At 39.1% G+C, this 70817-nt stretch overlaps 6 protein-coding genes across 9 annotated transcripts in view; 4 read left to right on the top strand and 2 right to left on the bottom strand.

Moving 5' to 3' along the window:
* Positions 1 to 365: 365 nt before the first annotated feature.
* LOC113547400 (uncharacterized) lies at positions 366 to 9911 on the top strand. 3 transcript variants are annotated; one of them, XM_026947723.3, is made up of 10 exons: positions 366 to 550; positions 1321 to 1536; positions 2199 to 2329; positions 3278 to 3535; positions 4802 to 5759; positions 6971 to 7142; positions 8037 to 8117; positions 8475 to 8528; positions 8621 to 8692; positions 9550 to 9911. In XM_026947723.3, the coding sequence occupies exons 1-10, from the start codon at positions 473 to 475 to the stop codon at positions 9897 to 9899; spliced, it is 2370 nt and encodes a 789-aa protein (XP_026803524.2). In that variant the 5' UTR covers positions 366 to 472; the 3' UTR covers positions 9900 to 9911. The 3 variants fall into 3 exon arrangements, with proteins under 3 accessions (XP_026803524.2, XP_026803525.2, XP_026803526.2); XM_026947724.3 differs by having other exon boundaries at positions 6974 to 7142; XM_026947725.3 differs by lacking the exon at positions 8037 to 8117.
* Positions 9912 to 10056: 145 nt separating this feature from the next.
* ufsp2 (ufm1-specific peptidase 2) lies at positions 10057 to 17443 on the top strand. Its single transcript, XM_026947586.3, has 12 exons — positions 10057 to 10586; positions 10907 to 10985; positions 11936 to 12119; positions 12250 to 12310; positions 12555 to 12709; positions 12848 to 13040; positions 13533 to 13679; positions 13772 to 13936; positions 14121 to 14245; positions 15251 to 15327; positions 15602 to 15726; positions 17084 to 17443. The coding sequence occupies exons 1-12, from the start codon at positions 10584 to 10586 to the stop codon at positions 17168 to 17170; spliced, it is 1401 nt and encodes a 466-aa protein (XP_026803387.3). The 5' UTR covers positions 10057 to 10583; the 3' UTR covers positions 17171 to 17443.
* Positions 17444 to 17594: 151 nt separating this feature from the next.
* cfap97 (cilia and flagella associated protein 97) lies at positions 17595 to 28207 on the top strand. 2 transcript variants are annotated; one of them, XM_026947602.3, is made up of 6 exons: positions 17595 to 18871; positions 19866 to 20912; positions 21205 to 21500; positions 24229 to 24355; positions 24527 to 24619; positions 25033 to 28207. In XM_026947602.3, the coding sequence occupies exons 2-6, from the start codon at positions 19919 to 19921 to the stop codon at positions 25131 to 25133; spliced, it is 1611 nt and encodes a 536-aa protein (XP_026803403.3). In that variant the 5' UTR covers positions 17595 to 18871; positions 19866 to 19918; the 3' UTR covers positions 25134 to 28207. The 2 variants fall into 2 exon arrangements, with proteins under 2 accessions (XP_026803403.3, XP_026803404.3); XM_026947603.3 differs by lacking the exon at positions 24527 to 24619.
* Positions 28005 to 31454, bottom strand: slc25a4 (solute carrier family 25 member 4). The gene is made up of 4 exons (XM_026947588.3): positions 31249 to 31454; positions 29250 to 29736; positions 29019 to 29159; positions 28005 to 28547 (listed from the first exon to the last, which is right to left on the bottom strand). The coding sequence occupies exons 1-4, from the start codon at positions 31357 to 31359 to the stop codon at positions 28390 to 28392; spliced, it is 897 nt and encodes a 298-aa protein (XP_026803389.1). The 5' UTR covers positions 31360 to 31454; the 3' UTR covers positions 28005 to 28389.
* Positions 31455 to 56918: 25464 nt separating this feature from the next.
* helt (helt bHLH transcription factor) lies at positions 56919 to 61085 on the bottom strand. Its single transcript, XM_026947712.3, has 4 exons — positions 60429 to 61085; positions 58969 to 59073; positions 58562 to 58658; positions 56919 to 57418 (listed from the first exon to the last, which is right to left on the bottom strand). The coding sequence occupies exons 1-4, from the start codon at positions 60456 to 60458 to the stop codon at positions 57006 to 57008; spliced, it is 645 nt and encodes a 214-aa protein (XP_026803513.1). The 5' UTR covers positions 60459 to 61085; the 3' UTR covers positions 56919 to 57005.
* Positions 61086 to 68248: 7163 nt separating this feature from the next.
* Positions 68249 to 70817, top strand: part of acsl1a (acyl-CoA synthetase long chain family member 1a) — a 22558-nt gene continuing 19989 nt past the window's right edge. The window contains exon 1 of the mRNA XM_026947679.3: positions 68249 to 68342. The gene's annotated coding sequence lies outside the window, so the exon portion shown is untranslated. The remainder of the gene's footprint in view (positions 68343 to 70817) is intronic.

Genomic DNA, 70817 nt, shown 5'->3' on the forward strand with positions numbered 1-70817 from the left:
GTTATTGTTTCTGCTTACTGAAGGTGCAGTATTACTGTAGGGAAGCTACATAAAGATTCATTGTAATATATTTAAATCATCCTGGCGATGAATGTTTTTAATTAAAATAATACACCAGGCCGACTCTTCTGCTGCCTTTGTTGACTTTGAGGTTTGAATTATTGAATAAATAAATAAATATAAACTGAAATTTACAGTTTAAAGTCAGAGCTTGTTTTTAAACGCACTAATACTTACAGCCTGTTCCTGTGTTGCTGTAACACACGCCGCCATTTCGGCAGGTGGCGCTCTAACATCTACTTTTCCAATACAACGAAGAACCGGAAGAGAAATTTCAAATCGTAGGAGGCTCCAGGGGGGTAAACTCATGAATATTCATCGATCAGCGCACACGGCGGTGTGTGATTGGTCGAGGAGGGGCGCGTGCTGGCGAGAAACGCTGGTTTATTTTGAAGAATCCGCTTTTTAAAACATGATTTTGACTGAGTGTAAAATTTGCAGTAAAGCCGAAAACAAAATCTTCGAAACGCAGACTCTGACTTCTTTAGAGGTAAAAAAAAATTATATATATATCATGAGCTAACGCTAGCATTATTAGCTCACTTAACTACGTAATGATAAAGTTAGCTAGCTAGTGTTAGTCAGAATTAGCATACAGTAGGACGAAATGAGACATGAAATTACACATGATTTAATCTTTATTTAATGTTAAAATAATCAGACAGCACTTTAGTTGGATGTTTTTCGGTCTAAACAAGCGTCCAGGCACGAAAATAGTCTGAAATAATGTAATTAAAATAAAATAAAATGAAATAAAACAACAAAACAATCCCAAAACTGGGTGCACACCAATGACGTGACTAGTTCAGTATATTGCAGATATCGCGAGACTTTACGATAATACAATGTCTCGCGAGTATTGTCAGTATCAGTGCTTTTATAACTGCATTATTACATCCTGTAACAATTAACTGACATTTAAAATCAAAGTTGTACCGTCTGCTGCATTTTTTGTAAGGAATAACACACTTTGTGTTGTGCTGTTATAGGAAAATAATCAGTGACGTGTAGTTGTGATGAAGCAGAGTGACAGTTACCATCCTAAATTAGATTATTTTCCAATAACAGCTCGTCCCTAAGTGTTTTATCCCCCTTATACAACTAGAATATATACCTTATACAACCATTTTATATATATTAAACATTTTTATCCACTTATAGTTACATTTACGTTGTAGCAGCTATAAACAGTCGTTTATCACCAGCTTTTTTCCCCTCTCTCTTGAAGTTAATAAGTGTGTGTGTGTTTTTCTCCCACAGCGGATTCTCCCTCCGGACTACACCCATCACCTCTGCTCTTATACGTCTTCAGGAGACGAGTCGCAGTTCGGCGCCGTCTTCAGGTGTCAGTTCAGACTGGCGTTAAAATCGGAGGCGGAGCTTCTGCAGTGGCTCAGCAGGTTTCAGGAGCAGTCAGGTCTCACCTGGAGGAAGTCCAAAACCTACCCCGCCGTCGGCCCTGTCACCAAATTCAGAGTGAGAGGAGTTTCTAGGAGTTCAAAATTTCACCGATCAGCCGAGATGTAGCTAATGCAGCTAACAAGTGATACGAGCTTATAGCTACCCGTTTAGCTGAAATCATCACGCGCTTGCACTCATTTATCGAGCTGGATACTAACCGATTTATTCGTAAATTGTTCACAGGAGCATTTACAGGAGCATAAGATGTGTGGTGTTCGTGAAAATCCAGTTTACAGTTAGTTAGGAATAACTGTTCGTATCCTATGTTTGAGCGTTACTGAAACTTTCGTGAATCTGGCAGGAAATTTTAGTTCTGTTTTGTGAAAACATTTACACGTGACTTCATTAAATGATTGAAAAACGTGTTGTTTAATGTCTCGGACATACTTCTTTCTGATACAGCACGACATCAGACTCACTTAGGGGCGTGGCCTAAAGTTTTCAGGTGGAGTTGTATGTCAGAAATAATTCAGATAATATATTAATTTTGTTTATGTACTGTGTTTAATACAGATATATTTTCGCTGTTTTATGTGCAGTTGGTGATACTGAGCCAAATGTTTGCATAATGCTAAACTCGTAGCTGTGATGTTCCTTTACGTCTTGTAGCTCCAGTGCACAACTGTTGCACACGGAACATTATGGCTGATTTGATGTAAGTGGTTGTTTGCGTGTAGGTCGACCTGCGATGTCACCACAACACGAGGGCGAAAATAGAGAGCTCCAGGAGGACGAGAAACACGGGCTGCCCAGCGACTGTGTACCTGGTGGTGAAAAATACGACGTACTCCAGAGGCAGAGAGTCCAGGTTGGGTTTATTTATTTATTTATTTATTTATTTTATTTTTAAAAAAGACCCTACACGTCATATAGTGATAAACAGCATGAGCCTCAGTCAGTGTGTTTAATTGTGTAATGTCAGCGCCCTCTGCTGTCTGTGAGGTGAACTGCAACTACAGTGAAACTTGACGTGATGCCAAAATGTTGCTTACGCAGATAGATCGATCCTGGGGGTTTTCTTATTCTTGCTGTGGAGTCCATCATTTCATCCCACAATGCACCATGATACGTGATACGGATGTCCTCATGCACTGCGTCATTTTGTTTAAATTCGCACAAACCTTCACGTAGGACGACATCAAGCTCATATGTCACTGTCTCTTTTAATCTTTTTACAAATAAAAAAGTGGATTAATATTTTAATATTGAATTAACATCATTTCCATAGATCAGTTTTTAGTTAGCTTGGTTACTTTTTTATGCCTTATGGCATCTTTGCTAACATTGTGCATGTTTATGCGATGAAACATTTCAACTATCGCAGAAGGGTGAGTAATTCAGTGTAATATAGAGTACGAAATTGTTTACGTTAATCAGCAATTCTGTTCTCTATCATAGTAATCGATGTAGTGCTACTGATTTTCCATAAAATACAGTGAGCACTGTTTTGAACACAGCATATGAGCGTAAATGAATTGAAAGATTTGAAAAAAAGAGCTTTGTTATTCCACTAGAGTGCAACATAGAGCACTAAACTCAGGGCCGTAAACTCGCACTACTGACAGAATATGCTGTTAGAGTTGTTGATGTGTTTTTATTGTTTTTGGTTCAGCCCATGTGACTGAGAGTATTGTGACCTGTTACCTAAACCGAGTTTGACACCCATTTTTTTTTTTTTTTTTTAAAGTACATATAAATAGTTCGTATTCGGTATCCGTGATTGAAGTGGATTCATTCAGACAGGAATTTGATGCAGGTCTGGAGATTCTCACCTCAGAGAAGGTTTGTCTGCCGTCATCACCCTCCGACATGAACACAACCACCGCGTGGCAGCCACAGACCCTCTGTGCTGGAGCGACGTCTCGGCTGCTACAGCGGAGAAGCTCAAGACCCTGTTTCAGAACGGCCATTCTCCATCGTCTGCTCTTGAGACGCTGAAATACGATTTACAGGAAGAAAACGGCGACGACTCGGCGGATCTCTCTGCGTGTCCTGATGTCCACTACTGCCACAAGTACGTAAAGTTAGCCAAAAACTTTTCCCGTTTACACCCAAATGTAGTCAGTCAGTGAAGACATGGCTGGTGTGTGAAGCTTTAGGTTTTTTTTTCTAAGTAATGGAAGCTTATAGCCTCCAGTTTAGCATTGTGCACACGCTGTACTCAAAAGACACCATATGGTTTATTGATGAAACCATTTTTACATAAACAAATCTGAGAAGTATTATCATCCAGATCATGTTAAACTTTAGGCCACGCCTCCTACCTGAGTCTAATGATGGTGTGGCGCAACACCATTTATGTCCTGAGGAAGATAGAGATGGATCTACAGCTGTTTTGAACTCTACAGTGTTGTTTTGTGCATTTTTATACATAGCAATGTCAAAAGCCACTTCAGAGCTGAAAGATGTGATCAGTATTGTCATACATTGCATTGCCACAATGGTTTTTAGATGTTACATATCATTATACACTGGTTAGTCCCGCCCAAAAAAAATCTGATTGGTTGAAAAGCATTAATTACCTGCTACCTGCCACTGACCAGCTGGACCACCTTTGAACTAACAGGAGTCTCAATCATAGACACTTCTCCCATAGCTCACAGAGTGTTTGATATCTGTTGTACACTTTTCTGGCCACAAGCCTAAGAATCACTTCTGTGTATATGCATTTCTGTGAGCTGGTAACAATCACTGAGCAAGATATAGTCAATGGATTGCATCATATCTTCAAAAGTAATTATAGAGTTTTGTTTGAAATTGTTTGAAAAACGTGGAAGGTCTTTGGCTACGTCAGTCAACACAGCCCCTTTCTTTAGATGTTGTAGATGTTTTTATTTTGGTCGCATTTAGTGACAAATGTACCAGACTTTCTAGTGACAATGTGAACGTGACTCGTTTATGACACCAAGCTAACAGCAGCATCCAGTCTACTTCAAGTTGCTGGTATCAGATAACAATTAACGCTGTCTTGCGATAGTGGTGTAGTGTCGACTTTGGTTTCAGTCTTCAAGGTACTAGCTCACTTAGGTTTTGCATTAAAGACATCAGTTTATGTTTTATTGCATTAATGTAGTTTTACTCTTTCGCATAGCAGCAAGCCACTCAGAGTGGAAATCTCTAATAAATAAAACAGAACAGCTAAAAATATCATAAACCTTATTAATCCCGAAGGATATTTTTTGATCAGCTTGAAACATGTCATGGCTGATCGACTACAAATTTTGGTAAATACGATTTCTGGCCAAATTGTTGTTTTAATGTCCTGTAATCTCCTGTCCAGACTGTACTTCGAGATCTTTCAGAAAGCATACCAAGTGCCTTCATGGGAAGAAATACTCCATGACATCCGGCAGCAAATTGAGAAATACAACTCTGAACAGGGAGAAGACAGCGTGGCTGTGGACATTACTGAAGACAGCCAGGTTGTTGTTGCCGTCTGCACACCGCTCATGAAGCGTGTACACACTCGGATCACAGAGAGCGGAGATGTGTTGTTGATCAACTCATTCTGGAGCTGTGATGACAAGAATCTGAAAATATTTGTGCTACTCTGCCACTCTGCAGAAAGAGGGCTGCCTCTGGGGGTCATCGTCACATCTGAAGAAACACAGTCCACCATTTCTGCAGGTCTGCAGCTACTGAAGACTCTCATACCCAGGAGGAACTTCTTCGGATGCCATGGAGGTCCACGGACCATCGCCTTGTCGGAAGATTGCACGCCTTTGCGCCAGGCACTCAAGGAGGCGTACCCTGAGGCTTCGTTCTTGCTTTGTGCTTTCCACCTCATGCAGGAAATGCGCCAATGGCTGAGGGACAACAGCAACAAGATCACCAAACCTGAACGGTCTCAACTTCTGGATTTGTTCAGAAGAATGATCAGTGCAAGGTGCGAGGATTTCCTACAGTCTCATTACGACGCCATACGCAACAACCCGCTTGCAGCAAAACACCCTGAGTTCATTCAGCACCTAGAGGAAACATATGAGCGAAGAGATACCTGGGCCGCCTGCTTTCAAGATGATTTGCCAAGCAGCTATGCAGTATTTGCCAAGCGGATCCTCAAGGACAAGGTCCTCCATCAACTGAAAGCCTTTAATCTCATTCAGATGGTCCACTTTGTCCAAACTAGGATGGAGGCACACTACATCCGTCAGTTAACACTTGCAGTTAACAATGGGAATGTGTGTCAACAGTCGGAGGCATACATCAGTGAAGAGACCCAAAGTAACATCGTGCAAGTATGTTTCTTCACTGTTTTTTTGTTGCTACTTAACTTGACCAATGATGGTTCTAGGGTGGTTCTGTTTTTAAGAACTGGCCACAATTTATAGAAGTTACATGCTGACTGAAAAATCAGGTTCCTTCACAGGGACATGTTTACTCTCCCTAATGGGATGGAGAGCGCGGCCAATCTCGGCAAGCCTCAGAATAGAGTCTCTGCATTTCTGAAGCTGGTTAAGGGGTAGTAACTTGAACCTTCAAGTCGAAGCCTTACTCACCAAACCACAATCCTGAATCACTATCCGAAATCAAATTAAGTTCTTTCACAGAACATTGATATATCATTGGGATATAAATTCTTCTATTTTTCATAGTACTTTTCAAAATTCATCATGTTCATGTCCTGTCTTTTCTGTAGCCAAAGTAAATACCTTCAGTTACTTTAGTTGTAGTCATTCTGCTGATATGACCCCAACCCCAGGGCCCTTACATGACTGGTTTTGAAGCATTTTGTAGGGGAACTGCACCAGTTCCGGTTCCAGATTAGGCAACATCACCAGTAACAGCACTGGTACCTTGAACTTGTCATTGATAAAGGGGTCTATGCCAATAAGAATTTCAGATCTGTGTATGTGGCTCTGTAAATAAAAATAGGAAATAACGTCTTGCAAAAGCAGAACATCCTGCAACAGAAAAATGGCACGTTTTCCAAAAAAATTCCTTTGCTGTAGAACCAAAAGTCCAGGGGGTGGAGTCAGACTTGATTGAACCCCTCCTTCCCAGGCAGAGTCAAACCAAAAGTCCAGGAGGTGAAGACAATTCAGTGTGTGTTGTACAGCGTCTTACGGGTTAAGGTTAGGGCTTTTGGTTATAGGAAGTATTGGATCAGGTCCATTAATTAACTGCTCCTCCTGTTCCTATCGGTGAAGGGAATATGCTAATACAACCTACAACCTACAACCTACTCATTAGAGTGGCGATGTTCCTAGCTTGCTAAATCCAATAAATGCTAAGGATGTGTGTTAGCTAACTGTGCTAATGCTCAAGAGGAAGTTGTGAAATGAAACCCTTAACAGATAGATGTTGTACGTGTAGGCAGGTGGATTAATAAGTGTTTTGTCATTGGTTCAATTTATGCAAATGATTAAAAACGTTAAAATGGCAACAGCAGAAAAAACGAGTTAAAATGTAAGTCTAAATTCCAACAGTCTGGTGTTTCTTCACTCAGCAGGATGAGGAAAACTACATAGTTGTGAGCGAGACATCAGATATCCAACACCACGTCAACATCACACTGAGGACCTGCACCTGTCCTGTGGGCGTGGCCACAGGCAGCTGTGAGCACCTGAATGCCGTGCGAACGCGACGTCTTCAGGAGGTGTTTTACGAAATTACTAACAGTGAGTCCTTTTCTTTTTGCAGTATAGCCTGAACCTGTGTGTGTACGTGATTTCTTCTAGTGCAGCATGGTTTCATATTAACCTCAGCCAATCACTGCCATGTGATGTCATCAGTGCGCACTTCCTATTCCTACTCATGAGCTGTTTGAAAAATTCCCTCCAGATGAACAAGCCAGTTTGCGGGCAGGAAGCAAATGGCTAATGTGAGCTCGCTAGCTAAAACAAAGACAAACGTCGTTGCTTAGGGAAAAGCCAATTTCAATAGCTGGCTAACTTACACTAGCTAACTAGCTAAAAGACAGTGTGAGGAACAAAATCCATATTTCTGGTCGCTCCCAGTGTGTGTGTTTTTATTACATAATTAGTGTTTACTTGTGTATTCTGTTATCTGATCTGGGTTCTGGCATCTGACCATTATCTCTGCCACTGTCTAGAAAGTGTGTGTGTGGGGGGGTTCTCTGGTCTGTCTTTCAGCCAACTACCTAACATTGTCTCGGTCATCGTCTTGGGGGAGAATCCAGTAAATTTGGGGTCGGGTCTTTGTCCATAATTGATGTATCAGGGTTCAATTTAAAACGACTAAATGTTAAACATCCTTAAGCTCCAGTAAGGCCACTTAGTAGTTTTTATTCATAGATAGCTAGCTTTAGCCAAAAAAACAAAACAAAAAACAAAAAAAAACCAACATTGGAAAAGTAATTGACTATCATTTATAGCTCTCCTGCTGAGATAATGTTAGTTAGCTATATTGAAAAACCTCCTTTAAAGGCAACTAAAGACAGTCGATGTTAATGGGAGGCATTTATGACATCACGATCCTGAAACGTAACCTAGTTAAAGAAAAGTTGGCTCATTGTAGTCATGTGTTTATATGAAAGAAAGTGTTTTAATTAGGGAAGAGCGTTCCTGAGGACTTGTTTGGCAGCATGGAGCCTAAGCAGGACCTCAGTAATTCCAGCACATCATCTCTTACATGTAAGTTCATTAACTTTACAAAGAAAAAAAAAACTTTTCCTGGGTAATTATGAGGAAATCTGACTACAGCACTGTCACTGACTTCGGCTGTCACTCCGAGCATTCTCATTCTTTACATCACTAACAAAGATGCAAGACAAAAACTGATCCGTATTCCAAACAGCAGCACAGAGTGTGGAGATTAAATGAATAATCTCCAATAGGGGGAGCTGTTTTACAACACTGACGGGTTTAAATCACCAGTAATGACTGCTGAGGCATGTTGTTGGGATGTAGATGTCGTGCTGATGCTTGTGTCCTATCTGGGGTTTTTTTTGGGCCTCTTTAGTAATATTGTGTGTATGTTTTTATCTACAGACACTGACAGTACGATCAAACAGGAGCTTAAGAAGCCTGACATCAGTAATGCAGGTATACAGTCGTTTATACAAAGATTGATGAATGAATGAACTAAAACAGCCAAGACTGCGAAGTGTGACTGTATCACTGTGATGTGTAAACAGATGTGAGCAGAGACGCCGCTGTGGTGATGGATACGGAGCAAGCACAGGCTTCCCAAACCCCTGCTGGCACAAGTAAACCCCACACTCCTGGCTTTTATAGAGTACATTAGTAACTTTCTGTAGTTTCACTAACCTTCTTTGCTCTACTAACTCAGTTCTATTTAAAAAAAAAAAAAAAAAAACAGTCTCAATTAAAAATGCCTTATATGTTTGCTGAGTGAAATTAGATTTTTTAGTTTTGTACTGGAGCTATATTTAAAAAAAAAAAAAAAAAAATTAGTCCTGGTCCTGTATGTTCTCAAGTCAGCTCTCATGACCCATTTATTAGATGTTTATTGTGACATTTTCTTAGAGAATAATGAGATAACTAATGGCAAATAGACAGAATAAGTATGCAAAAGCAGGTCTTATTTGTAAATTGTGTGTAAAGTTGTGTGTAAATGTTTTTGTGGCCAAACTGAGCTAAAAATTCAACCAAATTTACAAACCTTTAACTGATTTTCCTTCTACTTGTGTGCATATGTTGATAAATGTCAATCAGTCGTGAATTACCCAGCATTTTTACAGCATAGCTGATTTACATTTAGCCACACCCACTAAAATCCATAAAAGGCAAAGTTTACAGAGAGCAGAAAGTGACAAAATGGCGACTAATATATAAATTTACACAATCTTGTGAGAGAAACATGTGATACAATCGTTTTTCCAAACAAGTACATTTACAAATAAATTTATCCAGCGTGATACACGAGGCACAATGTGTCGTAGTCGAGTTTTGACTGGATGAGAAGCAATATTTTTAGTTATGTAGTGTAGAGAGTCACATGACCCTAAACAGTTCAGACACCTGACTACACCTTTAACTTTATCTCTAACTGCTGTGTTTTTCGTACAATGCTGGTTTCCTCACTTTTATTTTCTGAACACAGACAGCCACCTAGTGGAGGAACTGATGCAGGTGTTCGACTCGATCCGAGACAAAGTCCTGAACGATCCACACACCTTCACCATCCCAGTGCAGAGGTTCGTTTCTCATTATAAAAACATTAAATCAGACGCTGATCTCGCCTCAGCGCTGTCCGTCTTCGGCACAAGAGACTGCAGACGGACGTCTTTTCGAAAAGCAGCCGCTGGGGGACACGGGACACTGAATTCAGGACGTCTTCTGAAAAGGATTAAAAGAGAGCACAACTATCCAAGCTGGACAAGGAGGAGAACCATGTCACAGAGTTTAGAGTTCTGTATGGATCACAACACGTCAGACGAAAATAAACCTTAAAATCCTACCACATCGTTTTTTTTCTTCAGATCTAGTGTTTGTTCTGATTGTAATCAGATTACAGATATCAAAACGTGCCACACATTAAACGCCAAACCAAACACACACTCAACATAGACACTATAAGATTTCTCTTTTATATTGTTTTATACCACAGCGCAATTCGGATTGTTGATTAATTTTGTAGAACATCAGCTCTGACAGTAGCGCAGCTACAAATCCCAGATTTATATTAATAAGCTTGTTCTAATAAGTTATTGTTTCTGTAGTAACAGCTCATTTATAGATACGATACGATTCATTGATATGATGAAGTTTTCTGTTAGGACATGTTTATTTAACATTTATGGAAGGAGTCTCCAGTGTCAGGGCCTTTGTAACAGTCAGAAGTAAAGCTGTAATTTGACGTTTTTCGACATTTTCAGGACACAAGAGTTTACACTTTGCAGTTTCTTAGTAACATGACAACTTCAAGAGAAAAGAAAAAGATGCTGGTGCCTCAGCAACGCGGTCCCCTCTCAGCCAATCACATGTCCGTGCTGCGCTCTGCCTAATGAATATTCATGAGTGTTTCGCTAACCCGGAAGAAGCTGTCTCTCTCTCTCCTGTTGTGCTACGTCATCCGTAATGGCCGCTTCCTGATGACGCCTGCTGTGCCAGTATTGGAGAGTTTAGCCCACTAAAATGGTATGTAGTATGTTTTTGACGGAAATTCGTCACTGTTTATAAAGACTTAGTGCACATGTTTGAATAGAATAACATGTTTCGATGACTAAGGTCTGTTATTAACGCTATTACATGGGCTGAATTACAAATGACTCGCTGCGTCCTATATAAGTGCACTATACAGGGTGTAAACTTACCCGTGTGTGCACACTATGTAGGGAAGGTTATGTTCACTATGGCGCCGTTTGAGCGCCTCCCTCTTTGCTATAGTAAATGCTTTCTTTTTACCAGCTGTCACAGTAACTCCAGTTGTATTTGTGTCTCTTTCTGTGTTTTATCAGGTGCTGACAGAAAATAACAACTTTATTTTTCGGCTAAAGGGTGTTTTGGAGTTTTCCTGCCTGTTTGACAGCTCCAATGGTAAAGTTGCCTTGGCTAAACTATAGAGGCTTGACGATATAACGGTACAGCGGTATACCGGGATTAGTGACTCTAATCTCAACTAGTGATACTGTTAAAGACAATCCCTGTTTGGTTTGGTAATATAGTAAATGATTCATCAGTATCAATCACTTGAAACACAATATTCTTGGTTTTACTGTAATTTTGACTTCTTTAAAATGTAAGAGCCTCTAAACATAAAATATATATTATTATCTAAATTAACCAGCGATCCTGTCACATTGAATTATAAAGCTGTTTCACTCAGAAATACATCATGTTACGGGAGATAAAATCATTATCATTTCTGTTTCACATCATTCAAAAAATCATGTGTCCAAGGATAAACAAACAAACGAACAAACAAATAAATAAATAAATAAATGAATACTGACTTAAATACATCAGAACTATAAATTAAAATTTTTTGTTGCTTTATCCTGTGATATATGGGGGGGAAAAAAAATCATAATAAAAATAGTTCACTTTTACAGATAAAAACCCCAAATGGACAGGAGTTTGTTGTGGAAGCTTTTGACCTCAGGCTTGAAAATCTAGCTGCCATTTCAATCCATAAAAGTTGCCAAGTAAGGAATAAAACACTCTTTGTGTGGTGGTATGATGAAGAGGAGTCACTTCAACCCTGAAGTTGATTATTTTACAATAACAGCATGTCCCGAAGTGTTTTATTCTTTCGAAATACACCATACCATACACCATCATACACCACCACTTGCATCTGAGTGAAAACATAATTGTTATTTACGGTACTGTTGTACTATGGCGGTGTGTTTCCATGGAAATGACTAATTCATAAGCACATGGACATTACCGTAATTACCGTGATACAAACACACTATAATATAATGCAGTATGATTAGTAATGGTACCTGAACTACATGTATGTATTCTCTGTTTCATTTCTTTAGAAGCCCTTGGACAGAGCTCCATCTCTAAAGCCTTCCAGGTTCTCTGCTCCAGAATATCATCGGAGAGTCTGGTGTTTATGGTGTGTAACAGCCCCATCCTGCTGTGGCCTAACAAGGCTTTCCACTCCTCATTGGAGAGTGTGAGTGAGGAAACACTGTGCAGAGACGTCCAGCAGCACATCGAGTGAGTCCACAGTGTCGGCTCTGATGTATTTATACGTAGTCCTGCTTGGCGGTAAAGTCAGGTGACGATTTTGTTACAGCGTCCAAGGTCAGAGCTGTTGTGTAACTCGTTGTTGTGTTTTGTTTGACAGGCTGGAAGATGGGCCCAATAGGAAGTCCTCAAAAAGAAGGGATAAAAAAGATGCCAGTCCTGTGAGTACACATCTCAATCACATGCTGTGTAGCAAGCTCCGCCCCTATATCTCCTGATTCACAGAACACTACCTCCTCTGGCAGAGGAACTAAAAGAAAAAAAGTTCTTGGCACCTCCTGTGGACACATTTCCACCTTTTCAGGACCTTTGTATACATGCTTATGTTATCATCTTTATCACAGATTCTCTCACATGTCAAAATCAAGGAAATGTTTCTACATGTTGGTCTCTGTGTGTTTTTAGATCATGGTGAACCTGAAGCTGTTGATGGAGGTCACGGAGTCAGGAAACGCCGGTGCTCTGAGTCTGTGTAGTGTAACGAAGAAGCAGCGGTGTGTGATGATGCCTCTCAGCATGGACTGTGTGATCAATGCTGGTGGCCATGACACTCTCGGCTCGTGAGTGGAAAGGATTTTTATTAAACTTGTGTTAATATCAGTACTGGTTTCTCCAATGATTCAATACTGAAGGTGTAAATGTGAAAAGTGGAACAGTATGTGTTTGTTCTGATCCTGATATTTCTGTCTGTCCTGCAGTGTGTGTTCAGGCTTGGTGGAGGCGCTGCACGCTCAGCTCTCTGACATGGAGCAAACGGTGCTCAAATACAGGAAGGACAAAACTCTGCCTGTACCTCAGCCTTTTCACTTTCAGCTGCCCGCGTCTGACCACCTGGTCACTGTTATTTATCCTGCTGGAGTAACGGACGATCAGCTGCTGCCTGTCAGAGAGGCAAGACACACACACACACACACACACACACACACATACACAGGTATATAACCCCATATATAATATGTCCACAGCCCACAGTTTTTTTTTTTTTTTTTTTTGCCTTGTTTTTTGTTAAGAGTACTTCATTTTTCTTATTTTTGCCTGTTTTTTTTTTTGTTGTTTAGGTCCATTTTGTTATTTTTTCCTTTGTTTTTTGTTTAGAGTAGGTAATTTTTGTTATTTGTATCTTGTTTTTTTTTTAGAGTAGGCCATTTATGTTATTATCACCTTCCTTTTTATTTATAGCCGGTCATTTTGCCTTATTTTTGTTTAAGGTTGGTCATTTGGGTAACTTTCACCTTGCTATATGTTCAGAGTAGGTCATTTTTGTTAGCTTCACCTTGCTTTTTGTTCAGAGTAGGTCATTTTTGCTACTTTTGTCTACATAATATGATGTAATATAATCTGATATAATTTTGCGATGCATATAAAACGTTCTCTTAAACACAGGAGCTGCACAGGAAGCACGACTTGCCCATTAACCGGCCGTATTTCCGGCGTGCCAACACCTTCCACTTCCCAGGCGAGCCGTATAAAGATGGCTACCTGCGCAATCCACACACCCACCTCACCGCTCCCAGTATAGAGGATGCCAAGGTGACGTCACACCGTAAAGTTAAATATTAGTGCACTGACTCTAGACAGATCTACACAAAAGTAAACGCCCCCTTTCTGTTTTTGGCCTCCAGCTGTACGTGGTGCGTGGAGTGTACAGTTATCATCACTACATGCAGGACCGGGTGGATGATAACGGGTGGGGCTGTGCGTACCGCTCACTGCAGACCATCTGCTCCTGGTTCCAGCAGCAGGGCTACACCGAGAGAACCGTTCCCACACACAAGCAGATACAACAGGTACACACACTCTCACACACACACACACACACACACAGATCATTAGAGGTGCACAATCTTCTTATAATTGTGATTTTTGGTTTTCTCACTGAATTAAACGTTGTCAGTGACAGTGTGTATTTGGTTTTTATTAATTTGTAATGTGTGTGTGTGTGTGTGTGTGTGTGTGTGTGTGTGTGTTCAGGCTCTGGTGGACGTGGGCGATAAGGAACCTTCCTTTGTGGGTTCTCGTCAGTGGATCGGCTCCATCGAGGTGCAGGCTGTGCTCAACCAGCTGCTGGGAGTCAACTCGAAGATTCTTTTTGTCAGGTACATCACCTGTGTGTGTTCTTTAGATACACCTCCCTTATCGCTCCCATATGGGTCAATTTATAGACGTACAGCTACCAACTGTTTGCCATGACAGTGAAGGACGTCCCCATTAGTTAAGGGCAGAGTTTAATTTGATCAACCAAAGTTTAATTTGATCAACCAATCACAAACATGATCAGATGACATCACTATAATAGTTTATATGCAATAGTTCTTCTAGATTAACTAGACTCCTGACTTTAATATGTGTATTGTTTATCTTTTTCGGGACTATTATAGTTAGCAGTGCGGCTAACTATAACATGCTTTTGTTTAATTTAAAAAAAAAAACATGCTAGAAACTTTAAATTTCTCCTCACCATGATTTTACTGATTTTACTGATTGTAAAGCACACAACCAGACACATATGTTTAGAAGGAACTCCTGATTTTCGGTTTAAATGTGATTAAAGTTGTGAGAACGCTGTTGCCAGGCAACCAAGAAACATGGACCCCGAGCATAAGCTAGCTAGTATGTAGCTATCAAATATAACTCTTATATACAGACAATATGAAAAAAGGTTATTATATGAATGAGACTAAAATGTCAGGAATAAATACATTCAATATAAATGTGTTAACTAAAAATGTTCTGTCATATTTACTCTTTCATTAGACTAATATAATTGTTAATCTTATGTTAGTTAGCTAGGCTAACTTAGCTTACATTCCTGTCTATAATATGAAGGAATTCAAATCTGTATTTATGCTAAGCTCTGTGTTAAGCCACAGATATCTAGTCACATGATCCAGATTGCAAATGGCTGATCAAATATAACGTAAGCTCTGCCCCTTTTTCACCCAGAGGTGATGTCAGTCAGCAATCATGCATACGTACAATAACAACTCGAACCACGAAGACAAACCAATAACCACACATCAATCACAGTATGGATTCAAAAACTGGTTTGTATTCATGGATGATTGTTTTGATCGTTAAGTGAATTTCTTCTCTTGACGTAGTCGTGGGTCTGAACTGGCCTCCAAAGGCCGAGAGCTGGCCAATCACTTCCAGACTGAGGGCACACCCATCATGATCGGTGAGTCAAGTGTCTCGTCATTCTAATTCTTAATGCTAATGCTAATTATTAAAGATTAACCCAAGGATCGCACTAGCAACAGACAAGTCCTGTGGATTCACATATTAGCGAAGTGAGCTAACTGTACTAGCTATGGACACTCACCAGAAGCATCAGTGATCTCTGCTACTTCCTTCAAAACTTTAGACGATAGAATTGAAGCTGCTTCAGTTTGCGTAGGCAAGTGATACATTTCAAATTCATTTTTTTTTTTTTTTTTTTTTGTCCGTACCAGGAGGGGGCGTCCTGGCGCACACCATCCTTGGCGTGGCCTGGAGCGAAACCAGCGGGCAGATCCGCTTCCTCATCCTGGACCCACACTACACAGGAGGGGAGGACCTACAGACCATCACTGATAAGGTACGACTGACAACATGACCAGCCAATCAGCACACTGAGTCTTGTTACGCACAAGCGTTGTTGGGTTGTGAAATCAGGGGGAACTATCCGTGCTGAAAGTGACAAATTCCAGTTGATTAAAATGTAGCTGAATTCATGTAATCACAGATCTGCAGTATTGTTGGTTGGAGGTCATTTTTGTTACTTTCGCCTGTTTACTTCTGCCTTGTTTTTGTTTAGAGTTGGTCATTTTTGTTAATTTCACCTTGTTTATTATACAGCATAGTTAATTTTTTTATTTTTACCTTGTTTTTTTTTTTTTAGAGTTGGTAATTTTTGTTACATTCATCTTGTTTTTTTGTTTAAAGTAGGTCATTTGTGTTGCCTTCTTTTGGTTAAATCGTCTTGTTTGTCTTTGGGTCATTATCATTTATTTTGAATAATATTGTTGCTTTGGGTAATTTTTTTTAATTATCACACATGGATTGTTTTGTGTTAGTTATGTCATGTTACTTCGTCAGTACTTCAGCTTACTCAGTTTTATCAAACCAAAAGTTTTTATCAAGTCAAACGACAACTTTAAATATTTACTTACATTTTAATCAGCTACATTTTTACTCAGTTTGCATGGACACCAAAAGATGAGCAAAAAGGGGAAATTTAATCTGACATGATCTTCCACCACATGAAAGTCTGTCATTAAAAAAAACAACTCTGTACACACATCCTGTAATAACACTTCCTTTTCAAAAAATTAACCCCTTCAATCCCGTGAGAAATCAGCTGCACTTAATTCCTCTGCTATTGTCACAGCTCAGTGATCTGGAAAGGAAACATCACCTTTTATTAACAGATTTGTAAAACTGGACAGTAGATTTTTGAGCCGAGCGATTCCTCACCCATGACCTCAGTTAAGTCTCTCACTTCAGCTAGGATTCTGACTGTGTGTTAGCAAGTTAGCTGCTCGCTTCCTGATAGTGTTGTCTCAAAGTGAGTGTGTGGAAAATAAAAACCCACACCGAAAACTTTCACAGTGTGTCATTCTGCTCGAGCTGTGTGTGATCGTGAGAAAGATAACAGAAAACCATGCGCTTGTACCAGCAGGCCGGAAGCAGCATCACCTCTACTGACAGTTTCACTGTAACTTTCAATTTATCTTTAAAATACTATAACTTTAGATAATGCAACAAACACACACAGATGCACACACTGTTTTAAATAGGTTAGGATACAAATTCAAATGCACTTTTCAAGTTTTTTAAGTAGATAATAATACAATCTTTGCAGACGTGTATGCCTCCCTGTCAGAGACAGTATATTGTACAAATCTCTGCTGCTCTGTATGTGTGTGTGTGTGTGTGTGTGTGTGTGTGTACAGGGCTGGTGTGGATGGAAAGGACCTGAATTCTGGGATCAGAATGCCTACTACAACCTTTGCCTTCCCCAAACACCGAAAATCATCTGAGAGTCCGAGCCACAAAACCGACACACAACGTTAATCTGACAAGGACAATTTTATTCCAGAGACATAAAAACACAAAAAACCACAGCAGATGCCATTCCTCCATTTTGTAAATGATTGTTTTTATTTTCAGCCAGTGTTGTCTTGCTACACAATGTCTTGCTGCTCCTCCAGGCTACCTTAAACTGAACCAGAACGCTCAGAAGTCAGTGCTGAAACATGCCGTTGTTGACTTCTTCTCAAGAATCCGTGGTAATAAATTGATTTATTGAGCAATTTCTGCACACACGTTCCTTTCAATCATAATAATTAGCTAATAAGCCAGCTCGAGATAGAATGGTCCGTAATACTGTATACAGTAGATGTTAAACTTAGTCGAATATCAGACTTAAGGTGGAGTTGTGAAAAGTATTTTAGTGCACCTGTTTACGTTTATAAACCGCTTCATCCACTATTTGTTTCCTTAAAGCTTTTTGTATATTTTGCACTTTTTGAAAGTCGCTCTCGATGAACGTAAATGTAAACGTCATGATGCAAGAGCTAGCTAACACTCATAACGTAACGTAACACATTCACAATGTGCCCTGTAAGGTTGCCAATACCGATTACACCACAGCATTGGCCAAGTCTGGATTCTGATTGGTCAGAAGGTGTTGATTAAGTTTCTATATCAGCAGATCTGACAGTAGTGCCAGCTAATTCTTGTCACAGGTTTATATTAATGCTGGTGTTCTGATACATTAGCTATGATTTCTATAGCAACAATTCATGCACAGGGACTTGTGTAGTGCATGATCTACATAATCTACGGCTAATAATAAAGGGATTTAAAAAAAAATTGTTATTTAACAAAGGAACAGGTAATCATTGGTATGGTGAAGCTTTCTGTAAGGAGGTATTTATTTTACATTTATGGAAGGAGTCTCCAGTGTCAGAGCTAAAGCTGTAACTTTTCCGACATCTTCAGGACAGAGGAGTTTACGTTTTGCGCTTTCTCAGGAAGACAAGCCGTGTTTTTTTTTTTTTAATATTATTTACTTCCAGGAAGAGAATAAAGAGAGGCTGGTGAGGGAACGACTGTTTATAGCTGCTATGAAGTAAGTGATAACAGGAAGTAACTTGTTCTACAACATTAAATGTAACTATAACCTGATAAAAAACATTAACACATTTTTAACAGTGCAGTCAGTGGTAAATCACAGTGCTGTTAGAGGAATAAAACACTTTGGGGCATGCTGTTATGGAAAATAATCCACTTCGGTGTGGTAATTGTTGATTATTTTCCTGTAACATGGATTATTATTATTATTATTATTATTATTATTATTATTTAATTAGTATCTCAGCTTATAAATTGTTATAGTATGAGTTTGAGTGTGATAAGGGCTTGATATAGCTTAAATAAAGTTTATATACAGTATAGTTCACTATTTTTCCAGGGCTGATTTGTTTTGTTTTGCAGCGCCCTCTGCTGGCTGCATCCACATTAAGATTAAACAGCGCCCCGGTTGCGGAAGTGACGTTGCTTAGTTACCGTCGCTAAGGAAACCCACTCAGTATCCACTACTTAGCAAGCTGTGGCTGTGTAGTTAGCAGCGTTTTCGCTCTGAGTCTCTTTCTCTCACATAAACCAGTGGAAATGGTGTGTTGTTATGTTTCCTCGCCGAGGCTGCGGGTTAATTTGTACAAGTTTCAGCTTTAAAGGTAAGTTTTGTCATGGTTAGCGTTAGCTGCGCTGCTACAGACCTGTTAAAATGTGGGTGAATCCCAAATAGGTGTGTAGTCCCTACTTAGGTGCACTACATGTGGTGTGAAGTTCAGCTTTGTGACACTTAGTGTAAGGTAAGTTTAGTGCAGTTTGGGATGCGGCCTCAGTGAGCGTTGGCGTGATCGTGCTGTTATTGCAGCATTCATTATACGCAGCAGTTATTTCCACTTTGTTTGGTTATTTTATCAGGTTTAATGCTAGTTCCACTCGATGTTAGTTCATTTCCTGAGAAACAGACAGACACACAGTGAAATGTTTGGTCAGCAGTGTTGCTGGAAACCTCAGCTAGCTTAATATTTAACTAACTACCTGGTGTGGCTTAGAAACCATTCCCTCAGGTTTTCTCCTCAGCATCAACACAGCCTGTTTAACCCAGCAGTTTCATTAATACATGCTTTAATCATCTTTCCTTTTTATCCAAAAGCTTTCCAATAATGATGAAATGCATAATCCGAGTGTCAAAAACTCACTGCAGTCACATACAGTAAAATAAAATAAAATAAAAACAACCTGGGAGCTGAAAACTTTAAAAAGATTTCAGTGATGAATGACAGGCAAACAGTTACGTCATAAAACATAAGAGCCAATCAAGCTCCAATATGCAAATGCGGTCAGAGCAACACCAATTAATCTGAGAAGGGGGCGGAGCATACAGGGTTCAGGATGCCTAAAATTTGCATATTTATAGAATCCAGATATCTTGATGAGTTTTAAATGGTGTCTGTGGTGCTAATATAATCCCATTTTAACAAAATATATATTTCAAATCCTCCTCAGAGTTTGATGTATTGTGTGCATTCTGTGATGCTTTTCTGCTCACCACGGTTGTAAAGAGTGATTATTTGCATTATTGTAGCCTTCCTGTTAGCTTGAACCAGTCTAGTCTTTCTCGTCTGACCTTTCTCTCCAACAGTATTTTGTTCTCTTTAGACAGTGATAGAGGGCGCATCTGAAAAAAAAAAAAAAAGAAACAGAAGCTAACAATGTACAGCCCAAAAGAACTGGAAGGGGAGGTCGATCATTCGTTCTTCGACAGCGACTGCGATGTGAGCGGCACCAAGCCAGAAAAACCCGTCCACCAGGAGAAGGAGGACAGAGACAGCACTACTGAGAAGCTTCCCAACCAACCCGAAAACTCTCAAATCGAGAGAAAGGTCGAGGAGTGTGGAAGCTCGAAGATGGGAAATAAAGAGACTGAAAAGGAGGAATGTGGAGTAGAAACGTTAGAGAAAGAGATGTACCGGCTTGAGGTTCAGAGCGGGTTGATTGTGAAGGATGGTTCTGAATATAAGGAGGATATCGAAATCAGAAAAGAAGACGTTTCTTATCAGGAAAGAGAAAAGGAGGAAACCAAAAAAAGAGAAGATCCACCTGAAAGGAAGAATAATGTTAAAGCAGAAGAGGCAGCATGTGGAAAAGAGGACTCTGACACCTCATCCAGGAAATCCTCGCCACTCCCTCGTTCTGACATGTCCGAATCAAGCCGTGGCAGCCAATCAGACGACTTATCCAGCATCTGCTCCTCCTCCTCCTCCTCCTCCTCGGCAGCCGAGGAAGACGATGCTGTTTTTAAAAACGAGGATGACTGCTACCATCCCTGTGAACCCGCCAAAAAGTCCACAGGCAAATTCCGCAACAGGAGCCGTAGCCATTCGTCGTCTTCTAGCGGTGGAGTGAGAAGCCCCACCCCCTTTTCCAAGCCTTCCAACACTCAGTCAACCTCATCCCCATGGCGACAGCCACGACCAGGATCAGCCAATAGGAAGCAAAGGCCCAAAACCTCAGAAACAGTCGATTCTGACGATACAGTGACAGACGTTACCCCTCTATCCTCTCCGGACGTTAGTCCCCAACAGTCGTTCGACCTGGCCCCGCCCACTTCCACTGAATCAACCCTACCTGTCCCACCTACTGACACCTTGGAAACTGTTGATGGACAGCAGCTGGATGCGAAGACGGATGGAGAGGAACGATCCGGTAGGTATCACAGCTCATGGGAAGATGGAAATCCACCTAATGTTTGATAGCTTTACCTTCTCCCTTCTCAACCTAAGAACATGTCACAGGGTAAAATCACAAGCTTCGTGAATGAAATAATAATAAAAGTTTTTGATGTTTCCATGATGACAACATAGTGATGTATAAATATTGTGGTATATTATGTAGCTAATATTGACACATGTGTAGGTGATCATGGATTTAAGAACATCTCCATGTAAACAAGCCATGTTTTGTTCTCGTCTTTCTCTCTTTTCCTCCCCGTCTCCAGCCGTGCTGAATGCAGGCGGGCAGCTGGACAGGGTGATGCTCGTCTCCAGTCCCGGCAGCGCCTCCTTCAGCAGCAGCAGGAACAGTGCAAGCCGGCGCCGTAAGAACTACTCCTTCACCAGCGAAGAGGTACGACGCATCGAGCACGAGAACCAGCGGCTCCTGTGTGAGCTCTCGCGCTCCTCCACCCGTTCTTCCTCTCGGTCCACCCACCGCTCCTCCGCACCGTCCTTCCGCCTTTATCACAGCGCCGTCAACAGGCAGCGCGAGCAGCAGCGCATCCAGCGAGAGAACCTGGTCAGTATCTGATCTTGATCTGTTTTAGTTCTTTCTGAAAAGATTCCCAAAAAATTCGTTTTATAGGAAACAATCCTATGCCGAGTGCCCTGTGTTTTCTCAGTGTTCACATCTCCCAGTCTTACCAGTACCTTGTCTTTTCAGTGGCCTGCATTCCCAGTGCACTGTGTTCCCACTGCCTTATCTTCCCAGTTCTCCACATTCCCAGTGCACTGTGTTCCCACTGCCTTATCTTCCCAGTTCTCCACATTCCCAGTACCTTGTCTTCCCAGTGGCCTGCATTCCTAGTGCAAACAAACTTTGCTCACAGGGTTTTATATATTCCCAGGGCACTATATTCCCTAGGAAACAGTTTTCTAGGAAACAACTCGGTGTTCCTGGACATTATTTTCCCTATTCTCTATTCCCAAACTCCAAAAGTATTCTAGACGACAACTCCCAGGATTCCCAGTGCTCTGATTATTCCTTACTTAAAATATTCTAGGAAACAACCGTGTGTTCCTCCCAGGGCCGCTTGTTGCCTTGTTGACGCTTCCTAGGGGAGTGTGGTCCATGACTCCAGCCATGACCATGAACCTTTTTTTTTTTTTTTGTATCATGTTGTGTAACTTTGATATGATCCTCCTATAAATTAGAAATATAATAATAGTAATAGCGAAATATAATAATAGTAATAGCTCTCGTTAGTAGGCAGGTAATAATATAGCTAGTTCTATTGTTTTTGCATCATGATTTGTGATCAGATAAAATTATTCAGGTGGGAAAACAAGTCTCTTTCATTTTATGACCACTAGAGGGATCATTAGCTCACTTTTCAAGTGCTCGTATTCTCAGCAATCCTTTTTGCTTGCGACTCAGAATGTTGTGTTACTGCTGTTAGACTGAGCTGTTGTGCTTGGGACAGAAAAAAAAAAAAAGTTTATAATAAGGTAATGCAAGATGTCTTTTGTAACAGCTGCTGAGTGAAAGTGTTTTGTGTGTGTGTGTGTGTGTGTGTGTGTGTGTGTGATGTCCAGGGAGAGTCACAGGGAGAGTGAGACTGTCAGACGGGCAGAGACAGGTGGAGGCGTCCCAGTCTCACAATCCGAGCATGAGTGGACTTGATCAGCTTAAGCAAAGATTTTTACTTAGCGTAGGCAAATTTGTGCTTCCGGAGCACAAGAAAAAAGATAAATGAACAGAAATAGAAAGTAAAGGAAATGAAAGAATATAAATATAGATATTTTTTAGTTATTTTAAAAAAAATGTCAAAAATAATGAAATTTATCACATGTACTTGAAATACTGAAAATATATTTGGTTTCCGAATATATTGGACCTCCCATTTCTGTAGCTTGGATACGACACATTTTTCAGGGGTGTTTATCTGTTCTGATATGCGATCAGTGATCCGCTGTATAAAATAAAATATTTGAAGCAGCAGTAGATTGAATATGATACGATTTAGTGCTGTTTCTGTGCAGTTATAATGTTATTCCGGAAAAACAAAAGTGTTATATTTGAGGGATTAGGAGGCCACACCCCCTTCACTAGGCCACGCCTCTTTTACTGGGACTGCCTTATAGAAATTATTTTGATAGCGTTTCTAAATAATAGTAATAACTAAAGAGTTGGGTGTGTTGCATTAGATTTTACTGCCAACCTGGTGCCAGAGCTTTTGCCCCGAGTGTGATGTTCGGTGAATCGGTGCAGTCGATTCCGGTGAGTTGGATCTTTCCGTTGATAACTAAAGGTTCTGCGACTTTTAATTCAGGGTCCAACTAAATGAGTGTTATGAACTTTGTTATAGTTCATGAGGTTGGGACAAATTGTCCCTCTCTCTCTCTCTCTCTCTCTCTCTCTATCCATCCCTCTATTCTTAGCACAGAGGAGTAACACAATCCAACTGGCAGTCTTTTTTTTTTCCTTTCCTTCACACACATGCACAGAAACATACTGTCACTTTCTTTTTCTCTGATTCATTATTTCTCACATTCTCTCTCTCTATTTCTCCATAAACCTGCCTGGTTGAACACTCCTTATTTATTAAAATAAATCCTAGTGGATCGCTGGATCTTCCCAAGTCTGGTACATGTCCATAATCGTGGCCTTCAGTCTTTGCTCTATTTCCAGTGACGCGCTTCTCACCGGCTTCTGCTTACTGTAGGGTTTCCAAAGGCTCCAGGAGGCATGAATGCTGCTGACATTCTGATCCCAACGCCCTGGTTATTTATACCTTCAATGGGTCACAAGGAACCTTTCACTCTGTTCTAGCACTTGGTGAACTCTCTGTCATACACGTTTGTGTTCTGGAGGTGTTGAAACTTTTAACCCACGAGAGAAGCAAGGTTGCAGAATTAATGATTAATAAAAAACAATGGAATTAATATGAAAATTGTGTGACTCAATTTTTTTCCTAAAGTTCTGAAGTATTTTATTCCACTTACACTACTACAGTTGGCCAACGATTACAATAAACTCGCTAATGTTTGGATATTTAATTGGGCTTTGCAAAGGATCCATCATTTTTCCTGCCCCCGCGTCTTTATAGTCTGGAAAATAAAGTAATGTATAATGTATATGTGTATAATATTATTTAAGATATAACATATAAAAATAAACGAACATTACACATTGTAAATCCATATCCATATTCTGTTAGACATCCTAGTAGATCATGGAGGTCATTATTATCTGTCTCTGTCCCTCTGTGTGTGTGTGTGTGTGTGTGTGTGTGTGTATGCACTAGGCCTTTCTAAAGCGTTTGGAGTCAGTAAAGGCAACTCCAGGAATGACCCGGATAGAACAGCTAACAGACTACCAGCGCCAAGCCGGATACCTTGGAATACCTACACCTCTCGTCAGACCTGCATCAGGTACACACACACACATAGGCACATATACACACACGTCACGCCTCCAACCTTACTTTACGCCCCTGTATCGCCACAATTTCCATCTTGACAGGGAGCTAATATTTTTTGGAATCTGCTCAGAGTGTTTAATTGTGCTGCTTTTGTTTTATTTTTTTTTTTTTTTCCCCCCAGTTTCTCTCCCCGATTTGGTCATTTGCCAATCCCCACCCACTAGCTGGCTCACACAAACATCACACAAACAGCTACCAACCAGAGAGAGTGAAGGTAAACACGTGCTTCCATTGAGACATGTGAAGTGAGCTAACCACATCTTTATGAGCTGCCACTCTTGCTGCGTCACAGGGCGGCGTATCAGACTCAAACGCTATCTACCCTCTTCCACATATGTCAGCTCAGAGATGCACACAATTTGCTAGTGTTGTTGTGATTTGGAACAGGGGAGAAAGAGCGTATTCCCCTCCTAAGCAAAGAGTTTGCTCTCTAAATCTTCTGTAAATCTTCCGGTAACAGGAACTGTTTCCATCACAAGCACATCACGACTGAAACACACATCCTGTCGTTATTAGACGTTAGTTTAAACTCTAACAGGTTTGGTACTGATGGCCTCTGTAATGAGCATTTAAAGTCAGTTGGAATAAATAAATTCCAGTTGACTATATATATGTTACCCTCCACAGGAAGAACCTCCAGAACCTGCAGGTCAACCAGTCCTCACAGAACCAGACCTGAAACTGCGAAACCCACCAGAGCCACAGCTCCACGACCGGCCTGGTCCTGATCCAAACCTCAGCTCTATCACATGCGAAACCGCTCAAATGCTTCCTGCAATGCAGCGCCTCAGATCTGGGTTGTGAGAAGCCGAGTTTCTGATGGACCACTTTAATGTTGTAAGTAGGACCTTCATGACCAGGTGATCGGCTAGTTGTATGTTTTTAATTAAGTGTATGTTGAAGGATTAATAGAAATGGTTGGTAGAAAAGGGAACTCAATGATGAACTTAATCTTTGCACATAAACCCATTTTTAAAAAAATCTGTCACCCTTCCAAAAATTAGGAATCATTCAAAGCTGCATCCTGAAAACCAGACTCGATCAGAAATTTTATCCCAGGTTGCCTTTCCCAGAATTTTCATACCTAGTCATTATGTTCAGAAGTCTATAGAGGCCATGCATTAAAATTATTTCACTTATCGTCTTGACCTAACAAAAGTTTTCATTCTTGAGCTCACTTGCTCTGCTTCATAAGCTTAAATCATAGCTTTAAATATTATAAATATTAGCTGACTAGCTAGCTAGATAACAAAAGATCTGTGTGGTTTATGGGTAGCAAAATTAGTGGAACAATTATTGGATTTTTAAACATTTTTCAAATCTAGTCTATTTGTTTACTTGGTTATCTTAATAGAACAATCTGTTTTCACAAGAACACTGAAAAATAATAACTGATGGCCTCTCTGGACTCCTGGATATATGATATATCACACTGAATACTCTCTTTACCATATTATGACAGTTTGTATCTATATTTATTTTACAAACCAGCACTTTGAATGTTCAAGCCCCATTTAAAGAATTGACCCAAACTTTCTACCCCTGAAAGATTTGGGTCGGTAAAACCACATTAGTGGCTTTTCCTGTTCTCAGAATACATGCAGATGACAATCTACATCAGCCATTTATTAATTTTTAGATCTGTGGAGGAGGTTAAGCCTTATTTTGCTGGATCAGGTGTTCATTTCTCAGCTGTACATTGCACTTGGTAACTTTAGAGAACTAAAATGTATTTAGAATTGCTCCTACGCTCCTCTCAGAGCTACGTAGTCGATGCCTATCTACAGTACGCTTGCTTTCTTTGTGCCTGAAATAGCAGTAGGCCTAAATGATTAACCTACAGATGACAATTTATTGCTTTTACTGTTTACTGTAATAAGAGCATTTCATCTGTGGTGTAAGATTAAAGATCATTAAATATAAATTATAGACATATTCTATATTTGATATTGTCAAATCTGATTGTTGAAATAAAAGTCTTTAATTTCTTCCATTGTATGACACTTGATACCACACACACACACACACACACACATTGATGCAAGTTATTGAACTGTTACTATGGATGGCTTTGTCACTGCAATACCGACAGTCCTGACCTTTTGGCGCTCATTAACCTCCGCGCACTAAAGCATGGAAGGACTCGCATTGTTATTGCAGGCATGCCGTGACAGAGACCCATCAACGACCTGTGTTTTATTGCATTGTCTTTGACGTGTGACCCTCATTAAGTGCTTCTGTAATCCCTGTTGACAACGTTATTTACCTCAAAGCAAGGGTGAACCTAACTCACTTCTAGTGACTGTTAAAATACTAAAAATACTGCTTATCTAACACCCACAGCAGTGCAAATTTAATAAGTGGGGTATGATTTTAAATGAGAAGAGTCTAAAGAGATATTTCCTTATGTCTAAAGTTTGCTAATATAACCAACATGTAATGGAAATGTTTTTTTCTTTTTTTGTGAAAACATACATATTAATTGTATTGTTGGCATAAAGTAATTTTTTTTGCCTTGTCTATGTTGTCCTAAGGGAATGTAATCTTTTGCATCCAACTGTATACACTATATGGCCAAAGGTTCATAGACACATGACCATCACACCCATATGTGGTTCTTCTTCAAATTGTTGCCACAAAGTTGGAAGCACACAGAATGTCTTTGTGTGCTGTAGCATTACAGTTTCCCTTCACTGGAACTAAGAGGCCCAAACCTGTTCCAGCATGACAATGCTCCTGAGCACAAAGCGGGCTCCATGAAGACATGGTGTGTTAAGTTTGGAGTGGAAGAACTCGAGTGTCCTGCACAGAGCCCTGACCTCAACACCTTTGGGATAATTTGGAACGCCGATTGCACCCCAGGCCTCTTCACCCAACAATGGTGCCTTACCTCACTAATGCTTTTGTAGCTGAATGGGCAAATCCCCACAGCCACGCTCCAAAATCTAGTGGAAAGCCTTCTCGGAAGAGTGGAGGTTGTACTTTTGGCCATGTAGTGTAGCTGTATCAGCTCCAGATCTACTGGAACCCCTTATAAATATGGGCAAACGGTGGGTTTGCAATTAATTAGCTCAAATGCACACAGAGAGTAGAAGAGAAATCTAACCTATAATTATATTAATTGTTTGTGGCTATAAAAATAACTACACACCTGGAACTGAAATGATTTTGGGTTAGACAAAACTTCATTTCATGTTATCTACGTTAGCCTCATAGCTCTAGTGCAACACTAAATAAATAAAAGTCAGACAGCAAACATGTCTTTGCCGATCGAGTAAATTTGGTGTTAAGGATTACATCATGTACATTTGAGTTTTATGCTAAACCACACTTATAATATTCTGGTGCTGATAAGTTCAGCATACACAAGTACCATTGTTGGAATGCAGATATTTAAATGTAGTTTTTTTTTTCTTTTCTTTTCTTTTCTTTCTTTCTTTCTTTTTGTAATGTTTAACTTTGATGCCGTGGAAATACAATAGAACCCTTTTTTGCAGCTATCAGAGTAGAACTGTCGCTACATTTGCCTGCTGAGATAAAGAAAGCAACTGCAGGAATAATTTGTTTCTGATAAAGAAAGGTTGAGACAAAAGCATAAATGGTATTTTCAAGTTTATTTTTATTAAAAGAACACAAGAACTGTTGACTTTTCTGGTGTACAGGCACACATTTCTTCCATTAACAGGGCTCCCTGGCCCCAGAGGTGCTCATGTTTTTTTTTTTTTCCTCAATGGAACAAATATAAATGAACCAAAACAATCTTTGTATACCAAGAGTAATCAGAACTGAGAGGACAGTCATATTCAGAGGAGTGGGTGGGTTGGAGTTAAATATATTTACACAGGTATAGGAGCGGACAATGAAGTGGCTGCTTCCTCTCGCTCTCAGACACTCGGCACACTCTTGCACACATCTATCCTGATTTAAGACAGTCACAGAGTTGAGGATCTCCTTTTGATAAGATGGATCTGGAAGCTTCAACGTTTATGTGAACTTCTTGATCTCATCATAGAGGACAAGCACGAAAGCGCCGCCCATTCCTCTCAGCACATTCGACCAGGCGCCCTTGAAGAAGGCCCTCGGTCCCTCATCCTTAACAATCTTCTTCCAGCAGTCCACTGTGCCCTTGTACATGATGTCAGCTGGGGAAGGGAAGGGGAACAGACATGTATGTTGAAACATCAGTCGCTTGACATATTGTTTGTTATGCATTACCAAGATCTTTATAGTCTGGGGGGTGAAGCTAAACCTGACCTAATACATGTAACCCAATTTTATCCCACAATACAGAACAACACAATTAACAACAACCTTATCCAGTTTGCAGTGCACTGAGTTGTGTCCACCCCCTGGACTTTTGGTTCTGCTGCCAGTGGTACTTGGAAATTTTAGCCCTGTTGAGTGCTATGATCATATGTGACAAGCTTAGATACTCCAGAGTTTCCGTGTGGCTGGATGAATCACATTATTCACACACAATTTTGGTCCAAATAACGCAGGCCAGTTTTCAACCATGAACATCAAGGGTACACCATTGGGTTCCTAATAGATTGCAAGGGATATCATGATCACAAATTCTTTTGTAGCTTGTTTTATGAGTAAACATTGCTTACCTCCTTTGCGTCCTGACTGCATCATCATACGACGTCTGACAGTGTCGAAGGGATAGGAGATGATACCGGCCACGGCAGTGACGGTCTGGGCAATCATCCAGCTGATGATGATGTGTGTGTTCTTGGGATCTGGCAGCATGCCTGCAAGTTGACATTGAACAAATTTGCGCTTTATCATTGGCCAATGTATTTATTCCTTGATGAAGTAATCAAACATCAATCAATTGTTACCTTTAGCCGTGTCGTAGATCCCGAAGTAGGCAGCTCTGTAGATAATGATGCCCTGGACGGACACATTGAAGCCAAGGTAGAGCCCCCTGATGCCGTCTGACTTGAAGATCTTGGCAAGGCAGTTGCCCAGGCCGGTAAACTCTCTCTCGGCGGCGCCTTTGCCAATATCGGCAGCCAGCCGGGTCCTAGCGAAGTCCAGTGGGTACACGAAGCAGAGTGACGTGGCACCGGCAGCACCACCTGATGCTAGATTGCCAGCAAAGTAGCGCCAGAACTGGGTGTGCTTGTCGACACCACCAAGGAAGAGCTTCTTGTACTTGTCCTTGAAGGCGAAGTTGAGAGCCTGAGTCGGGAAGTACCGGATCACATTGGCCAGGTTTCCACGCCAGAAACTGAGGAAGCCCTGCTCCTTGGGAATCCTCACCACGCAGTCAACGATGCCTTTGTACTGCTTCTCGGCTGTAATCTGTTTGCTGGCATGCTGGACCTGGAGGAGGAGCAGTTGGTGTTAGGAGAGGCTCAAAGTGTAATTTAATCTCCTCAGACACATGCATCTCTGCTGTTGGATCTTATCAAATCTCTGGTCTTTTACTACATCTGTGATGTCGAATCAGTTACATAATTATTTGGATTTGATGTGTTGGAGCAGGAAAAACAAACTCTGACACCATGAGGGGGAATACTACCTTGGTGTAAAATTCTCAGTTCTGTGCTAGAAGGTGGCACAGAAGGCACAATGTGACAGGAAGGTCGTGAGTTTAGAACCACGGTTGGGCCCTTGAGCAAGGGTCTTAACCTTCAGCTATATCCTCAGATATGTGGCTTTTGATATTACGTTCTTGACCTGCCAAGAACATTTGAGTTCCATGCTTTCCATTGTCTTTTTATATCTCAGTTGTTCATTCAACTTGGCTCCAGTATAGATATTTTACCTTTCTTATTGGAAAGATTAGTCTGATCATGTGCACCAGCTGCATTGAGGATTACACCCATGTGAGGGGGTGTGAGTATTGGGTTGCAAACTCCAGGCTATTTTTAGCACTAAACTCACCCCAAGTATCGTCACTTTATGCAACCACGTTTTTACCAATCTCTACTTCCATGACTTGCTTGTTAATAACCCTCAAGCACTGCAATCACCAGAAGGTCAAATTGGATTAATGTGATCAGTTGATTGTCGACTAATATCAGACTAAACTTCCCGCAGTATCAAAAGACAGTGAACCTTTTGCATTAATCACCTTCTCTTCCACACAGTGCACTCATGCAAAAAGCCTTGCAGTGAATGCCTACATCGACTGTCCCAAGTGAAGTTACCATGAAAAAGAAGTACCATAAATGATAGGAATACCAAAGACTAGAGAGAATCTGCAAGGTGAAAACCAGGTTTGGTGGATGTATCTCTCGGGGCCATGGAAGAGACAAATTCCAGGAAGGACAAGACAGAAGGGTACTAGGAAGTGCAAAAATACCGTTCTATACCCGTGCACTCTAAGAGTCTGAAGAAGCAACCACTCATGCAAATACAGATGAATGAACTTATCAAGTATGTTGAGTTATTGAATTATGTGTCATTTGTAATAAACTATGTACATACACGGTTAGTAAAATGGTTCCTCTTTGGATGGTAATCAGTTCCCGCTTTCTAAAGGGGTTCTGAAAGGGAAATCCTCTGTTACTGGGTTCTGTGTAGTATTTTATGGGTTCCTCCAAAGGGACAAACCAAAGAACCCTTTAGAGTGCTAGATGGATTTTATTTTTCGCCCAACATCTTTTGGACCCAAATGAATATTATATGAGTTAATTAATAATTAAATTGATATCATCATATCATAGTGTGAAATAATGTGGGTGGGTTTCTACAGCTTTTCAAGGTGTTAAGACTACACTTTTTGCTTTTTGTTTGACACAGAATGAAAAGTGAAGGTTGTTCGTTTCTTTTTTTAAATATAATTTAGATAAATCACACACACACACACACACACACACACAGAGTTACCTGCAGCAGCAGTTTGACCCTCTCGATGGGAGCTACCGCTGTTTTGGAGATAGCCGCAGCCACTCCACCCGCCAGGAAATCCTTCAAGAAGCTGACGACCCCCTCAGACATGGTGCCGGTGTCTGTCTGTCTGTCTGTCTGTCTCGCGCGCGCACTCACAACTCTCTACACGCCGATGGACCCTCCGAATGGACGAGCACGCCGGCCTGCGCGCGCCTCATATAGCCCCGTACCTATCGCGAGAAGAGCAGGTGATGGACGCGCGCAGCATCGAACGAAAAGTGAAGCGTAAATAAATATCCCGGGTCAGAGGGCGCGAGGAAAACGCCATGCATGATACTGAGGGACGTTTAAAGGACAAATTCACTTTTTATTGGAAGGACAAAGTTGACTTTTTTTTTTTTTTTTTTCAAATGACACAGTTCACTTTTCCTTCCTGCGTTTTATTTGCAGAATAGCGTGAATAATAATAATAATAATAATAATAATATAGGCTATTATTTAAAAAAAAACGTACATACATGCATATATATTCGTGATTTAAGAACAAATAATAATAATCTTGCATGTTCATTTGTTTGTTTGTTTGTTTTTTGTTTATAAGGTATCCTTTATTCCAAGAAGCAGCACATAGGTAGAATTCAACACACTTGTCTTTATGTTAGATTTCACCTCCTATTTGAGTTTGAATGAGAATTTTAAAGGATTCAATCAAATCATTCACTTTAACCCTTTGTTTTTAAAGTAACTGTAGTATGACTAGACATTTCGTTGTAGATGTGACAGAATCACCTTGCAACGATTGTGTGCTCGTGCGTAAATAAAAGCTAATAATTAAATTCATATAAAAAGCGCGGAGTTTTCCTGTTTTGCGAACATTTGGAGGCTGCCCAATGCACTGGTGTTGCTATAAATGGTTTCCTCTTTAATGTGCACCCTAAAGCATGTGACTTTTCAGAAATATGAATGGATGGCTAGGACGCGTGTAGAGCCACAGGGGTCAAAACTTTTTCCACGCTGGTTATTTCACCCAGAAGTCTCCGAGTCTCGTGCGTAATTACGCACACTCCACATGACCGGGGCGCGAGGATATCGGTTTCAGTGCAGAGCTTATAACTCTGGTAAGGTCAAACAGTAAAACCCGGAGTGGACTCAACACACCAGAGGTGTGATACTCATCATCCAGAAGCTCGTGCTCGTGTGCACAGACCTGCTGCATGCTTAGACGCTTATCTTGTCATCCATGTGTGTGTCTGATGCAGGAGTAATTCGTCTGAACACCTTGCAAATGAGGCCCAAACAAACATATAATAATCAAATAAAAAGCACACCATAGTAAGCATATTTTACATAAAAAATAGTATAGCATAATATTTAATACATAAATAAGTACATAAATACTACAAAGTACATTTGTAAAAATATCTTATGTTACATGGACATGATTGATCTAAGCATTTATGTTTTTTTTTGTTGTTGTTGTTTTTAGATAGCTACCAATAAGTTTTATGGAAGGAGGAAAGGTGTGGCAAGATGGTGTACATACTGGAGGGAAAAAAATTAGTCTTAATTTAGTCTTACTTTTTAGTCTAGAGTATGGACAGTTTTTGTTAATGTGACTTAAATAAGTGTTCTTCCAGAGGCAACTTTTTATGTTTTACTACTGATAAACATTTCTAAATACATAAATACATGTTGCATTGTAGTGTAGTGTTGAAATATATATATATATATATATATATATATATATATATATATATATATATATTTAAAAATCATGTAAGAAGTGGGCCTTTAAAAACGTCTCCTGTGATGAAAAATGTTACTGGGATGGTCCTTTGTCACGTATAAATGCCATGTTCCTAGGTCCAAGGTTTAAATGCTGTATGTCAGAAAGCTTATTTGTGGATGTAGTAAAAATACAAAGCACATCATTTAATTTTTGCTGATTTTTTTTAAATAATGTGGTCTATAGAGTGTGTGCTGGGGTTCAGAAGGTGGCGATGAAGAGCTGTGCTCGGAGTAGAGTTTCCACTTTTACATCCTCCACCTGTGAGACTGCTGAATCTATCTATCTATCTATCTATCTATCTAACTAACTAACTAACTAACTAACTAACTAACTAACTAATATTCAAGAAAAACTCATGACAGTTGAAAATGTGTTAAAAGTTCAGAATAAGAAAAACCTTGGTGGCTCCAATAACTAGGGAAACTATTATTGTAGATATTTAAATAATTTTAACGTGCAAAATATTTTCAGTGGGTTGTAAAATAATTGGGGGTTGGTCAATTTATTAATTAATTTATTAAATTAATTTACAATGAAAAGAATCCCTGACTGTAATAAAGGTTAAAAAGTTTTTAGAAACATTTCCCCATGAAAATAAAAATTGTTCGTTCTGCAGCAATGCTTCATTTTTTTAATTATTAATTTTATAATAGAAAAATGTGTTGTTTATTATTTCTTTTACCATTACTGCAGAGCTGTAGATAATTCACCAACATGACGATCTTGATGTCCTATTTTAAAAAGTAGAAGTTAAAGAAATTAGAGTTCACATGACACTGCTATGTTTGCACGTTCCTTTCAGAATTAGCAATATGCTAAATTTCAGCTAAGTGATTTACCTACAGTATGGGTTTTGTGTTATATATTAAAAAGCGAATCTTAATCTGAATGTTAATCTGAATTAGCTACTGTAGCTAGCTCCAAAACCTAGTTAATGGACAATTGCTGATAACTTCATAGCTAGGTAGAAACATCCAGAAAGAACTCAAGAATGTCACTACTTATATTTGCTTTGGTCAAAGATGATTTTTTATTATATTATAAAGATTATGTAAACAGGTAAAACGGAATTCAATTCAATTTTATTTGTATGGATGTCGATTTATATCCCTAATGAGCAAGCCTGAGGTGACAGTGGCAAGGAAAAACTCCCTGAGACTACATGAGGAAGAAACCTTGGGAGAAACCCGACTTGAAAGGGAACCCATCCTCTTCTGGGTTACACCCCATAATGGCATTTTGATATCATTATACAACTGTTAGTTCTGACTACAGCACTCTTTCTCATGCAATATTGCTTAAATATGTTTATTTATAGAAGTTACAAATCTATAAAATCCAGTTAAGATTATGTCCTGAAGCAGAAACCGTTTTTTTTCTGTGAAGTGCATATCTTTATCATCCACAGATAGTGAGGCTCAGATAGAGGGGATCACATCCTGCAGTAGGAGAACATGTACAGCTCGACAGAGAGAGAAAGAGACAGAGAGAGAGAGAGAGAGAAAGAGAGAGAGAGAGAGAGAGAGAGAGAGAGACAGAGAGATTATAAGGTATGCTTTTATCATACACTGATTTCTCCATATATCTCCCTCCACTAAACAAACTAGCATTTTTCAATTCTCACACTTATATACTATTCTAGACCATTATTGAGTACTTACACTAATCATTAATAATTCTACTAATAATAAGAATTCTGGATTTTCTAGATTAGTAAATACATTTGAGAGTAAGGTCAGAGTTTTCAATCTGAGACGCAGCTCATGACAAAAATCACGACAACAGGGAAAAGTTTTAAGAGCCACAGAGCTCATCAGGGTGTTTAATATCACTAAACATTTCATAGTTTGACTGTGAAACGTGACAGATACAAGACAGGCAGCAAGTGTGTGAACACTGCCGCTCGCATTGCTGCTGCTTCTGTAAGTGCACACAAAGTCACACGTCAGGCTGCATCACACCACCCCAGTGTGGATTACTTTCCTATAACAACATAATAACACTTCCCACTAGACTGGTAAGTCAGTGCAGGAAATATAATATAATACCTACATAATAAAAATACTAACATAATAAAATGTTCAAATGTCCTATATTATCGAATCTGGAATTAAAAAAAAAACATTTGGTGGTCAAGGCTTGGAGTTGCAGAAAGCTGAGGTTTCCTTACCTGATAGCTGTGAAGAAAGTCTTCCATGAAGAAGACTGGTGCAGTGTGTGCTGAGGATATCAATGTATTCCTGAAATAAAGTAAAAGTATTTATTAAGTAAAAAAAAAAAAAAAATCAGCTGCAAGGCATGACAGAAACACTATACTAAACAAAGTCACAATGTGATCTGTGCACTTAAATTGAAAAGTGTGATGTTTATTATTAGTCTTCGATTGATAAGTCTAGCTGTTACTATGGAAACGATAACATATTAGAAGGAGCACATTAATATAAACCTGTGATTTGAATTAGAGATGGAACTACTGTCAGAGCTGCTGTTATAGAAAACCAATCAGAATCGAGAACTCAGCAGTGCTCTGGTATAATACAGTATAATGCAGTGCTGTATAGACTGTAGTAACATGCTGTAGGTGGCACCATATCAGCATGAACTTTCACTTCCACATCACTGACCAAACAAACAGAGACGGAAATCTTTCTCACTTCATGAAGCTCCCTTCCTGCCAACAAATGACACACGACCGTGGAGACCTCGGGCTCCCGAGTCTTGTACTCAAACTGACTCAAGCTGTAACAGGCTTACATCCCATAGTCCTCCTATGCCCCGGGTCAGCGGGTGCACACACATCTCATAAACGCCTGATTCACGCTTTATGCAGGATGTCCACAGCTTAAGGGATTTGGGGATGGCAAAAAAAACCCCGTGGGCAAACACAGTCCACCGTCTCCAGGAGCGGGATGAGTCGCTGTAGCAACGGTTGCTGGAACCTGGCGTGTGATTCTGTAACACATCAGTCTCATAAAGTCACTTTCTTCAGACTCCGGCTAGAACAGGATGATAAACCGATGGTACGATAATCTCACGATTTTCGGTATCGTAGTATCGGCTGCATTCCAATTTTTTAAGAAAATGACATAAAAACCATTTAAGATATGATAAGTTCATTGTTAAAATGATCTCCAATGTAGCATTTTCTCTGATTTTTGTCTCTTTTAAAAGCATTAAAAGCATTAACATCTTTCTTAAAGTGACATACCTGTAACACACACACATACATTTTGGCACCCTTGTTAAAATTAGCTATGTATATATGTATATATATATTTATATAAAGAATAAGATATGCAACACACAAGCTTAAATATATAGAGACACCTTATAGTTTTATTTTACCACCATATCCTTTTAAACACAAGTTTTTGTTTTTTTTAATAATGCAATTTTGCTGCAGAAGACTGGTTTCAAAATTATTGGTACCCTTAATTATTGTTTAGGGGGTGTCAATTATTTTACCACAGTCTCATGCCAGAAAATACCATTAAAATTACATGCAAAAGTAAAAAATTAATTAAAATTTAAAGTAAAGGTTTGTAAGAGATTAATTTTTGGTGAAATTAATGTTAATATTTTGTTCAGTTGTTTGAGTGGAAAATTTAAATCACTGTGTGCTCTCTCTCTCTCTCTCTCTCTCTCTATATATATATATATATATATATATATATATATAATTATTATATTGTTATTAGTGTTATCGTCTTTCTCTATTTCTTTTTTTCTTTCCGTCTCCATCACCCTTTTGTGTGTATGGAAAGGTTCATTAACACGTTTCAGAAGTGTCTAAAGGTGCTCTAGCTCCTCAGCACCTCTATTGCATGAGAGGTCAAAGGTCAGAGTCTGATGAGGCCCCTCAGTTCTTTAATTAAACCTTCAGTGTGTGTGTGAAGCTCTGAGGTTAAAGCAGTTGCTCATTAAAGCCTCATGTCTCTGCACTCTGTGTGTGTGAAGAGCCTGAAGAGCTCGAAGAGCTTCTGTTCCTAAAGTGAATTCACTCTTTAATACGAAAGACAAGTGGGGACCACCTGATCATTTAATTGTGTGTGTGTGTGTGTGTGTGTGTGTGTGTGTGCGGGGACATCGACAAGCTCAGTAGGGGAATCATTATTTAATAGAAGTTCAGTGCACTCGTGTAAAGTGGGCAGTCTACATTTTGCTCTATACATCTTTGTCTCATTCTGTTCTTTTCTCTTTTTCTTCGTCTCTTTATCTCACCCTTTCACATTTCTTTCTAACACTTTATTTGATGAGGTTCACGTACTTGACTTCTTGTAATTTTTTATAAGCTTCACATGAGAATGAGTGCTTCAGAAATATATTTAATATATAAAATGCTGTCAAAAATTGATTTTTTTTACTACATAATTTTAAGAGCAGCCCACCTACGATCAGATTTATTTTACTTGACTGAATAATAAAATAATTCACTACGCCAGCATATAACAGCTGTTTATAACCATCGACAAAAAGATCACGACGCCTATTGTGTAGTCCTTGAAAACCAATAAAATTGCGTAAAAATTCAATTCATTAAATTTCATTCATATATATATGAAGTTGCATATGATCGCAACATGCCATGTGGATTTATTATAAACTCTTGATACTTTGTTTGAATCTACATAACACATTCATAGCACATGAACAATCATTATCTTAAAAAAATGTATTGTATTGTATTCATAACACTAAGAAGCACTGAAAACATTTCAGTAGTAATGTTTGAGTAGGTATGAGAAGTTTTTTCAATATACTCAGTTCATATACTTACATGACAACATATTTTATAAAATGAACAGTCTAAATGTTCTTCACATAAAAAGATATTTACACAGAAATCACCATTTTAGTTTGAGGAAATTGAAATTGTTCTTAAATAAATACCTGTGTACATTATTTTGGAATTATGCTTTAAAACAGTGTTAGAAACAGAGAAAACATCCATCATCTGTACTGCAATAGTGTGTTAAGGAGACCAAAGCTTCATGAATGTGTTACAACTGAGGAAAAAAGCAACTATCATGCAGGATGATACAGTCATATATTCATTTGAAAAGAAATCTCAGAAAACATACATAACACACAATATAAAGACTTGACCAGTTTACGAGAAATTTCCACCGTTTCCAATTAATGTTAAGTGTAATTACAGCGTAATATTATTCATAAACAGTCTTTTCTTAGTATTTTACAAACACATCTGAGGTAAATGTTGATATTCTTAACCGTTTTGTTTAAGGTTCACGATCGCTGTACTTTAACATTCCCCATAAACGGATTTATGCTAGCTGAAATGTGATTAGCCTGCAGTCAAAAGTTAATAGTCAAGAACTTTGATTCGTATGAAAGACGTTTGGAATGATTACAGTGCATCATGTGTTATTATTATTATAAATTGAAATCCTCACTATAGAGGAACTCTGGAAGTCTGGTTAGCAGCCAACGCTACGTGTAATTACAGTGTAATATTAATCATACAGAGTCTTTTCTTAGTATTTTATCAACACATCTGAGGTAAATGTTGATGTTCTTGACAGTTTTGTATAGTTTCCATGATCACTGTACTTTTACATTTCCCATTAACAGTTTTATGCTAGCTAAAACCTGATTAGCCTGCAGTTATTTGCTAGGTTATGCCCATATATTGTGTCTATATGTTCTAGTAGCCTAGCAACAGTGCTCTAATAGCTTCAGCTACACTTGCGTATGTAGCGTTCCTACTTTTCCCTCAGTACAGGGCCAGTTTATAAAAAATAAGTAATTTATCTCATGAATAGATTATCAGTGCTTATACAGGTGTGTAAGTGGATAGTCTTTAAACGAAACGTTCTATTCTTTTTGACAGGTTTGGTGATTAATATGTTACACACCTGATTTCTTTACACACTCTCAGTCAGTCTATTAGAGCTCAAATATGCACACACAGGTTATTCATAACGTTTGATAAATCAATCTGTCATTCTCTGTGGTTCCTGGACCGAGTGAAGGTTGCAGATTGTAAGTGTGTGTGAGTGTGTGGGAGTAATAGAGAGAGTTTAATCCTGCGATTGAGAGGTATGTGATTGAAAGATTTGGTCAGTGTGTGTCCAGCTCTTGGCTGAAGGGGCAATTCGACCTCTTGACCTAAAGGGTCAATGAACGGCGTATGCTGATGGCCTGCTTATCCGACCAGCTCGCTGACCTCCCGCTGACCCCTAGAACCCTCTCTGCAGGTTTGGACTAGAGATTTCCGACAACGAGTTTGAACAGCTGGTGGACAGACTTTGCGCTGCAGCTTATTTGGAAATGTGTAGAAGACGTTTTTATTGGTCACCATCGACACAAGGTATGAGCTCAAGCTCTCACACAGTCCTCTAACAAGGTATTTTATTAGTAGCAAAGAAATAACGCCATTCAAATATCGTAAAATTTCTCAACCAACGTTCTATTATTCTGCAGAAAGTCGTGCAAATATTGTCAATATCACGTGCTAGCATTTGAATGAAATATGTGCAGTAATAACTGTTTGGATCAATAGATAGATTTTAGTTTCATACAGCTACGTCACAGTTTTATATCCTGTATTACTGGATAATAATTATTAACTGATAGAGAATTATATTGTTTTGTCTTTTTTAATTTTTGATTTTAAAAATTTATTTTATTTTAATTTATTGAAATTATTTTTGGAGCTTAGCTATGTAATTTTTTTTCCATGTTTTGCTACTTTCGTTATCAGTTTTTTCAAACAAATTGGGACTAAAATGGTGTGATTTATTTATTTATTTTTTTATTCAGCATACAGAGCTATTCAAAAAATTTTACTCCTTATTATTTTTATTAGAACATAAAAAATAACTAAAAGTAGTCTGGATATTAATTTTAATTTCTTGCAGTTGTTTTGGATTAATCTATAGTACAGTTTTTACACTGCTTAACTTTTTTCTTACAATTTATTTTTACACTTTCTGTACATTATTTGAAAGTTATGAAGTTACAGTGATAGGATTTTATTCTGATTAGTTTTATTACAAGACTATTAATTCCAAAGTTATAAACAGAAGTTTTTTAGTGTAGCTTTCATTAGTTACTGTGATATAAAAAAAAACAGAAGCTTAAATTAACTACGTTAGAAAATTAAAAGTTTTGAAAGTTTGAAGATAAATTACTTAATTAAAGTCTCATTTGGTGATTCACTCTATGATTTTAACTTAAAAATCATCCACAGATTGTTTTTCTGTTTGACAAATATTTGGTATTAAGCCACTCTGTGCCACTTTAACACTGTTAAAATATTTTGTCCCCTTCATGTTTAACACCTTTAATACATTTTTTAGAGATTTTGTAAATATCAGAAAGCATTGCAGAACTAATTCTCCTTCCAAATCTTTTACATATCCACAAAATTTACCTGTATATTAAAGAGGTACTGATTTTTTTCTTATGAACTTTTGTAAATTTCATGTGAGAACCATTTTCATATTGTAATTTCATCCAAAAAAGTACTTATATATGCATATTTTGTTTATTTAGCAACAGTTTTACTAAAACAAACCTCACATTAAGGAGTATGAGAGCTAAATCACCTACGATTTCCTGGCAGGCTGAATATTATTAAAAGAAGTATAGATAGTCTGTCTCTTGCCGTTTCCATTTCAGCTAGGTCTTTAGCTTTGTGTATGTTTCCTAAGAACTTGGTTTATGAAATTGGTTAACTTAGCATACTTTTTATTATTCAAACGGAATAAACAGCCGTGTGTTTTTATTCTCTGGTACGGTCGGGTTGTTTTTGCGGAATAGTCGAGTTTACAAGCTCGGATTTGAGGATTAGACCCCGGCCACCCGCGGGCGAGTCCGGAGAATGAGAACTCCCCCATTCGTCCAGTGAATGGGCCACAATAACCAACGCAATGTAAACGTTTCTGAAAAAAGAACAGGGTAATGAATTTTAATCTGCAAGAGTAACAGCTCCTAGACATGTGGTTTCACTGTTTGTATATGTGTGTGTGTGTGTGTGTGTGTGTGTGTGTGTGTGTGGTTTGTGGGCATTGATAGTGGGAGGCTGGGTATAAGCTTAGCTTCTCACTTTTTTTCCTTGTGTGTGTCGAGGATAAAGACCTAGAAAACCAGCCAGGCTTAGTTGACAGGTGACAAGGGTTAGAGTGAATGGGGATTTTGTAATACCAACAGAAAAAGCCTGGGCACCGAGGGACCGACTGAATGGAGAGAAAGGAAACTTTAGAACGGTTCAGGACTCTCCCTCTCTCCCTCCCTCTCTCGCTAATCAATGCTAAATCATTGCCATGCTAAAGCAGGCTGATCCCGGTGTCACCAGTTCCTGTGTGGCACTCTCTTCCGTCGCCGTGAATTTTTGACACGTTTGGTCAACAGAATTTACATTTATTCATTAGGGAGGCGCTTTTATCCGAAGCGGTCAAGCAGTCAAACCATGAGCGATGAAGACTGGACAGAAAGCAGGGAGAGAGCCACAATTAAACTCACAAGTCAGAATTAATGCTATATGCTAGACTACACATGCTAGTCACAAAGCGGTCAAACTCTATATAAACTGTAAAAATTCACACATTATTAGACACTCCTGCAAATCACAGGTTTATTTCAATGCACGTGTTCTAATACGTTATCATTTCTATAGTAACAACTTACACGGCAGATGCTCCACATACATGGAACGACGTGTACTCGCTGGTAATCATTGATATGGTGAAGCTTTGCGTGAGAAGATGTTTATTTAACATTTATAGAAGGAGTCTCCAGTGTCGGCACTTTGTAATAGTTAGAGGTACAGCTGTAAGTTTAAGTTTTCCAGCACCAGAAAGTCTCAGGACGGAGGAGAGACGCTGGTGAGGGAATGACTCTTTATATTCGCTGTAATGTAAGTAATATGAGCTAACTTTCCTTGCAGATGTTTCACAACATTAACTGCAACTATAAACATAAAAAGTGTGACGTTGTCCCTGGGTGTGAATGAGTGTTTGAATGAGTGTGTGCATGGTGCACAGTGATGGACCAGCATCTCATCCAAGATGTGTCTAATGTTCCTAAATACCTAATGTTCCCCTTTTAGGTTCTTAGTTAAGGACATTTTTCCACTCTTCCGCTGTGTAGGATGGGTGATCATGTGTCTGTTCTTGGCTCCCAGGAGTGGAACTCGATGTGGTCTTTTGCTGTTGTAGCTCATCCTCCTCAAGGTTCGATGTGTTATGTCTTCTGAGATACTTTTCTGCTCACCACGGTTATAAAGAGTGCTTATTTGAGTTATAGTAGACTTCCTGTCAGCTTGAACCAGTCTGGCCATTCTCCTCTGACCTCCCTTGTCAACAAAGCATCTCTGCCTGCAAAACTGCTGCTCAGTGGATGGTTTCTGTTTTTCGCACCATTCTGTGTAAACTCTAGAGCCTCTTGTGTGTGAAAACATAAGATCAGCTGTTTCTAAAATACTCAAACCAGCCCATCTGGCACCACCAAACATGCCAAAGTCAATGAGATCACATTCTGATGTTTTATATGAACATCAGCTGAAGCTCTTCACCTGTATCTGCATGATTTTATGCATTGCACAGCTGATTGGATAATTGTATGAATGTTCAAGTGTACAGGTGTTCCTAATAAAGTGGTCAGTTAGTGTGTATATGTATACACATTTAAGACAGGGTTTAATGAAGGCTTTCCTCCTTTTCCCTTGCTTCTCTTCTCCTAACAACGCTTATTTCTTAAACAAGCAACATCTCTGACTTATTAATTTTTCAGGCCCCCTCAGAGTTTGTGTGGTCCCCATGCTGCGAGATACACTATGAGACAGAGACAGAGAGACAGAGAGAGAGAGAGAGAGAGAGAGAGAGAGGATGGAACTGTGTTAGATCTTCTTGTGGGAACCCGAGACTCCAAAAGCCCACCATGATCCATGAAGGATAATATTTTTTTGTTTTTTCCCTCCTCTTCTCTCTCTCTCTCTCTCTCTCTCTCACACTCTCTCTCTCTCTGTCTCTCCAGCCATTCAGGGCTTTAATTTTTATTCATGGGGACGGAGAGGAGCAGCGGCCATCGGGGGAAACTGGCCTGGGATTACCATCTCATTAATAGCATCTATGACTTTTGTTCAAAAAGAGCGACTTGTGTAAAAGTGGCAGTGCGGATGACGATTAATCCGCAGCCTGCAGCTGTAGGGAGCTGGACATTCACACACACACACACACACACACACACACACACACACACACACACACACACTGTCATGTATTCCAATACTTACGGGGACATTTGGTCCTCACAAAGCACTAGAAATACACACACACACAGTCATGTATTCCTGTCATTATGGGGACATTTGGTCCTCACAGAACACTAAAAATGCACAGACCCAGACACACACACCCAGAGTCACACACACACACACACACCCAGAGTCACACACACACACAGTGCGCTCAGATGGTGGCCCAGATTAAGCAGACAGCAGATAAACGGGCATCTAGTTATCCCCCCCTCCTCCCCATGCCGTATTCTCTCACTCTGTCCATCCGTCCATCTCTCCCTCTCCTCACACGCAACGAAAGAAAGAGAGGAATAAGCCACTCATTCATCCAGCCGTTATCTCTCGGGGTGTCTTGTCTCCGCGAATGATGGGGATCATTCTTTTCTCGGGCTCCGTCTCTCCCGTCTCTCTTTCTTGTCCACAAATCCCTCTTTCTCAGCCTGTGGAGAACAGTGGGAACGTGAGCAGGGAAACCGATCCCTCTTTCACATAAATGCCACTAGATAGTCGCCTCGTGAGCGCGAGTGGGGCTCTGGTGACCGACTTGAGATAGAAGATGGATGTTGCTTATTAGACAAAACCAAATTTCGAATTCATTTGTGCTACAACATGTATAGATAATCTGGATTTAGAAATATTCATCATCTAAAAGTTTTAAATATGATTTATTAATCAAGCCAAACTGATATCGGAAACAGTTTATTAATTTCAAACTTTAATGATTTATTTAAGAATATTCACACAGTCTTTGTTTTAAAGTGTTTAAAATGTCATTCACCTGTTAGGCCCGTACTCTTTATTTCCATTCTCAGGGCTTTTTATACAGTATAACTTTATTATATTATTCACTATCATTATTTAAAATGGACTTCAAATTTATTTATTTGTAAGAGCGTTTTTAATTTTTTAAAAAATGCATTCTTTGTTTTTTTTTATTGTTCTTTTTAAAAATTTGTAATTTATTTAAGAAATAAATTGCATATTATATTGCTCATTTTTATTTTAACCAAGACTTTTCATTTTAATAATTTAATGTGATTTATTTTCAGGTCTTTAATAAGCTATTATATAAGAACTCACATTCATCCTTTTCTTTATAAATATTTTTGTTCAGAAATTCAAGCTATTCAATTTAAACTTGAATAACTATTTTTTAAAGTAACTTTTATCTTATATTAACATTTTTAGAACATTTTATTTCATTGGGAATTTTAATAATTTATTAAGAATTCACTTGCTGTTTAAAAAAAAAACTTTTAGACTTTTATTTTAAAAGAGATAAAATCTGAGAAAATGGTATTTGATTGCTTATTTATTCCAGCACAATTATTTGCACGAGAGTCCTTGCTTTGATTTGTTTAGCCCATGTATGTTCTTGTAATTTTTATTTTTTAAAAGTCATTTCTGTAAATCTTTTTTTGCACGTAAGACATGATTTCTTTCTAAATGCCTGAGACTAAGACTCAGTTTGAAATCTCACTTTAACACTTTAATGAAAGAATGTTTTGTTTAAAACCTTCACGCGTTCGGACGACAGTGTGAAATAAACAGATTGTGGCAGTGGCAGTGTTTGTGTGTCGCAGCGAGTTTGCTTTCATGTCGTTGCCTCTGTGGCATTTCGGTTGTGGGTCCCTCTCCCACATTTTCTTGTGGACAGACACTGTGTTCTTTCATGTAATTACGGCTATGGTGGTTTTAGCGGATTGGATTAGAAGCTTGTGTTGGAAGACACATGAGGATGGATTTCACTCTCGCATTCCTGATGCACTGACGTGATGGGGAGAGACAAACCTGAGCGGGGTTAACTGCCTCTCACAAAGACTCTTTATCACCAATATCGCTGCCAAACTGACCTCAGATTAGTTTTGCTGTCGCTTTCATAGTGGATGAGATTTGGATTCTTAGACGAGGCGCTGATCTCAGATCAGTGAAAAGTTGAATTTCTGGTCGTACAGAATGAGAGAGTGGGGCGCAGGGTCAAACTTTATCCAATGGACTTTTTGCTGTTGTATCAATGACCAGATTTAAAAGGTTTGGAGAGAAAAATGTAGCAAAATCAGGGAACAAAGCTTTTTAGAAACACTGAAGAAAGGAGCTGTATTCCCTTTGGGGAACTCTTTAAGCTAACAAAGATCTAAGAGAGACCTTTATCTATCTTTAAATTATTTTCAAAATCTGGAAATTAGTCATCATTTATATATTTTATTTAGCTAGCCACCTATCTATATTTCTTAGATACTTATACACAAAAATCTTTCTCAGACTCAGAATATTATTAAAATGTTTGCATCTTGGCTTTGGTATATTTGTTCAAAAGTCAAAACCTGAAGGTATAAACAACAATAACGAAAAATTTTTAATTCTCATTCTATTTCTCTGTTTCGGAGTTGACATCATTTACACTGAAACTTTTGTGTGTTTGTTTGTTTTATAAAATTTAGCATATAAAATTAGCAAATTTCCACTTGACTTTTATAGATTATTATTAGGTTTTTTTTTCTTTTTTGGAGCGATTGCAGTAGGCAGTAGGTGGATCTTCCGTACTACTTAGGGCTTTGCTATGGTTTTGTGGAATAATTTGATTTGGATCCTGTGAGCCAAAATGTTTTTTTTTTTAAATCCAAAACTAATGTGAAGATGCTGTTCAGATTACATATAATATTCATATTGTATATTCTACATATTGCATCTACATATTTATAGCTTTGTTCTACTTTGCTAGTTGTGAGATCGAGATCATACAGTACTAAAACCTGTCTCTACTGTCACACAGGATAAGTGTTCTGCTTATATATGTGTGTGTGTGTGTGTGTGTGTGTGTGTGTGTGTGTGTGTTCAGAGGTGGTCTGGGGATGACTTAGTGGCCGTACAGGACCCTGCTGTGCCTGGTTTTGTGGTTGTGTTGTTGGACAGCAGTTTCCTGCTGTGGTGGTGTAGCGGGTCAGATCTGTGTGACCCCCTGCAGCAACTCCTTATATTTCTGACAACAGTTTAAATATCCATTTTATTTTACTACTCTGTCTTGTCCTTTTTTTGTTGTTGTTTAAAAAAGCTTTTTACTTTCATGGCAGTTTGTGTATCCATTGAAGTTAACTATAAGGGCCGTTCAAACAAAAATTTTGTTTTGAGAAATTCAATAAGGAACAGAGTTTTTCTGGTTGTGGAACCTCGTAGCTTGGACACAATCTGCTAAGCAAATAAAATAAAAGTGTTACAAATGACTGGTGGGAACCGAAAAAGTGATGTCACATTCCCTCCATCTCTCATTCACATGTTCATTAAACACACCTGCCATCAGGCGGAGCACCGAGCATGAGAAGGGCTTCTCGAGCTTCTTCTCCACTGATATTGCTAATAATATTTTTTTTCTTTTTTTTTGTGCTAGAAATGCTATAGCAGTGAACAGGAGCGTTAAATCCACTCCTCCTTTCGTTACCCCAAGCGTGGTTCTCCCAGATCCCGTTCGTGACCTGTCCAGCCCGTGATCCGCCCACCTCAGCCCTGGACGCTGTCCCTGTCCCGGGACAAAAGAAGCCCCAGCCATAGCGGTCACCCACTCCGTCCCCTATCAAGCCATCCAAGCATGCAGGGAGCATATTAGCCCTGATCGGGTTTTGTGCCCCGTCCTTTTTCTCACGTGCTTCCACACGCCCTCTATTTTAGACTCCAGATGCATCAGGTGCATTCTGGATTTCTCCATGCCAAATGACCCCAAAGCTATCATGGCCACTTGACCCCTTAGGCCTTTATCCTGCACTGTCAGCTCCTGTAGCGTCACTCGAGTGCAAAGGCGGTCCTCAGAACTCAGAAGCCGGACGGATTGTCCTTTATAAAGGCGTCATCCTCCATGTGACTGTTTTTGGGTTATTTTTGAAAAATTGCAGAATCTGTTCTGGATACATAAGAGCCAAAAGCAACAAAGTGAAGTTCAGATCATAAAGGGTTTGATCTGTCTGACACAATAAAGATTCATGCAGACTGCCAGACCAAATCAGAACACATACACAACTCTGAAGTAGAGAAACTGGACGTTAGGAAATATGGCTAAAACAAGGAACCATGGAACCTGGACAGTTACACCAGCAAGACTTTACCAAGCATGCACTCACATTTCATTACTAAACCTCTCACAAGATGCACGAGACTCTCTCTCTCTCTCTCTCTCTCTCTCTCTCACACACACCCACACACACACACACACACACACACACAAACACACACACCCACACACACACTAGCAGTTGGATCAGGGAGATTTGAAACTCTTTTGTTCTGTAAGACAATGTGATCAGAAGCCGGGTCTTTCTCTCCATAAATGATGCCTTAATTGTGAGAGTTAACCAGCTCTACTTCAGCTCCATGAATAACAAAGTGATGAGCTAATGAGGCTTTTTACACTCCACTGCCTTCCTCTTACACATTCCCATGCCTCTCTCTCTCTCTCTCTCTCTCTGTCTGTCTATCTGTCTCTCTCTCTGTCTGTCTGCCTGTATGTCTGTCAGTCTATCTATCTATCTGTTCCTCTATCTTTCTGGCTACCTGTCTTACAGTCTATTCATCTACCCATCTTTCTGTTTATTTGTTTGTCTTTCTTTCTGTTTATCTTTCTGTCCACCTCTCTATCAACTCTCACCTTCGGTCACTGCACGTAACCTCGGGGTAACCATGGACCATCACCTGTCCTTTTCCTCTCACATTACTAATCTGACACGTTCATGTCGATTTCTCCTTTATAGCATCACACGGATTCGGCCTTTTCTCTCCACACAGGCCACTCAGGTGCTCGTTCAGTCCCTTGTCATTTTGACACTGGACTACTGTAACTCGCTCCTGGCAGCTCTGCCTCTGAGCGCCATTCAACCTCTGCAACTGATCCAGAATGTAGCTTCACGACTGGTTTTCAGCCTCCCTAAGTTCTCCCACACCACCCCATTGCTACGCTCCCTCCACTGGCTTCCTGTAGCTGCAGATTTAAAACACTGATGCTCGCCTACAAGCCAAAAACGGACGAGCACCCAGGGACCTCAAAACACTCATCACATCCCGCACTGCACCACGCTCCCTCCCATCCTCTAGCACTGCTCGACTGATCCCTCCATCTCTCAGGGCACAAGGAAGACCTGCATCGAGACTCTTCTCTGTTCTGGCACCTCGGTGGAGGAATGAACTTCCCCTTGATATCTCTCTCTGTAAATCTGCCTGTCTATGTCTTTATCCAGCTTTCTGTTTATCTGTTTGACTTTCTGTCCACTTTTCTATCTATCTATCTATCTATCTGTCTGTCTGTCTGTCTGTCTGTCTGTCCATCTATATGTCTGTCGATCTGTCTTTCAGTCAATCTGTCTATCTTTTTAATCCATATTTCTATCTGTCTGTCATACTATCATCTATCTATTTATTCATCTTTCTGTATAGCTGTCTTATGGACTACCCATCTTTCTGTTTATCCATCTGTCTTTCTGTCCACCTTTCTATCTGTCTGTCAAACTGTCTGTCTGTCTTTCTTTTCATTTCTCGGGCTATCTTTTTCTCCATCTTTCTGTTTGTCTGTCTTATGGTTCACCCATCTATCTATCTATCTATCTATCTATCTATCTATCTATCTATCTATCTGTCTGTCTGTCTGTCAACCTGTCTGTCTGTCAGTCTATTTATCCATCTTTCTGTTTGTCCTTCAATCTGTTTCAATCTGTTTCAGTCTGTCAGTCTATCTATCCATCTTTATCCATCTTTCCATCTATCTGCCTTCATATTTCTATCTATATAACCTGTCTTTCTTTCCTCCACTGTCTCTCTCACAAGAACCCTCTCCGCCGTTAATGCCCATCATCCACCAATCAGTTATTTATTTGTTTACTGTTTACTCCTCTCTCTCTCTCTCTCTCTCTCTCTCTCGCGCTTTGACCCCCGGTTTTTCCTTCGACCCCTTTTGTCGTTCACTTTTCTCTCTCTCTGCTCTCTCTCTCTTGTTGTTTTCTTCCTTCTTTATCACCCTCTTTTATCTCTTCATTCATTTTTCTTGGAGCTGGGATGAGGCCTAAAAGGAACGGGGAGCTGGAGGGGGGTGCAGATGGATTTACATAATCTGTGGCGTGGCCCTGGCAGAGAGAGAGAGAGAGAGAGAAAGCGATAGAGAGAAGGAGAAAGAGTGCCAACCAGGCTGAGGTAGCCCGTCGTCGCCAGCTCTCAGATTAGTGACTCTTAATAGGCTTTAGAGCAGCCAAGTTCACAGAAGGTCTGGCTCATGTGTCAGTGCCAACACCTCTGATTCCCGCAGTGGGAGTGTGTGAGAGGGAAACTGTTGCTTCTTTAATTGATTCCCACAGCACACACACACACACACACACGCACACACATCTTTGACTCTTAAGTCGAAGGATCAAGGTTATTATTGTTAACAAACACTAAAAGTAAGAGTACAAAAATTTAAAGCTATAATAAAAATTCACACTTCGGATTTTAAGCTGAAATTAAAAGGAAAGCTGAAAGTAATGCCTCAGACATTGGCAAAAATAACATTAAAGCAGATATTATTATTATTATTATTATTATTATTATTATTATTATTATTTTGAAATATTAAACTTATCCTGAAATTTATCTTTTAAATTTTAGAGCATTTTAAAAAAGTGAAAATATCCTGAATATAGTCAAATTTATGTAGTATTTTCTATTAAAATATCACAATAAATCAAACTTTAGATGCTATTAAACCAAAATCTAGACATTTTTATTCTTTTAAAGCTTTAAATGTTTTCTTCTTTCTAGAAATAAATACTTAAAATTATCAATAAAATAAGGCTATTTCCTACTTGAAATGAGTAAAACGGTGTAGAAATAAGTTTAATAATCACATATTTGATTTATCGTAATCCTATAATTAGAAACACTACATAATTTTGACTATATTCATGATATTTCCACAACAAGATGCTATTAGATCTGCACACACACACACACACACGTTAATGACAAAAAACGTTAATGACAGAAAGAATCGTCTCGAGTGGCTGTGAACCTTCTAATGCATAACATGAGATTTGTTTGTATTTACTACATAAATTTAGTAAAGAGTTAGTAAGTGCTCTATGGTGAATATTTCACCAAACTAAATAATGTTTCATATAATAACCAAATGCCAAGATCCAAATTGTCTACACTAATACAGATATGTTTGAAAATACTTTTTTAACACCTCCATTTTTGCAGCATTTAATTTTTAAAATATTTTTTATTCATGCAAAAAGACAGGCTTCACAGTGGAGTAGCGAGTAGCTCACAGCTCCAGGGTTCGATCCTAAGCTTCAGTTATTTATTGTCTGTTTGTTTGTTTCATATTTTCTCTTTGTGTCTGCTCCAGCTTCCTCTCAAAACATGCCATTAGGTGGATTGACTCTAAATTGCCCCTAGGTATGAATGAGTGTGTGTGTGTATGTGTGTGAGTGTGTGTGTGTGTGTGTGTGTGTGTGTGTGTGTGTGTGAAGTGCTCTGAAATGGACAAGCGTCCCATCCAGGGTGTCTTCCCACCTCGTTCCAGTGTTCCTGGGAAGGACTCAGAATCCACTACAACCCTGACCAGAATAAAATGCTTACTGAAGGTGAATGAATGAATGAATGAATCGATACCAGGAAATCCACAATGAACAAACGTCTATCCATAATAATAACAACATCTATCCAACAACATGAGAACAGGCCAAGATCAAAAATACCAAAAGGCAGATACAGTGTTAAAACAAAGGGGCAAGGCAAAGGCAAAACGAGGCAGGGCAAAAGGTCATAGTATAGCTATCCGGACAAAACAAGGCTCAGAACTTGCTAGAAAGACTAGGCAACCTGTAAGACTTCGCAAAAAGTGTTAAAGTGTCCATGACCTTTATGTAGTGATTGAACAGGAAATTGACATGACAAAGAAAGATGAGGTTTAAAATTCTGGTGAGGGCGCCCTCTGGTGGTGTGGTGCAGAGACCGGGCTGGACGTTACACCGAGCCTGGATTTAGAATTTTTTATTTCTGTCAAGAGCATTAATGTGGTATGTGTCAAAAAAGGACTGCATATAGAAAGCACAGAAATTAATTAGTGTGGTTTTGGGATCATGTCGATCATATGAAAATAGATATATATATTTTTTTTTTCTGGTACCTGCATTTACAAATAATATAAGCTTTAATAACACTGCAGAAATGACTATATTTTCCAGACTAACAGATGAATCTCTCTCTCTCTTATACATACATAAAACATACAGCAATAAAATAAGGCAATATACTGTACAGCTTCTTTTGTCCTTTATTGAAGGACAAAACATGGATCTTATATTCTAGAGAATATGGTAATTCTGTCAAAGTTACTAGTTCGGCTATTTGAGTGTGAGGTGATATCTCTTAAGTCAGACATTTACCACGTGATACCAGTACAGACAGACGTGAGAAGACGTTTGTTAAGGATACTTGGCAGTGTTAAGCAGAAGTGAGTGATTGTGTGTTTGGTCTTTAATCATCTTTCTTGGAGTTGTTTCCATCTACCTTAGGTGCATATTTTTGCCATCTCTCTCTCTCTTTCGCTCTTTCTTGCTCTGATTTTGTCACATTTGTGAGTGTGTTTGTGATCGTTTCTCGTTTCTCTGTCACTGCTGTTCTTTGTTTAATCATGGCATGTGTGTATGTGTGTGTGTGTGTGTGTGTGAGACAGAAGGATGAGTTCTCTCACAGTGCTGTCCTTTCTTCAGCCGCGCCTGGTGCCAAGGTCTTAAGATTACTGCCCCTGTGTGTGTGATGAGAAACTGTTGCTTCCCTGCATTCGGCTGCCAAGTCTCGGCTTTGCTGCAGTTGGGGGGGTTTAAGAGGGAGGAGTAGGTGGGAAGGGTTGTAGGAGAATTCACACAGTTTAACACACACACATATCTTACACACACACACACGCACACGCACACACACACAATACTTAATTTAGGTCAAAGTAGATTTACTGGAATGACCGTACCAGCATGCAGCATCTCAGTCACATCCAAATCCCAAATCACAAGGAATAAAACACTCAGAGCAGAGTTAGTGTTTCCACCCTGAAGCTGAACTTCCAATAACGTTTTCCGACCACAGCAATTTGCCAGTGATTATTTTTTTTAGTTGTTAAGCAATGTACTTTTTATCTGTTTATAGTTACATTTAATGTCGTAGAATTTCAAACAAGTTTGTTCTCGTTATCACTTTTGTTATAGCAGCACCAGCCTCTTCTTTTTTCTCTTTCTTGAACTTAATGTGACAGAAAAATGGAGCTTGTCATGTTACTGAGAAACTGCAAAGTGTGAACTCCCCTGACACTGGAGACTCCTTCCAGAAATGTTAATAAATAAGCGTCTCCTCACAGAAATCTTCACCAGCGATTACACACAGTCTGTTTATGTGGAGGATACAAGTCCCCCTTGTAACAAGCACATTAATATAAACCTGTGATAAAGAGTTCCTCAGGTCGTTTGCTTCCTGGAGCAAGCATGGAGACTCAGGTCCAACAAAGTCCAAGAACAAAGTCCAAGAAATAGTCTCCAGGCCATGGTTACAGAGGGTGACGTTGGACAGGAGCAGCATTCAGAGGCATCATCACAACTTTTTTGGTCTCCTGATGGGGTAATGCACTCCAAGGTTTCTCCATCCTGGATTATTTTTGACATCCTCCTGGTCAATTTTGTTTCCTTAGAGTCTTCTTGGGTCTCTTCCTGCATGTTTTATTTTTTGGTTTGGTTCGACTCAAGATCTTTATGGCATCTGTTGAATTTATCTGTTACTAATGCAGAGTAGAGTTAATGCCTTGCTCCATTTTCATACAAATTTGTCAAGATCTCGTTTTGAAGATTTTCCACCATTTTCCTGGTGGCTCTCTGTAGCAGTTGAACATTTTCCATGACAATGTGCCGACTCCCTGGCAGGGTGCCATTAGTTATTATTCATAGAGCCATAGAACTGGGATTTAAACCAATATTGGTTTGTCGGCGCTCTTTCACAGCGCACGCCTTTCATGGCATTATGAGGTTTTTCCAACTGCATGCCCTCTTTGTCATCTCTCTCTCTCTTTTTTAAATTCCTCAGAAAACACCTCAGTCTTAATGGACACCCGTGCATCGTTCAGGACAGGTGGGCGGAGTGGGAGTTCTGTCCGCCATGTTTTTCATACTTTCATTGGTGAACAGAATTATGGGATCAGTTTCGGCTTCTTTGCCCAAGTGAAGGATGGACAGACTTTTTCTCAGAATTGGGAAATGTTCCCCAAAAATGCTCTAATGCCTACCTAGGCAGCCTGGAATGCAGGGGGTAGTGATTTTTGATGCGACCATATTGTGCATGTTGAGTCTAAGAAAGTCGTGTGTGTATGTGTGTTTAGATGGTTGGCTTTTCAGTTTCGGTTCAGTCGCTCTCTCCTCAGTAGTTTTGATTTCATACGCCTGATTATTTTCCTTCAGAGCCACTCAAGGATGAAGCTCAAGGAGTCTGAGGTCCCCCTTCACCCCGCGGCTGAATGGGACAACCGGACAACCCCCCGTCCACCTCGTCTTAAGCCGGCTTTACACTGTACGAGTTTCAAAAATCACACATCATAAAAGAATTCTTTGGCTACGAATTGAGATTACCGACGGCCGATTTAGTGCCATTACAGCTAAAGTTCTGTCAGCGTGAGAAGTTCTTGATTAAAATCTCAGTGTTAGTGCTGCTGTAACACTCGTCTAAAATCCGCCAACAAGATGACAGCAAACTCACAGAACAGCTACAAATGCGTTAGTCGCAACGGCAACACGTAACAAAATGATCGTTATTAACGCAAACTCACTACGAAGAATGTTGTGTTTTCTGGATCACGCTGATTGATGATGTAAGCAGTAGTAGTTTTCTTTCTTTCGTAGGTATTTTCTTTACTCGCAGGTCTATCTTTAGAGGATCTTCATTATATAATCGTTGTCTTTCTTTTTTTTCTTTCTTTCCTTCTTTCACACTCCTTTTTGTCCTTCGTTCCTTCTTTTTTCTTCCACCCTTCTTTTGTTTTTCTTTCTCTCTCTCTCATTTAGCCTTTCTTTCTTTCTCTTTGTCACTTCTTTGTTTGTTTGTTTCTTTCTTTGTTTCTGTCACTTCTTTGTTGTCCTTTCTTTCTTTCTTTTTCTTGTTTTCTCACTTTTCCCTTTATATCTTTCTTACTTCCTCCATGTCTCTCACTTTCTGTATATTTCTTTCTCTACTCTCTCTCTCTCTCTCTCTCTCTCTCTCCACAAATGCAATACTCACATCACTACTTTAATGAAAGTAACATTCAGGACTAACACACCATGTTTAGGTTGTGAGATTTCAGTTCCTCTGTGTAACCTCACACACACTCACACACCCTCAGACACACACCGTGTGTAAACATTCGATGTTTGGGCTGGTCAGGGTGTTAAACCGGGCTGAGACAGAGGGAGGAGAAGGGCGTGGCAGAGTCCATTCTGTCCTGCATTGTGGAGGCGTGAGAGGTTTTCGCTCCATCCAGTGAGAAAGGAAGAGGCCGAGCCGGCGACATCTCAGAAACAATCAGCGTCACGCCTCGCCGCAGCTTGGTTAAATTATATGCAAATATGTCCGAAGTGTCGGGGCCTTTCTTCACCCCGGTGGCCTGACTCACGGCTTTTCCACCCCTAATCCCGAGCACAGTGGAGAATAGCGCAGCCTCATTTGCCTAAATACGGCAAGAAATACAGGAACTTGTGCAGAATTAGACAGGAGTGATCTGTATGGCAACAGAAACATCACTTTATAGTTTCACAATAACTGACATTTCAAAATATCTTGTACAGTGGATAAAGTGAGAATAATAGCAAAGCAGCAGTGATAAGACAGCTTATTATTTGGCGCAAATCTGAAGCCCCATTAAACTTTCGACAAACATGCCAGACAAACTGAAGAGTTGTTTACAAATGTAGCTAAAACGAATCACTTCCCATCTAGCTAACCGACACATTCGTGCTCGTAAGGTACCAGAAGTCATATTGTGGTTAGACTTAGCTAGTGTAGCATGACCTCACAGTTTATCTATCTAGCTTCAAAGCCATTTAATCCCAATCCACTAGGGCTAACATGCTAGTTAGCTTTAGTCTAGCTGTGTTATTCAGATATGTTCATCACCAGAAAATTAGCTGCTGCTAGTTTGGGTGTCATCCTCAGGAAAGCTAAAAAAAAAAAAAAAAAGAGCCAATGCTAAAGAGGAAACAGATGACATTTATAGTTACCAAATGATGTCATGAATGTGATGAAGGATCCTTTTTTTATTAAAATGAATCTTTAAAGGATTTCTAAAGCAGTTACTACAAAAATACTAGTTTCACAGTGTTTCATGAACTTCAAAATGGAGTCAAAGGTTGTAAACCTATGAGTGACAGGATGGGGAAATAATTATATGTGTGTATTTAGAAGGAGGTTAACTTGCTTGCTAATACCCACACTCCCCCCCACCACCGGTTATTGACCGATCCAGTTTGTTGTTTGCCTTATATTTAAATATAGGTGGAAGAGTCCAAGTCATTGTAAGGGGGGAGGACATCGTATTTGCCTCAATGCTCTAGGAAAGAAGCTTATTGTCAATCAATGAGTCTTAGACCAACAAACTGATCTGCAGAATCCTGAGAGCCGATGGAGTGAGAAGGCTAATGTGGCTAACAAGAAAGGGAAGCTTTTAGTTGCCAGTTTAGCATTGTGCAAATCTGGTGACTGACTAGATGGTGTAGTTAGCATCCAAGGGAGGAAGTAACACAGTATAATTATTGGTTTGGTTTTGTATCTGTATTTTACTTTTGACTTTTACTTCCTAGATTTAAAAAAAAGAAATTCAGAAAAATCTCTACTTTCCATACACTAAAGTTTCATAAGTCATAAGCTGACTTTAATTTTTTGCTACGTACACTTTGTATTTATCAATTGTAACAGCCAGCTATTAGCATTCAGCTAGTTCGTATTGTCAGGAGTTCTTATCATGCTAGCTAGCATCTGAAAGTCTTAGCTAATGTTTTCCCACATTCTTTGGTTCCCTGGTGAAAGAGACACTCATTTACCAACAGAAACTAAAATTTGAGGCATCTTTTTCTTTTTTGAATCTTTTTTGTACTTTTCGTTTTGGACTTTGAGTAAATTTATGAGTTTATACTTTTCTACTTTAACTTGAGTGAAGAAGTTGAAGCTTCTTTTACCAGAGGATTTATTTAGATGACTAACTGCACTTTTACTTGAGGAAATTATTTGTTCTGTTCATTCTGTTTTCGCTAATCAGATCAGAGAGGGGAAATAAAATGAAAAAAATCTTCGAGCTTCTGGGAAACACTCCCCCTTCTGAACTAAAGTTTCTCGCACTATAGCTATATTTTTTAGTCTGATGAGCTACTTTCAGCTATATAATTTACAGAAGTATATGTGATTGGTTAAAACATACCAGAGGATCTGTTACAGAAATCGAATCGGCATCAGAATTAAACACTGCAGTTCAAGTCGCCTACTGTGAGGTGCTAAGATTTATTCTTAAAAACACTTCGGCTTTATTGTACAACACAAAAGCAGAAATGCAATGAAATTTTGCTGCTCAAACGAAGTCATCCCAGAGATTTTTTTTTACAAAAACATGTTTATTTAATTTGAATATCTAGATTCTCATTTGAAATGTGCACATATAAATTAAACACAAATAAACAAACAACCAATCTACAGTGCGACATGTGGCGTCGTGTGCAAGCTGTGTGAGTGGCTCATGAAGTTCATGTAATGGTGATGGTCCAGTCCGTGCTGCTGCGGGTAGGCGAGCGCCGAGCCGTGCCAGGATAAATGCCCGCTGTGGCTTTGCTGGAAGACGGGTTCGCTCGGGTTCTGATGGCACTCTGGCGGAGAGCGTAGCTGACACAGGAAGTCTACAGGCTCGGGCGAGGTAAACGCAGACTCGTAGCGTGAGCCGAACACGGGCTCTGAAACCACCTTGGACTGCAGGAAGGCCAGGATGCGAGCGTACTTGTTGTCTTTGGTCTCTGTGCGCTCCACCGTGGTCAGGTAGTGCACCAGGTTCTTCATGCACTCGTGGTAGCCGTAGTGGAAGTAGTTGGCGAACTCGCTCAGGAGCTCTCCTGCAGGTACAATTACAACAAATTAATAGCAATTTAATTGATTGGTGAAAGCAGTTAATTGATAGATGCTCTGGGAGAACATTTCAAAATTGTACAAGCCAACAACTGGGGGCTTCTCTTTTAGACAGCTGTTAACCATCCGAGAAACCCCCTTTTTTTCTAAGAGTGTATGGGTGTCAGAATAATGTTTGTATTGTCATGAGGCAAAAAATGTACATGCCATTCTGAATGAATTCATTGCCTAATATAAATCAATTAAAAAAACACAATTCCTAAACTTTTTAAAAACTTTTAAAAATATATATTAATACATTTTGTATTACATTTGCCAGTAAATTCTGTTTATTTAATTGTGCTTTAAAAATATTGGCCAAAGTGATGCACATACTAGGGGTTTAAACCTCAGTCTTCCAGACATATCCATAGGATACGATTTTAATATTTCAACACATTACGATACATTTCAATTCAATATAGTATCCTCCAATCGATATCTGATAACTTTGTTCAGACTCTAGGCCTACTGGTAGCTAGCGAATGATGAAGACTTACAGAAGGACTATTTTAAAAGTATCCGAGTTACGGGCAAATCACCTTGTCAGCCTGTTAAATAATTTACACATTAGTTTAAATATTATTTTACACACCAGTTTTTTTCTCCTTTTTCGATAATAATTGATTCATAATTGTTGTGTCAATTAATTTCTATTGTTGTCTTTGATACAAATTGTTGGGCATATTATAATTAAGACATGAATGTAATATTAGACTATAATATTATTATTATACTGTATTATATTATATTATATATTTAATATATTGCATGAACAAGACAAAAATTTTGAACGCATATTAAGTAACGGATGTTCTTTTGGACTCATGTATCAGGCAGTGAGTAGCCAAGTATTAGAAGTATTTATAAGTATTAGAAGTATGACTGGAATAATGGTAAGGAATCATTACATGTACATTTGCTATTATATTTTTTAAGAAATTTGAGCATCTACCAAGTCATTTGAGATCCCAAACTGAGCCCTACTAGTATGATGTAAGGAACCATTTGGGTCACAGTTGCCCTGGATGAAGCAAGAAATAAAGTACAGCTGAGAGATGGAGAGCATGAAGACTTGTCCAGTGACGAACCTTTTTCTCTCCCGCGGGGAAAGTCGGCTGAGTGCAGAGCGCGCAGGTATTGTACTGTCATCTCTAAAATCTCTGCCTTTTCCAGCTTCCCACAATTCTGTATGATATGATAAGATAAGATAAGATAAGATAAGAGCTTGTTAAGGACATGGACAAGCAAAAATGTAGAAGTTTATTGTATACATAAAAACATGGACTCTATAAAAGTTAGATTCACGTTGATGCACATCACTGATATACTACTGAATACTTCCAGCATAGTTTCATGCATTAATTGTAATAATTTAGTATACTCCTTCCCAGACAGATGGATAGATGATTAAAAAGAGAGTTACACATTAAACACAGCAAAGGATTTTTTCACACAGAACTTTTTGTGCCAGTAATGTGCAGCGATTTTGCGGTACCTGTTTGGCCAGGGCCATGGGGACGGTTTTGCCGAGTTCATTCAGACAGCGGTTGATGCGATCTCTCCTCCTCTTCTCGATCACCTTGTGTGAGACAGGTGTTCTCTGCAGGAAAGCAGTTAACGTAGTGAAAAATACTGCAAACTCAAGTAGCTTGATTGTTCATCTTTTTTTAGCGTAGCTAGGAGAAGCTACAGTAACAAACAGTAACGTGATACATTGCTGGATTGCTTGACAAGCAAGACAAAAACAACAATTTATTCAGTGGTGTAATGTTTATTAACTCAGTAATGAGGAGCTTTGTGACATTTTGAGTTTCTGCATCACAAATTACACTTAAATGTCATTATATCAGCTTACTGATTTTTTTTTCTTTCTAAAATCACTCCTATGTATTGATACTTAATAACATTTTCCAGTTTGCGAAAGCAGCTCTTATCACAGTAAAGCAATAACATGACTCTTTTAGTAATGTGTCAGTGTTATATTACTATTATTAAAGTACCACTGTCACATATAGCAGAAATCTTAATGTGTTTTGTGTATGTTATTTAACTAAATATCTAAAAGAGATTTTCACAAAGCGCCAAGATAATGAGCTTGTCTGTCTCTTCATGATATTAAATATTATCTATAAATAGGTCTAAATGTGGCAACTGATTTAAAGAAGTTTGCTATTACCAGTGAGCCAACATTGACCCATTTCCCACTCAACATACAGACCTAATGAGCTGCTTTTAAACTAAGATAACATTCATTTGTGCATACTTTCTCCTCATTATTGACGGCAGACACAGATTCTCTCAAAAAGAGTGGATGAGAAGAGATTAAAACAATGATTTCAATCCATTTCTGCTTTAAAATTCACGAATTAGTCTATATTTAAATATATTTATTGATTAAATGCGTTATGGATGAGCAGGACGCGTGCGCGTGCGTATGGTCTTTCCGGTCACGCGCTGGTTTCCTTTCAAAAACATTATTTTGTGCACATTTTCAAACACGTCCTGAAAAGTGTCAAGTCAATAAAACCGTCATGCATGGAATTAAATAGCAAACACAGAGGAGTGTATTGCATTTGTAAGCTCCATGCACGCGCTGGTTCGGACACAAGCGCGCGGTTTGGGACGCGACCCATTTGGCGCAGTTTAACTCGCATCTAATAAGGACTTTATAAAAAACAGAAAGGTTCCTGGGAAAAAGTTTTTTTAAGATCTTCTTTGGCTGTCTTTCCAGCAGAACCCTTGTTCTTGGAACATGAATGGATTTGAAAGAACCCCAAGAAGATCCATTATTAACTAGAGTGATGTGCAACAAAATAGATTAGTGAAGCAAATCCACTTGGCTGGTTAGTTTGATTTGTTTGTTTGTTTGTTTGTTTTTTAAATAAATGTGCACAAAATGATCCTATATGTTTATATGTTTAAATGCCGTGCGCGCGCATCTGGAGCGCATCTTACCTTGCGGTCCTTCATCTTTGAAGCCATCATTTCTTGGGAAATGCAAATAAAAGCAGTTATTTAAGATTTCTGCCAGTGATCCAGAAAATGTGCTGCGCACTGCACTGTAGGGTCCTGTGTGAGACTGAGCCTGAGACTGAGGTGTGTGTGTGTGTCTGTGTGTGTGTGAGTGCAGTCTCTTTATAAAGCGGATTGTGCGCATGCATGGCCTCCCAAATGATTCCTCAGGGATTAAGGCGAGAAAGCTCTGTTTTTTTGGTTAATGTGCTCGCTTATAGGATCAGTTAAAGTGAAAGAGAGAGAGAGAGGGGGAGAAAAACCTGAAACCGTGGGCTCGAGAGCCTAAGGAAAGGGGGGCAAGTGCTGTTTTGTTAATCCACGTGGCTGTCTCATGGACACGTGATTATCTGAAGGGACGTCATCCGAGAGCGCGCGGAGAGGAAGACCGCAGTCAGTGCGCGCGACTGAAACCCGCTTTCTGGTTGTCTTCCAATCGGGTTATAGGTCTGGGCTCGTGCACTAGATACCAGACTCTGTTTTTTAGTAAGAGCATTGCCGCGTGCGTGAGCACGTGAGCATTTAGTTGGTGCATGTTTCAATCGGAGCGCACTTTTGGTGCCATCGTGTCCAAAATGGCGCCCTATTCCCTACTTCCTATTCCCTACTTCCTATTCTCTACTTCCTATTCCCTATTCCTTACTTCCTACTCTCTACAAAGTGCATTTTGGGAAACATCATTTAGACAGTGATCTAAGATCTAATGCAATGCAAACTCTCGGAACTAAAGGTACCATAGTGTGGTGCCATGAATGAAATGTCTGGTGCATGTGGAGTACCTTTAATTTAAAAAATAATAATAATAAAATAGAGCTTAAAAGGTGCATTAGTGGCCCTTAAGCACACGTTATGTACCTTAAATAATTTCTAAAGGTGTATAGATACATGCTAAAGATGGAAATCATGCAGGCTTAGTGGTACCATCACCATCATCATCATCATCATCATCATTTACTGGTACCTTTATTTCTGAGAGCGAGATTTCATGAGTGCGCGATGCTCCAAAACTGCTAAACTTGTAAATCGTGCATGGGGGAAAAAATATTGGCACCCCTTGTCCGAGTAACTGCACTTTCAGGAAACCAGAGCACTGAACTGTAAACTAACCTCTCCATGTGACTGATGATGACCAGCAAGTGTGCATTTTTTGTACCTTTAGTGTGTACATGGTAATATGATGTATAGTCTACCTTTAAAAGTGATTTAAGGTACATAATTCTTGTATCTTTTTTTGACAGTACAAGTGTGCTCTATATTCACAAAAGATGTGATGATACCACAAAGAGGAGGTTAGTACCGTTTCAGTGTGTCACACATAAAGGATTTGACTTGGAACCCGCTCTGTAGAGTTTAAAGGTTCTCCTGTGATGACAAGCTGAATGTTGTTAGATTGTACACTCTCAGAAAGAAAGAGTACTAGACTATACCTTTTGTTCCCTGGAGTTTTATCCTCCTAGAAAAGATGCACAAACCCTACCTCTGTCCCAGCGACTATAAGACAGACTTCAGTACTCAGAGTTTCCTCGCGCACCGCGGCAGTGCATTAGTGAGGACTTCAGGAGAGCTTTGCTTTCTGAATATAACTTTAAAATGATTGAACACTTGCTAAACCCGCACTGTGAAGTGAACATGCTGTGGTTTGGACACTTGTACCCTGTTTAACTTGTAATATCGCTGGTTCTCTCGACGCACGCGCGCGTTTAGGGACGCGAGCGCTTTTGGCGCAGTTTACGCGGATTTTTTTTTTTAAAGCCTGTCTGCTGTCATTGAAGTAATTAAGCAAAGCCTATAATAGGCTGTTCCGCCGTGTTGGACAGTAGACGCTTTTTCTGGAGCTGGAGTTGTCTCTGTGTCCTCCTCCTCCTCCTCCCTCCGCTGTGTTCACACGACTCGGTGACACGGAGATCTTTCACGCAAAGCGTGTGTTTTACACTCCCAAGCCTCGGCAGGTGTGTGCGGGGGAGCTCTTGGGCCTGGCATAGCCTCCAGACACACACACACCCACACACACACACATGCATGCATGCACACACTCCGGGCACACCGCCTTTTTTGCGCCACAGTGATGATGATGATGGGTTTTTTTTTCCACCCACCACCTCTGGACGGCTCAATTTGTATCCTATTATCCTATAAGAAAATGTCTATTGAGCGGAATGAATGGTTGCACTGGGTCTAAATTTTAATAAAAAGAAGAGAGCGAGAAAGAAGAAGAATGACGGAACGCAGCTGGCCCCCTGATCCTCCATCACCTGCGCGCCCCTATTCATTTGCCCTAATTTCGCTCAACTTAACCAACTTGGGAAGGACTCATTCGGGTATTGTTTGCCAAGGGTGAAGCTTTCTGATCGAATTAACACCATGTTTTGATCCGGTAAATGTCATTAGAAAGAAAAAAGAGAAGAGAGAGTGAGAGAGAAAAAAAAAAACAACAGTCGCGTCCAGAAGGGGGTCTTTGGCTACAACGCGCAAAAGCGCACAAAAGGACTTCTTTTTGTGTGTGTGTGTGTCTCCGTGTCCCCATGTTGCCCAAGTTCGTGTCCGACAAAGGGCATTATTTTATACTTGAATACATTTCATACAACAATCGGCTGTTTGTTTTTCTCCAGCCATATTTTCACACCGGGGTTAAACAACGGGGGTTTATTGTGCTCGCCGCACCGCGCGCCCTCCAAAGCGCGTTTCTGCGCGTCTGCTGCTGATTTAATCTCCCAAACACTGAGCTGGTGTGTTCTGTGTGTTTAAAAAAATATCACACCGTTTCTGTCTACGAACCATTAAAGAGGGGGATGGTGTAAAAGAAGAAATAAAAGATTTTTAAAAGAATAAAAGCTCTTTGGATAGCCTATCTGCTGCGCTGGAGAGAGAGAGAGAGAGAGAGAGAGAGAGAGAAAGGCACCAGTGAAGGAGACTAAAAGCAGAAAATCCCATTAGTTTGATTGTTGGATTATTTTCCAGCACAGAACGTACACACTCATAAACATTCACTGTTCCAAGGTGCTAAACTTTTGCGCTGGTTTTGAACCTTGCTGGAGTTTTGGATGCAGTGCGTCTGAACCGCAAAACCCAAAACACACAAACATTTATATCAATCTTCTTAATACTTCCTCAGATAGTCTTGTTAGTACATTTCAAAACTCGATATATAATCTGAGATAACAAATGAATAATTATTGCATTAAACAACATTCAGTGTTTAAAAATCTTCAAATTTGTCTTTTTTTTTAATGCGTCTTTTAGTTCAGCAATTCATCTGGAGCCCATTTTCTCTTTCTGTACAATTAATTAAAAAATAATAATAATGCTCGCTCTATAATTCATACAAAACTACAATTTAATAAATGTGGGTTTTAAAGATTTGCAGAATCTTGGGATTTTTTTCCTTCTGGTTTGTGACTGGAACATGTCCAACAGACGCGCACAGTTTGTTTCTTATTTACACCTAATGATTAGGAAGATTAGTTATTTAGTCTGTTATTACTTTTTATTACTAAAACCTTTAACCTGTAATTTGTGAATAATGATTAGTTTCAGATCTTATGGTTATATGGTGTGTTTTATAGGGTGTGAGCAAGGAATATTTTTTGTGGAGAAAAAAAGTCCATTCATTTCATCCCCAGATTTTAATTCCACTCAAACCCTGAGCACATTGAACGCTTGATCAGTGCTTGCTGTGTGATTAATTCACAAATAATTAGCACAAAGTAATGTAAATGCACCTGATGGAGAAATTTGCATGACATAATGAACCTGAGTCACGTTTTCGAGCAAAAAAAACGCAGTGCGTAAAAACACACACCAGCTGCGTGCAAGCCAGTGCAGTGGAGTCCAGCTGCAGGGTTTACTTTATTTATTTATTATTTTATTATAGTTTAGTTTAAGTATCTGCTGAGACAGTCAGGGTCCAAAACTCACAGTTATTAGTTGTTAGTTCTTATTTAGTGGTGATGTCAGGGACAGCTGTAAGACTTAGGGCTGTTTATTATGCTGTAAATATGTCTCTAGCATAATAACTAAAGTAAAATCAAATGATTTGTGACATTTTATTTTCTCTGCTCTTCTAAAAACCAATCACTGTGTAAGATTCACATAATTCTGAAGCCTCTGTTCTCCTGTATTGTTTAATGATTCTTCACAAAGTCTAAACACACATGACTATACAGTAGCTTTAAAAAAAGCTAGCATGCACAGCACATCTCTAACTTCACTGCTTTCTTTCCTGAGAGAAATACATGCTTTATTATTAACGCTCAGTATTATATAACACACAGACATGTTCCTCCACACACTGGGCATTAAATTATAATCATTTACTATTAAAGGTACAAAAAACGTCGAATGAAATGATGATGATGATGATGATGATGGTGATGATGATGATGATGGTGATAAATGATGATGATGATTATGATGATGATTATGATGATGATGATGGTGATGATGATGATGATGGTGATGTTGATGGTGATGATGGTGATGATGATGATGGTGATGATGATGATGATGATGATGGTGATGATGGTGATTATGATGATGATGATGATGATGGTGATGTTGATGGTGATGATGATGATGATGGTGATGATGGTGATGATGATGATGATGATGATGGTGATGATGATGATGATGGTGATGTTGATGGTGATGATGATGATGATGGTGATGATGATGATGATGATGGTGATGATGATGATGGTGATGATGATGATGATGATGATGGTGATGATGGTGATTATGATGATGATGATGATGATGGTGATGGTGATGATTATGATGATGATGATGATGATTATGATGGTGATGATGGTGATGATGATGATGATGAAACTTTTATTACAGTTTTATTATTTACAGTTTGTTTCTCCTAAAACAAGACGAAAAGTTTTTAATTCGAAAACAAATTTGAAAATTACAAAATTTGTAAAATGAGATTAAAAGCATCATCACTGCACTAGTGATATTTACTAGTGATAAATTATCAATCTAACTTAGTTTATTTAGTTCTAATATTAAGGTATTAGCGCCTCAGTGACTAGCAACAACAATAACTTAAAATTGTAATGCTGTTGATAAAATTATAATATAATAAGAATAATATATATAATATATAATATATAATAATATATATTGATATGTAATATTAACGGTTGTTTTTCATCATTAAAACGCATTTTTAAATGTAGCCTGTAACCTGCCCCCCCCCATTCTTTTCCTCAGTGGAATGATCCGTTTCCATGGTGTTTTTCAAGCGCCAATCAGAACGCGAGATCTGCATCAAACAGAATTCGAATTGTGGCCAGTGAGTTAGCATGTAGCACAGAGAGAGTTTCTCTCTGGGGATTTTAAGGCTTAAATTACCCATATTTTCCTTCTTTTCCTTCCTTAAATTAGCTCTATAGGTTTATTTGTTTACCTGTTAGTCAAGTCTGTTTTATTTGTTACCTTTATACCTTCTTTTGGCGTATATTTTAGCGCGGTTGAGTATTTTAAAGGTGGTTTTTAATGTTAGAGCGCCCCCGTGTGGAGAACAACAGCCTCGGCACCAAACGCCTTAAACTCGATCATAACTTCTTAAATAAAAACATTTTAACGACATGAAACTCACTCATTTTGATTTATTAATCATTTCCAGGAGCATTTTGGGATTTTTAAAAATATCTGATAGGCATCTTTATTTATATATTTTACACATGTATGTATTATTTTACACATTAAACCATAGTAGGTATGTTCATAAATAGAATTAATCAATAGAATTACACACAGCAAAGACAGAAAGAAATAAATATAAAATAAAAATAAATAAATAAAAAGTGAAATAAAATGATTATCCAACAATCAGCTATATAAATTAAATATCAATATACAGTAAATATATCCCAAAATAATGAAATCATTCAAAATAAATCATTTAAGAAATGATTAAGCTCCTAAACAAATTAAATACAGTCTAAAAACAAAAACAAAGTGTGTGTGTGTGTATTGTATAGTAAAGTATAGTATATATAGTAAAGTATAGTATATATAGTAAGTTAAATGATTAATTAATTATAAAGTAATACATAAAGTACCCCAGATGATCATTTTATTATAACTGAATTAACCCTTAAGTAAATTAAATGTTAAAAGAAAAAGAAAATCTTGTCTGATCGATATTGTATTTCATGTAATGGCTGATGGTTCGTGTGGAACCACGAGGCAGTGTCTCGGCCGGGGCCAGGTGAGGGCTCAGACGATCCTTTGACATGTAGAACAGGCTTATTTGATCAAAATATAATGGTTCCAATGTAGGTTTTGGGGATTATGCACAGCGGGCCTTCATGTGAGACACAGTGACCCGTGGTGACCTCGGGGCCCAAGCACTGTGAGTCTGTCTCACATAAAGAGTGCTGCATTGTGTCCATAACAGCTTTTTATCTCCTGTATAAACACACAATCACCTCTGATTTCCAGTGAAGCCACTGTACTGAACTTTTGTGTGTTTATTTACACAGAAACTGACATTACACACTACAATTCCTCATGTAGCACTGCAGCCGGAGCTCGGTATATTATCAGCTCTACAGCAGAAAAAGAGAAAGATACTGAGTTTTACACAAAACTTATAAAACTTTTATAAACCAAAATTAATCTGCATTAAACACTAACTTGTTGTAGCTTCTCTCTCTCTCCCTCTCTCTCTCTCTCTCTCTCTCTCTCTGTGTGTGTGTGTATACTTTAAATCTAAATTTGCCTCAAATGAAAGGTACTTTAAAAAAATAAATAAATTTAAAAAGTAAACAACTACTACTTAATTTCAGAGACATTTTCAACGTGCTGTGGTTTTAATCCAGTAGAGCTTGAAAATGACAGCTTTTTTTTTAACATAAGAAATATATATACAAATAAAAAATAAATTCACAAGTCACGAGTTATAATCACAGAAAATTCATAAATTAATTGTTAATATGTTCATAATCTGAGGAAGCACATGATTGAAGTAAATTCCTATGCAGTGAAATGTGCATAGATGCTACAGCTTTTCTATATTTCTAAATTCAGAGCTAATTCTGTTTTAGTTTAAGTTTTGAAGAAATTGTTTGTCTGTTTAATATTTTTTGCTAGGTGTTTTTTCCCCCTATATTATGTTATTTTTTCTATATTGTGTGAGAATGTGACTGATGAAAGGTTGAGAGATTTCACTAGGCGGCTGTAAACGCTGTGTTTGTCCACTAGAGGGCGCCATTACACCGTTTCAAATCATTCTTTTTCACATTATAAATCATAAATCCCATCAGATAAACATTTAAAACAGAACAAAGTTTATGTAGGATAATTATCTTTTTTTTTAATCATTCAAAAATAAAAAGTAGGTTAATGATTTTGTTCTTGTGCCTTATTATTAATATTAAAAATATATTTTATAACCTTTTTTTTTTTAAATCTGATTTTAAAAATCTGTGAGTCGAATCTTAATTAAGCAAAAAGATTCGATTCAACTTGAACTATCGCTTATTTCTTAGTCATAGAAAGTTGTAATAAAGCCCAAAGTCCTTTTTTAAATCTCCTAAATGTGTGTTATTGTAAGGTACAATATTTCTAATTAGCACTCTGAGTAGTCGAGAATCGAGACTCTTAATGTTCAATTCATTCAAATTCAGTTCAAAAGAATCGACTCAGTAAAGTGAACCGTTAGCGGTTTGCAACGCATGCAGGAGAGAAGTCCAATCAGCGGGCCGCTCGTGAGTATGAATTAGAGTACTAGCCAATCACAGCGGAGGAGGCGGGGCTTGTGCGTGAATGGGCGTGTCAGGGGAATAAACAGCACCTTGTGTCTCTGCATGTCGGCGGCGTTCATGTGAAACTCACGCGCTTCAGGTTTGTTAAGCTTTTTGTATTATATTTTATGTTTTTTTTATATTCAGAAACACAAACTGGGTCGGAGAGCTGCATGTTAGCGACATGTAAGGAGGTTGATAATTCGTTGCTTTGAAAAAAATCGTCTTTGAGAAGCTTTAAAGGGAAATTGGTTGCTTGCTTAATGTTACAATTGCTTGCATCTACTGTTGTTATACTCTGGACTTGTATTTCAGTTTTATATTGTCCTACATGTGTTTTTATTTTATTTTTTGTTTTATTTGTAGCTATTACCTGAACTGAGTTCATATTTCAGTTAAAGAGCGTTTCATCATTCACCACTTGTTAGCACTCTCTGGGGTTACATCACCATGGGTGCATCCTTAGTACCTTTATCATGTGTGTTTCAACTGAAAGCATGAATTCAGTCTATCATTAAAGTAATTAAAGCTGCATAATTGAAACTAGAGGTGCACCACATGTAGCTTCCCAGGTGAAACATGCATGCTACAGGTACAAAGGAAGATGCAGTCTTGAATGCACTATCAGAGCGACAAGGAAATTTATTAATATCTTTATCAGGTAGATAAATAAATCTGAGGTCCCGGTTTGGAAATCTTAAGATAAAGGCGTGTGCATGAGATGAAGGTCTGTGTGATCTAGAGATGTAACAAAACCAGGGAAGGTGGAGGTCATTTCAGCAGTCCTGACCCTAGGGCACAGGGTCTCAACCCTAGGTCCTGGGGTACACCATGTCCTGCATATTTTGCTAATTAACAGCACTTTCTGAGTCGATGTGGGTTAGAGCAGGAAAAACGCCACACTGTGCAGTACTGGGGGAAATACAGGACCAGGGCACCAGGGAATAACAGTTATCCAGGACCTGCAGCCGTGTGCGGTTACCTGGACCCTCTGGGCTTGTGTGATCTTCAGCTTTGTTTGGAAACACAGCTATTGTTTTTGGAAAAGCAAGTCATGTTAAAGTGGCATAATTGAGCGTTTTGTTAGCTGTAATCATCCTCCAGTCTGTGGCATGGAAAAGGCCATGACAGCAGCTGCAGCCCTGAATTGGACCCGGGTGGAAATTTCAGATTACATAAGGTGAAGCAGATGCGAAACGACTCAATAACTGTGAGTGTGTGGGGAAATGTATCACACTCAGTCAGAGCACAAAATCCAGCTCGAGCTTCACCATGTGCAACATGATCATGTGAAGAAGAATGTTTCGCCCTTGTGGGACAGTTTTGGGAAGCTGAACATTTCTGATAATCGATAACGCTCCCCATAATACGACAGCTACTAACCGGTGAGGGTGAAGGATAGCACAGCTTCCTCCGGGACACGTGAAGCCAGCCAATGCATCTTTTTGAACTGCTGCTCGAGCTTCATCACAGGACAGCGTAACACACTCGGAGGAAAGCGGTATCGGGAGGAGATGGGGCGAACAGCGTTGTAGTAGCGCAAGTCATGAGCTTAATCTCAGAGTCAATCACAAGCACTAACTAGAGCTGAATTCTCGTGTTTGTGACAGTAAGTAAAGTGTAATTTTAGCCATACAGTGTATTTTCTTAGTAATTTTGCAACGCATGTAAGGAAAATGTTCATATTCTGGAGAATTTTGCTTCATTTCTATCATCACTGTGCCTTTACATTGTTTGGATAAATGAATCCACAGTGTCCCGCTAGCACAGGTCAGTGATTTCCTAGTAGACACTGAGCAGACGTGACACTAAGACTGCTCAAATGTATAAAGGGTCTAATATGGTGGTGGTAAGTCATGCTTTCAGATGAACAGACACACATGGTGGTGTGTAACCTCAAACAGAAGTGCTTTTGCACAGAAGAAGAGTCCTCACTGAGCTTTACTTCCCCTTCTATGCTGCAGGAAGTACAGTATAAGATCTCAACTCTGTGTTGAATGTTATAACCAGATGCACTCAGGAATGTCTGGAGTTTTGTCTAAATGGTTTGAGGTTTGGGACAAAGCTTTGGGAGTGGATGAAATGCAGCTGATGTCTAAGAATCAAAATGTGTGCATTTGTGTCAAGCTGCTCATGAAGTACTGAAATAGGTTCTATCTGATCTTCAGGATCCCACATTATTGACATTACGTTGACTTTACCTGAAAAACAGGATGAAGGATACTAAGCACAGTAGCTATTATATTAAAAGAATACTTTCGCAGAAAAAAATAAAATAAAATTTACCCAAGTGCAGTTGATTAGCCAAGACAAAAGTATCTAATTTAAGTATTATTGAGCCATATTATTTAACCAAAACGTTATAGCTACATTAGCTAGTGTAAAAAAAAAAAAAACAGGCCCCAAATATGCCGTAGCTGATAGGACTTTTGCCAAACCATTGTTATCCACTAGTTTTTATGAACTGTTATTCTTATAATCGTTATCCACTTAATTTTGAAGTCAGGTTTTGTTTTGAGTATTGTAAGATTGTAAGCAATGCCAATGCAGGAAAAAGGTTGACATTTATGATTAT

The sequence above is a fragment of the Pangasianodon hypophthalmus genome, chromosome 28, assembly GCF_027358585.1.
Source record: "Pangasianodon hypophthalmus isolate fPanHyp1 chromosome 28, fPanHyp1.pri, whole genome shotgun sequence".
Lineage (NCBI taxonomy): Eukaryota > Metazoa > Chordata > Actinopteri > Siluriformes > Pangasiidae > Pangasianodon > Pangasianodon hypophthalmus.

What these genes read in the sequence shown, in the direction of transcription:
- cfap97 (XM_026947602.3), top strand. Translation starts at nt 19,919, where the DNA reads ATGTACAGCCCAAAAGAACTGGAAGGGGAGGTCGATCATTCGTTCTTC. An exon ending in TCTCGTCAGACCTGCATCAG is followed by an intron (nt 24,356 to 24,526) that starts GTACACACACAC and finishes TTTTCCCCCCAG; the next exon opens with TTTCTCTCCCCGATTTGGTC. An exon ending in ACCAACCAGAGAGAGTGAAG is followed by an intron (nt 24,620 to 25,032) that starts GTAAACACGTGC and finishes TACCCTCCACAG; the next exon opens with GAAGAACCTCCAGAACCTGC.
- ufsp2 (XM_026947586.3), top strand. An exon ending in CCTGTTTGACAGCTCCAATG is followed by an intron (nt 10,986 to 11,935) that starts GTAAAGTTGCCT and finishes TCATTTCTTTAG; the next exon opens with AAGCCCTTGGACAGAGCTCC. An exon ending in TCGAAGATTCTTTTTGTCAG is followed by an intron (nt 14,246 to 15,250) that starts GTACATCACCTG and finishes CTCTTGACGTAG; the next exon opens with TCGTGGGTCTGAACTGGCCT.
- LOC113547400 (XM_026947723.3), top strand. Translation starts at nt 473, where the DNA reads ATGATTTTGACTGAGTGTAAAATTTGCAGTAAAGCCGAAAACAAAATC. An exon ending in TCCAGAGGCAGAGAGTCCAG is followed by an intron (nt 2,330 to 3,277) that starts GTTGGGTTTATT and finishes AATTTGATGCAG; the next exon opens with GTCTGGAGATTCTCACCTCA. An exon ending in GATGTCCACTACTGCCACAA is followed by an intron (nt 3,536 to 4,801) that starts GTACGTAAAGTT and finishes TCTCCTGTCCAG; the next exon opens with ACTGTACTTCGAGATCTTTC.
- slc25a4 (XM_026947588.3), bottom strand. Translation starts at nt 31,359, where the DNA reads ATGTCTGAGGGGGTCGTCAGCTTCTTGAAGGATTTCCTGGCGGGTGGA. An exon ending in GGGTCAAACTGCTGCTGCAG is followed by an intron (nt 29,737 to 31,248) that starts GTAACTCTGTGT and finishes CTCCTCCTCCAG; the next exon opens with GTCCAGCATGCCAGCAAACA. An exon ending in GCAGTCAGGACGCAAAGGAG is followed by an intron (nt 28,548 to 29,018) that starts GTAAGCAATGTT and finishes TCCCTTCCCCAG; the next exon opens with CTGACATCATGTACAAGGGC.
- helt (XM_026947712.3), bottom strand. Translation starts at nt 60,458, where the DNA reads ATGATGGCTTCAAAGATGAAGGACCGCAAG. An exon ending in CAAAGATGAAGGACCGCAAG is followed by an intron (nt 59,074 to 60,428) that starts GTAAGATGCGCT and finishes GCTTTCCTGCAG; the next exon opens with AGAACACCTGTCTCACACAA. An exon ending in TCCCCGCGGGAGAGAAAAAG is followed by an intron (nt 57,419 to 58,561) that starts GTTCGTCACTGG and finishes TTGTACCTGCAG; the next exon opens with GAGAGCTCCTGAGCGAGTTC.